Raw genomic sequence first — 69,305 nt, forward strand, 5'->3', positions numbered from 1 at the left:
AGGCAGCGCGGGGGCCCCTGCCTGGCGTCTCTGAAGCAGGGCTCTGGGTGTCCGGGCCAGGCCCACGCATCCGGAGCTGGGAGCCCGGCTCCTCAGGACACGCCCAGGGGGACACAGTGCTGGGGAAGATGGAGAATCCACCAGTTCTGGACCTACAACAGCAGAAAGGAAGCTCAGAATCCTACAAAGCAGCCCCAGGAGAGCAGCTGCCCGTCGCTGCCAGGTCAGGCCGGAGCACATAAGAATGGCCATACTGGGTCAGACCAAAGGTCCATCTATCCCAGTGTCCTGTCTTCTGAGAGTGGCCAGTGCCAGGTGCCCCAGAAGGAATGAACAGAACAGGTAATCATCAAATGATCCATCCCCTGTCGCCCATTCCCAGCTTCTGGCAAACAGAGGCTAGGGACACCATCCCTGCCCATCCTGGCTAATAGCCATTGATGGACCTATCCTCCACGAACTTATCTGGTTCTTTTTTGAACCCTGTTATAGTCTTGGCCTTCACAACATCTTCTGGCAAGGAGTTCCACAGGTTGACTGCGTTGTGTGAAAAAATGTTTGTTTTAAACCTGCTGCCTATTAATTTCATTTGGTGACCCCTAGTTCTTGTGTTATGAGGAGTAAATAACACTTCCTTATTTACTTTCTCCACATCAGTCATGATTTTATAGACCTCTATCATATCCCCCCTTAGTCATCTCTTTTCCAAGCTGAAAAGTCTCAGTCTTATTAATCACTCCTCATATGGAAGCCATTCCGTACCCCTAATAATTTTTGTTGCCCTTTTCTGAACCTTTTCCAATTCCAATAGATCTTTTTTGAGATGGGGCAAACACATCTGCACACACTATTCAAGATGTGGGTGTACCATGGATTTATATAGAGGCAATATGATATTTTCTGTCTTATTATCAATCCCTTTCTTAATGATTCCCCACATTCTGTTCGCTTTTTTTTACTGCCGCTGTACATTGAGTGGATGATTTCAGAGAACTATCCACAATGACTCCAAGATCATTTTCTTGAGTGGGAACAGCTAATTTAGACCCCATCATTTTATATGTATAGTTGGGACCATCTTTTCCAATGTGTATTACTTTACATTTATCAACATTGAATTTCATCTGCCATTTTGTTGCCCAGTCACCCAGTTTTGTGAGATCCTTTGGTAGCTCTTCGCAGTCTGTCCGGGACTTAACTATCTTGAGTAGTTTTGTATCATCTGCAAATTTTGCCACTTCACTGTTTACTGCTTTTTCCAGATCATTTATGAATATGTTGAATACAACTGGACCCAGTACAGATCCCTGGGGGACACCACTATTTACCTCGCTCCATTCTGAAAACTGACCATTTATTCCTACCCTTTGTTTCCTATCTTTTAACCAGTTACCAGTCCATGAGAGGACCTTCCCTGTTATCCCACGACAGCTTACTTTGCTTAAGAGCCTTTGGTGAAGGACCTTATCAAAGGCTTTCTGAAAATCTAAATACACTATATCCACTGGATCTCCTTTGTCCACATGAAGCAACAGAGAGTCCCATGGCACCTTTCAGACTAACAGATGTATTGGAGCATAAGCTTTCGTGGGTGAATGCCCACTGCCAAGACTCTCTGTTGCTTTTTACAGATCCAGACTAACATGGCTACCCCTCTGATATTTTTGTCCACATGCTTGTTGACCCCCTCGAAGAATTCTAGCAGACTGGTGAGGCATGATTTCCCTTTACAAAAACCATGTTGACTCTTCCCCAACAAATTATGTTCATCTATGTGTCTGACAATATTGTTCAAACCAGTTTCAACTAGTTAGCCCGGTACTGTAATTGCCAGGATCACCCCAGAGCCCTTTTTAAAAATTGGTGTCATATTAACTACCCTGAAATCATTTGGTACAGAAGCAGATGTCAATGATAGGTTACCGGCCCAGCTCCTGCAGACACACCAGGGTCACCAGCCTGATTCGAAAGAATTACAACACTGGCAGAGCTAAGCAGCACCAGGCTCCGCTAGGACAGATGCTGGGAGCTCTCGGGCTTGTCAATTGGGGCGGGTCACTTCTCCCCAGGTTCTCCCGCTCGCGGTCTCTCCTCCCCGCTCAGCGCTTCTGTGGTTTATTCTCCCAGTCTCTCGCCCTCATCCCATGAAAATCAACACCACCCCTGAATCCATGCTTGTCCCCATCCACCGGGTCACTGTGTCTCTCTCACACATGCTCACACACACTCACACCGCCCCGCCTTGTGCTGCCTCTCTCATCCCCCCCCCAGCACCTCCCCTGAACCCTCGCACACCCTCCAGTACTCTCTCCCCCGCAAAACATCCACTCCCCCACCCCAAAGCCATGTGGTGCCCTCCTCTGTCCACGCCCCTCCCCAAATGTGCTCAGCCCTTCTGCTCCCAAATGCTGTTCCCTGCTTGCCTGCCAAGCTGAGCCGGGGGGTCCATGGGGACATGGGTCTGACCTGGGGGGGTGCAGCAGTGAGCAGGACGGAGGAGAGGGGTTCTAGCTTCTCTGTCCCGGTTGCTCTTTTGTCTAGTGCAGCAGTTCTCGAACTGTGGGTCATGACCACCAGGGCTGGCTTAGACTTGCTGGGACTCGGGGCCAAAGCCCGAGCCTCACTGCTCAGGGCCGAAGCCGAAGCTTGAGGGATTCACCCCTGGGCAGTGGGGCTCAGGTTACAGGCCCCCCAGCTGGGACAGAAGCTTTGAGCCCTTCCCCGCCCAGGGCAGTGGGGTTCAGGCTTTGGCTTTGCTTCCCCACCCGAGGCAGTGGGAATCAGGCGGACTCAGGCTTCAGTCCCCCTTTTTGTTGTCAGAAGGGGATCGCGGTGCAATGAAGTTTGAGAACCCCTGGTCTAGCGGATCTGCCAGGCAGGAGCCTGGGGGCTGGAGAGGAGAGAGGGGGAGCGGGCTGGGAGCCGCCCAGCCACCTATGGGTTATTTGTGCAGAGACCTGGCCTGCCTCCATGTGCTTCACAAATTTGTGGGGAACTGCCACTGAAATGCAGCCACCTCTGGGGAGCAACCCAGCAGCCTTTCTACTTCCACAGCTCTGCTCAACAGCCTAGAATGGGTGTGGTCCCCCAGGAGCTAAGCAGCCGTGCCTCACGCTGGTTGCAATGGGAGCTCAGCAGCTTGCAGGCCCAGGCCCATCGTAATTAGCTGAGCTGGGACGCCGGGATTAACCTCCGCAGCCTTAGAAAAGAGCCTCCCAAAGAGCCTCCCAAGAGATAGAGCCCCTACCCCGCTCCCCGCAGCTCAGCACCCCCCCGCCGAGCCCCCGCCCTGCTCCCCGCAGCCCTCGCCCCCCGCAGCTCAGCACCCCTGCCGAGCCCCCGCCCTGCTCCCCGCAGCCCTCGCTCCCCGCAGCTCAGCACCCCCCGCCAAGCCCCCACCCTGCTCCCCGCAGCACTCGCCCCCCGCAGCTCAGCACCCCCGCCAAGCCCCCGCCCTGCTCACCGCAGCCCTCGCCCCCTGCCAAGCCCCCGCCCTGCTCCCCGCAGCTCAGCACCCCCCCCCCGAGCCCCCGCCCTGCTCACCGCAGCCCTCACCCCCCGCAGCTCAGCACCCCCCGCTGAGCCCCCACCCTGCTCCCCGCAGCCCTCGCCCCCTGCCAAGCCCCCGCCCCGCAGCCCAGCACCCCCCGCCAAGCCCCCGCCCCGCTCCCCGCAGCCCTCGCCCCCCGCAGCTCAGCACCCCCGCCAAGCCCCCGCCCTGCTCACCGCAGCCCTCGCCCCCTGCCAAGCCCCCGCCCTGCTCCCCGCAGCTCAGCACCCCCCCCCGAGCCCCCGCCCTGCTCACCGCAGCCCTCACCCCCCACAGCTCAGCACCCCCCGCTGAGCCCCCACCCTGCTCCCCGCAGCCCTCGCCCCCTGCCAAGCCCCCGCCCCGCAGCCCAGCACCCCCCGCCAAGCCCCCGCCCCGCTCCCCGCAGCTCAGCACCCCCTGCCAAGCCCCCGCCCCGCTCCCCGCAGCCCAGCACCCCCCGCCAAGCCCCCGCCCCGCTCCCCGCAGCCCTCACCCCCCGCAGCTCAGCACCCCCGCCAAGCCCCCGCCCCGCTCCCCGCAGCTCAGCACCCCCTGCCAAGCCCCCGCCCCGCTCCCCGCAGCTCAGCACCCCCCGCCGAGCCCCCGCTCCGCTCCCCGCAGCGCAGCGCCCCCTAGCCCCCGCGTGGGTCACTGCGCACCCTGCTGAGCCCCACTCCATTCCCAGCCTTTGTTCTGGCCTCAGCCCCCGCCCCCTTGGGTGCCGGGTGCCGGTTGCCCAGGGACATGGGGGGGGGGGTTTCCCTCCTCCGCTCCCAGCCCAGAGTCGCCCCCTCCCCTTACCCTGCAGCAGCAGCAGCAGCAGCAGCAACGATCCGCCGGCTCCCCCCTCCCCCCGGCAGGGCCTGCTGACCCCGCCCCCCGCCGTGCCAGTAATAAAGATGGCCGCCATCTCCCATTGTTTGCAAGGGGCTCTAAGCTCCATTGCCCTCTCTCAAAATGGCCGCCCCGCTCTCCTCTACGGGTTGGGGGGGAGGGGCGGAAGGAACTGCAGAGGTGATGGACAGCTCCCTTCTCGGGGGGAGGGGCGGTGTGGTGGGGGCCTGCCTGAGGGGAGCGCGGACCGACCCCCCCAAACTGCCTCTGCACCCCCCCGCCTGAGGGGAGCGTGGACCGACCCCCCCCAAACTGCCTCTCGACTCCCACCTAAGGGGAGCGCGGACCGACCCCCCCAAACTACCTCTCCGCCCCCGCCTGAGGGGAACGTGGACCGACCCCCCCCCCAAAACTGCCTCTGCACCCCCGCCTGAGGAGAGCGCGGACCGACCCCCCCAAACTGCTTCTCCCCCCCCCGCCTGAGGGGAGCACGGACCGACCCCCCCAAAATGCCTCTGCACCCCCGCCTGAGGGGAGCGTGGCCCGACCCCCCAAACTGCCTCTCGACTCCCACCTAAGGGGAGCGCGGACCAACCCCCCCAAACTGCCTCTGCACCCCTGCCTGAGGGGAGCGTGGACCGACCCCCCCAAACTACCTCTCCGCCCCCGCCTGAGGGGAGCGCAGACTGACCCCCGCAAACTGCCTCTTGAATCCCACCTAAGGAGAGCATGGACTGACCCCCCCCCAACTGCCTCTCGACTCCCGCCTGAGTGGGGTGTGGTCTCACCCCTGGCAATTGTGGGGTCAGGGTCTCGGGTAAATGCTCGATGGGCCCTCCAGCTATGAACTCATGGGGCTGGCAGTGGTGCAGGGCCAGGCTGTCAGCCCAGTGCCCACCCCAAACAGCCAAACGGCCATAACCCCAGGTGCCCACAAGAGGCTGAGTCAGGAGGGGATCCCCTCCCCACCCCCCTGCCAGAGTCGGGGGCAGCTCTCAGACCCAGGCCACCCCCACCCCTCTCTCCTGGACCAGTGAGCCCCCAAATCCAGGACCCCTTCACCTGCTGCCGGTCGTGCCTCTACTACCCCACCCCAGACACACACACCCCCGGCCTGGCCACCCTCCGTCCCCAGTGCCCCACAGAGTGGGAGAATGCAGGGAGACTGGCTGCCCCCCAACACTGCTCTGGCCCAGAGGTGCAGACGACACTGGCGTATGTCTCCCCTTCCAGATGGCTGAGGGCAGGGTTCAGGGAAGGCCGAGCTGGCTGCATAGCTCTGGCCCCTGCTTGCTTGACTGGGCCTAACGTAGCCTTGGGGCCATCCTAAGGGGTTTGTGCCCTGTGTGCCAGCCCTGCAGTGCGGTCTCAGTCCTCGGGGAGCCCCCACCAGCTGTGCCCGCCAGGCTGGGACAGGCCAGTCTGTGCTGGGGGAAGATAAGGGACTTAGTGCCATGTTTTATTTATTTCTGTTCTTGACTTTGAGCACCAAGCCACCTGCTCCATCCCACAAAGCCTCTGCTCTGCTGTGACAATGCCTGTTTTCCTTAAAGCCCCAGCTCCTGGAGTCACGTGGATCTCTGATGATTTCAGCCTTCATTCTTAAAAAAGAACAAGTAAGTTTCTACCCCTCCTGGCTGTGGAGAAAGCTTCAAAATGTGACCCTAAGGGCTCAACAAGCAAGAGGCAAATCAAAAGAATGCCAAATCTATTATTTTTTACAGAATCTCCTGCTTTTAAAGCCAATCTCGTGAGTTTTGGTGAGCCTGACTCATGATTTTTGACCATTTGGGATTGGCAATACTGCCGTAGTTAGAGCTCTCACCCAGGTTCAAATTCCCCCTCCATCAGAGGAGGAGAAAGGCTTTGAACAGGGCTCTCCTAAGCATGCCCTAACCACTGAGCTATGGAGTCGCCTGATGTGGGGCTCCGACAGTCTCTCCTGTGAAGCTTTTCCATGGTGGATAAAGAATGACCGAGGGATTAGAGCGGGAGGCTCAGGGGTGTGCCCTGAGCACTGGACTACATACAGAGTCACTCTCTCTCCGACCCAGTGACTATTAAGTATTTTTCCATGGGGGAACAGTCACTGGGCTAGAGCGAGAGAATGAATTAATGACTAGTCCAATGAGCCCACCTTACCAAGTGCTCCAGCTTGGTCTGTATAACTGACCTGTGCCCATCATGACTGACCACTCTGCCAATGTTTATGGTGTCATCTGCAAATGTTACCAGCAAAGGTTTTCTCTTTTCTTCCAGACGCTTGAGAAAGGTATTGAATAGCATTGGGACAAAACAGACCCCAGGAGAAACACCCCCAAAGGACGATGATTCTTGTTTGGTATTACATTCATGATCTCTCAGGTAGCCAGTTTTTAATCCATTTAATATGGGCACATGGATTTTGTATCGTGCTAGTTTTTTTAACAGAATGTCATGTGGGACTCAGACAAAAGCCATGCAGAGGTCATAGCTATATTATGTCATCAGTTATCTTTATCAACCAAACCTGTAATCTCATCAAAAAGTGATGTAAAATGTGTGTTCCATAAAACCACGTTGATTGCCGTTAGTCACGCTGCCATCCTATCAGTCTTTGCTGACTGCATCCCAGAGCAGCCTTGTCATGATTTTGCCCAGGATCATTGTCAGGCTAACTGGTCTAGAGTCACTCGGCTCATCCTGTTTGGCGTCATTTAAATTTTTAAAATATTTGCACAACAATAGCATTTTTCCCAGTCTCCGGAACTTCCTGGGTATTCCACAGTTTGTTAAAAATCAACATCAGTGGTTGAGAGAGCTTTTCAACCAATTTTTTGTCATATGCTTGGGTGCAAGTTATCCAGTCCTGCCGATTAAAAAATTAACTTCAGTAGTTGCTGTTTAACGACCTACAGGATTCCTGTTGGAATCGAAGGTGTTTCCGTATTACTGGGAGATATGAATACATCATCACGCTTCATTCCAAATACAGAACAGAAATATTGATTCAAATACTTCTGCCTTTCCTGCATCGGGATTGTCTATTTTAGCATCCTGACCTGGTACTGGACTTATACCATGGTTAGGATTTAATTTGTTCCTGGTGTACTTAATGAATTCCCTTTTTTTGTCCTTAACTGTCCTTATTTTTATTTTTAATAGCTAATTTCACTTCCCCTCTTAACGAGGCTGTTATTCTTTTTTAACTGAAGACGCCTTCATACATGATTGCAGAATTGTGGGGCGCATTTAGCATCTAATAAAGCATTCCTAAGAAGCTCTTCACACCCCACACCCTCATTGCCTTGAAGCCTCCTTGTAATATCTCTCTCCAGTAAAATACCCTGGAATTTCTTGGACGCAAATATATATTTTAAATTATGAGTGTTGATCTCTCAGGCGGGCTGGATGGTTTCCAGTGAAGCATCCTCCATTTCCACTGAAGTGCAAGGCCAGAGACCTCCCATACAAAGAATGCCATTTTACAATCCTTTCCCTTTGGTTTGTAAGACTGGCATGGCAGAAATTCTGTCCTGAACAGGATGTGTCAGACACTTGGTTTTTCTAACACTGTACGAAGGCCTCTTTGGATTGCTGTTGATTTCCTTGAACACCTCCGGCAGGCTGCAGGGGATGTTGCAGTGCCTTGCAGACGTGCTCCTCACACCACATTTCTCTGGGTTAGCCTCTCTTCCATTCGCTATTACAACATGACCAGTGAAATGCTCAGGGCAAAGATGGATACTTTAAAAGTGAATCCCTTTGGACAGCACCGGGTGTCTAGCCACAGTTTCTCACTCGGAATACAGGCCTCAGCCCTTTACGGCTCAGGGACTGGGGGATTTCCTCCCTACACAAGTGAGTAAATCTGGAGTCAGCTCAGTGCGTCACACCATGGGAAAAGCTTAGCTATGGAATGGCAGGCGGGTGAGCCAGGTTTTGGAAGCTGTGAGAGGAGCTGCCTGTCTGCGGGAGGAACCGGCATCCTGTCTGAGATGTGACACTCAATACGTGAGAGTGAAAGGGAGTTCAAGTGCACAGCAAGGCCTGTGAGCTCCAGCTGGACTGTGTGTGGTGTGCATGCCCCAAAGTGCCTCACTGTGCAAAGTCCATACGCACTGAACCGCAACCATGTGACACAGGGGCTGGCGCTAGCCAGGGTAGAGACCTCTGTGTCTGGAGCTGAGAGAGCAGGGTTCTTGTCTGCTCACACCCACCCATATGGGTTTGTGCATGGTTGGTCTAGGCTAGATCAGAGCTGTAGCATGGGGCTTTGTTACCAATGACCCGGTGGCAGTAAAAAAAAGCGGAGTGTGGGCCCACGGCAGGCGTCAGGCCTCATCCCATCTTGGTACCATCCCACCCTGCAATGGGGCTGAAATGGAGCATTGTACCCCCATCACAGTGCCAGCCCCCCTGAGGCTCAGAGGGAAATGAACCTGCTCTGAGCAGCCTGCAGCTCACAGAGAGAAAAGATTTGCCCAACTAGATCTAAGTTTCTAATGTCTTGATAAAAGTTGGCTCTAGTCAGAATAAAACCATCTAACATCCCATCACTAGCCATTGGGCATATTTACCGCTAATAGTCAAAGATCAATTAATTGCCAAAATTAGGCTATCCCATCATACCTTCCCCACCATAAATTTATCAAGCCTAGTCTTGAAGCCAGATATGTCTTTTGCCTTCACTACTCCCCTTGGAAGGCTGTTGCCAGAACTTCACTCCTCTGATAGTTAGAAACCTTCGTCTAATTTCAAGTCTAAACTTCCTGATGGCCAGTTTATATCCATTTGTTCTTGTGTCCACATTGGTACTGAGCTTAAATAATTCCTCTCCCTCCCTGGTATTTATCCTCTGATATATTTATAAGGAGCAATCATATCTCCCCTCAGCCTCCTTTTGGTTCGGCTAAACCAGCCGAGCTCTTTGAGTCTCCTTTCATAAGACAGGTTTTCCATTCCTCGGATCATCCTAGGAGCCCTTCTCTGTACCTGTTCCAGTTTGAATTCATCCTTCTTAAACATGGGAGCCCAGAACTGCACACAGTATTCCAGATGAGGTCTCACCAGTGCCTTTTATAACGGTACTAACACCTCCTTATCTCTACTGGAAATACCTCGCCTGATGCATCCCAAGACCGCATTAGCTTTTTTCAAGGCCATATCACATTGGCGACTCATAATCATCCTGTGATCAACCAATCCAAGGTCCTTCTCCTCCTCTGTTACTTCCAACTGATGTGTCCCCAGCTTATAACAATAGTTCTTGTTATTAATCCCTAAATGCATGACCTTGCACTTTTCACTATTAAATTTCATCCTATTACTTTTACTCTAGTTTACAAGGTGATCCAGATCTTTCTGTATGATATCCCGGTCCTTCTCTGTATTGGCAATACCTCCCAGCTTTGTGTCATCTGCAAACTTTATTAGCACATTCCCACTTTTTGTGCCAAGGTCAGTAATAAAAAGATCAAATAAGATTGGTCCCAAAACCGATCCCTGAGGAATGCTACTAGTAACCTCCCTCCAGCCTGACAGTTCACCTTTCAGTACGACCTGTTGTAGTCTCTCCTTTAACCAGTTCCTTATCCATCTTTAAATTTTCATATTGATCCCCATCTTTTCCAATTTAGCTAATCATTCCCCATGTGGAACTGTATCAAATGCCTTACAGAAATCGAGATAAATTAGATCCACTGCATTTCCTTCGTCTAAAAAATCTGTTACCTTCTCAAAGAAGGAGATCAGGTTGGTTTGGCACGATCTACCTTTTGTAAAACCATGTTGTATTTTGTCCCAATTACCATTAACCTCAATGTCCTTTAATTACTTTCTCCTTCAAAAATTTTTTCCAAGACCTTGCATACTACAGATGTCAAACTAACAGGCCTGTAGTTACCCAGATCACTTTTTTCCCTTTCTTAAAAATAGGAACTATGTTAGCAGTTCTCCAGTCATACGGTACAACCCCTGAGTTTACAGATTCATTAAAAATTCTTGCTAATGGGCTTGCAATTTCATGTGCCAGTTCCTTTAATATTCTTGGATGAAGATTATCTGGGCCCCCCGATTTAGTCCCATTAAGCTGTTCGAGTTTGGCTTCTACCTCGGATGTGGTAATAGCTACCTCCATATCCTCATTGCCATTTGTCATCCTACCATTATCCCTAAGTTCCTCATTAGCCTCATTAAAGACTTAGGCAAAGTATTTGTTTAGATATTGGGCCATGCCTAGATTATCCTTAACCTCCACTCCATCCTCAGTGTTTAGCGGTCCCACTTCTTTGTTTTCTTCTTATTTAGATGGCTATAGAACCTTTTACTATTGGTCTTAATTCCCTTTGCAAGGTCCAACTCTACATGGCTTTTGGCCTTTCTCACTTTATCCCTGCATGTTCTGACCTCAATAAGGTAGCTTTCCTTGCTGATCCCTCCCATCTTCCATTCCTTGTAGGCTTTCTGCTTTTTCTTAATCACCTCTCTGAGATGCTTGCTCATCCAGCTTGGTCTACAACTCCTAACTATGATTTTTTCCCCCTTTCTTGGAATGCAGCCTTCTGATAGTTTCTGCAACTTTGACTTGAAGTAATTCCAGGCCTCCTCCACCTTTAGCTCCACAAATTCTTCAGTCCAATCCACTTCCCTAATTAATTTCCTTAATTCTTTAAAGTTAGCCCTTTTGAAATAAAAAACCCTAGTCCAAGATCTATTTTTGTTTATCCTTCCATCTAGTTTGAACTGAATTAGCTCATGATCGCTTGAACCAAGGTTGTCCCCTACAACCATTTCTTCTATGAGGTCCTCACTGCTCACCAAAACCAAATCTAAAATGGCATCCCCTCTTGTTGGTTCAGCAACTACTTGGTGAAGGAATCCATCAGCTATCGCATCCAGGAAAATCTGAGCCCTATTATTATTACTAGCTCTTGTCCTCCAGTCTATATCTGGGAAGTTAAAGTCTCCCATGATCACACAATTCCCATTAGTGTTTACTTCATTAAAAAGATTAAAGAGGTCTCCATCCATGTCCAAATCAGATCCTGGCGGTCTATAGCACACCCCAAGCAGTATCTCAGGGGAGGCTCTAGTAGCTTTTTTCCCCAATGTGATTTTTGCCCAGACTGTCTTATCCATTCCATCCCTTCTTATTTCTTTACAGTCTACCTCATCATTGATATACAATGCTACTCCACCACCTTTACCTTTATTTCTAAACAGCACATACCCTTCAATACCTGTACTCCAGTCATGACTACTATTCCACCATGTTTCTGTTATCCCTATAATATCTGGTTTCACTTCCTGCACCAGTAGCTCTAGTTCCTCCATTTTGTTACCTAGGCTCCTCGCATTAGTGTACAAGCATCTTAATTTTTGCTGTTTGGCTTCGCTGTCTGGTTCCCAGCTGTGCCCCCAGGGCTGCCTTTGCTCACCTCATGCCACTAGCACTGTCCCCCCGAATGTCATCAGCTCTGCACTCCCCGCTGAGGCGTTTGCAGTGACTGCTGCCCCTGCAGGCTTCAGGGAGTGACCAGGCTGAGCAAGCCGCAGGGTCTGTGTCCCCTGCTTCCCCCTCAAGTGTCTCGCTGGGGGGCTTGGCCAGCTCTGTGGGCAGAGCAGCTCCCCCCTCACAGCCCAGGCTGGGCAAGGTCCCCTCCCCTGTCAGAAATGCAGCCAGATAGTTCCCCTCCCCTACCTCCAGGACTCGGATTGTGCGGCCTGCCCCACCCCTCTCCTGACTATGGAGCTCAGCCGCTTTCCCCCTCAGCCTGTGGATGGAGGGCACTGGCCCTGTGTCCACCCCACACAAGGGCTGAAGGGGTAAATTAGGCCAATTAACCTGTAGACCACACCTGGAGGAGAGCCAGGGGGTGCTAAGGCCTAACTTACTGATGAAGCCCAGCTGAGGGAGGAGCTGGGCTGCATTTATAAAGCCAGGAAGCTGGCAGCAGAAGGGGGCTGCAGGCTGCATTCACTCCCAGGAAGAGCCACCTACAGTTACTCCGAGGTGAGAGGTGGTTCACCCAGAGAAGAGGGGAACCAGAAGCTGTAGGAAGGAGCAACAAGGGCTGAGGGACAGCAGACCAGTTACTAGGTACAGGGGTCCCTGGCCTGGAAGCTGGAGTAGTGAGTGACCCTGGTTTCCCTACCGGTTGCTAGGGAAGTGGCACCATCAGGACAGTGCCCGAGAGGACGGCCTGGGACTGGTTGTGTGGAAGGACTTTGGGTAATCCCCAGAAGGGGAACCACGTAGTGACCTGGCCAGAGGGCCGAGTCCAGAATAGGTGGCTGCAGTTCCTGGAGTGAGAGGGGCTGCAGGGTGAAACAGGAAGGGTGAAGACATCGCCAGTGGAGGGTGCAGTGCCTGGCACAGCTAATCCCCAGGATGGCCAGGAGGAGGCACCACCAGCAGTGAGTGGACCCTGGCAACACAGACAAGCTGCCCTGCTGCCCACCAGGCCTGGCACCAAGCCCCCCTCAGCCAGGAGCTAGGGGTGACAAACCAAATCCATGAGCATGATGAGCGATTTCTGCTGCGTGCCCCAGACAGGGATCAGGGCCCCACTGGACAGTCCCTGCCTCAGTGAGCTCATGTGCCATTTCCACGCCTGCGACTGCTGCCCAGCCCCACTCGGTCTCTGCATTGTCTGGCAGCCAGGACAGGGATGGCAGTACCACAGATTCAGGGAGCCGGGGGGGGCCAACCTGCTGCCCACAGCAGGCCTATCTCTGCCCTGCCTAGGAGATCCTGGGTCAGGGATGGGGAAGAGGGAGCAGACTGCACAGCTCAGGGAGGCTCTGCTCCACCCTCCCTCTGCACCCAGTCATTTCAAGCTGGGGAGGGAGGGAGGAACAGGTCCCTGCCCCCCTAGACAGAGGGGAGGGCCTCCAGGGGTGCAGGAGGAGCAGAGGTGGAGAATTGCTGGGGCTGCAGAGCCGGAGCCGACGACTTCTGCGGAGTTGAGGGGGCAGGAGAGGCGCAGAATCAGCTGATGCGGGGACAGAGTGGTGCAGAATGAATGGAAGTAGAATGGGGACAAGGGCAGGTGGGGACAAAATTAACTCCTTGGCAATTGTGCTTTGCGGGGAGAAACTGGCAGGCCTCCCAGCATGGCTGTAATTGGGGTGATTTCACCCAAACGGGACAGGAACTCTTTTTTTTGTTCCAAAGCTATTGGCGGGTACAGTGGGAACTTGTGAGCAGGCCCCTCTCGGTCCCAGCTTCCTCACTCTGTGACCGTCTCGCCGTGGACCCAAGCAGGTCTCACCGATTGTTCTCAGTACCCAGCCTCTCTTCCCACCCTGGAGGGCTCCCCAGAAGCCCCCCGAGATGGGTGTGAAGAAGGAAACGCCCAGCTCGCAGCACTAGCCAGGCAAAGGGCTTGAGTTTCGTCTTTAATTACAGAGGGACGTTAACATTCAAATGCCCCTTCGCTTGGGGGTCCCCTGCTGTGCCCCTCCTCAGGTAGAGAACAGAGACCCCCCACTTCTCGCTTGCCCACAGTTCTTGCTGGACCAGTGCTGGGTGCCCTGGCCAGCGACTGGGGAAGTGAGCAGGCTGAGAAGCCAGCTTCCAACCCATCTCCAGCACCGTACGATAACACTGTTTATGGCACCATTTGGCTCAGGGGAATGGTATTATCCCCCTTTCTAGCTTAGGAATGATTCAACGAGGAGTCCTAACCCCGTCTCCTGCCTGGTCAGCTCCCCAGGCGGTGTGAAGGGCTTGTCTCGCAGCAGGTGGATGATGGACAGGCTGAGGGCAGCTGCGCCCAGTGGTGTCCCTGCCCATGCCCATGCCCATGCGGGCTGGGCTGTCTGAACCGCACACTGGGCTCTCAAGGCACGTCTGGATCAGAAGCGGGTCTCGCTGCAGGACACTCAGGCAGCTTCTCTCCTGTGGCTTCCCAGCTCTCTCTCTCCCGTCCCGTCCATACACCGGAGAGCTGGGATTGAGGGCGAGTGACAGAGCCGTGGGGGGGGGAGGGGGGGGGGAGGAGCCCCGAGCGGGCATGGCAGGGCCAGGCTGAAGTGAGGATCTAGAGAAGGACTGCGATGGCTGGCTGTCAGGAATGAGGGGCACCAGCAGATCTGGTGGGGGAGGGAGCCCCGGCTGGATTAGCAGGGGGCTGCAGGTTGAGTCTGAAATGCATGAGCAGAACCAGGGTGACATGGAAGGACTGGAATACGGGGGGTTGGTGGGGAGGGGAGTTGCAGAGCAGTGTATGTGGGGGAGCCCAGGGCTGGGATAGCACGGCGGGGAGGGGGGTTACAGGTTGGCACTGAGGGCACAGCACCTGCCCGCACTTTGTCCAGCTCACAGCAGAGTAACTGGTCCCTCGGAGTGGTGAGCCGTGCGAGTCACTAGTCCCCCACCGCTAGAGGCAGGCTGCCTGCTGGCTCAGGGGGTCGTGCACAGCCCAGGCACTGTCCCTGTCCCTCTGCAGGGGGGCAGCGTGGGTACGCTCATGCCTCAGGAGATGCGTCTTCCTGCTGAAGCTCTTGCCACACTGGGTGCAGATGTAGGGCCGGTGCCCCGTGTGCACGGCCTGGTGCCGGACCAGGTTGGTCTTGGAGCTGAAGCGCTTGCCGCACAGGCTGCAGCCGTGGGGGCGGGTGCCGGTGTGCACGGCCTGGTGCCTCACCAGGTGGGACTTGCGGCTGAAGCCACGGCCACACTGCTCGCAGATGTAGGGCCGCTTGCCCGAGTGGGCCTTGGTGTGGGCAATGAGGTTGGGCCGGGAGCTGAAGCTGCGGTCGCACTGGGGGCAGGCGAAGGGGCGCTCGCCGGTGTGGACGCGGCGGTGCCGCACCAGGTGCTGGTTGTGGGTGAAGCTGCGGCCGCAGTCGGGGCAGGCGAAGGGGCGCTCCCCGGTGTGCGTGCGCTGGTGTGTGGTCAGGTTGGGCTTGTGGCTGAAGCTCTTCTCGCAGTAGGCGCAGGCGTAGGGCTTGAGGCCCATGTGGCTGCGCAGGTGGGCGGTCAGGTGGCGCTTGTCGCTGAAGCCGCGTCCGCACTCGGCACAGGAGAAGGGCCGCCCCTCCAGGTGCAGCCGCTGGTGCGACGTCAGGTTCTTCTTCCAGCTGAAGCTTTTGCCGCACTCGAGGCAGGTGAAGGGTTTCTGCTCCGGCGAGGACCCTGGGGGTGGCGCGGCCACTCCTGGCAGCCTGCAGGGGGCACTTGTCTCCAGCTGGGCCAGTGCCCCCGGCTCCGGCTCCGTGTGCACGCGCTGGTGCCGCACCAGATGCTGCTTGTGGGTGAAGCTGCGGGCGCACTGGGCGCACTGGTAGGGCCGCTCCCCGGTGTGGATGCGCTGGTGCCGGATCAGGTGCGTCTTCTTGCGGAAGCTCCGGCCGCACTCGGCGCAGGGGAAGGGCCGCTCCCCGGTGTGCGTCTTCTGGTGCGATCCCAGGTGGATCTTCTGGCTGAAGCAGCGGCCGCACTGGGCACACTGGTAGGGGCGCTCGCCCGTGTGGATGCGCTGGTGCCGCGTCAGGTGGGCCTTCTTGCTGAAGCCCTTGCCGCACTGGGCGCAGGGGAAGGGCCGCTCCCCGGAGTGGGTGCGCTGGTGGGCCACCAGGTTGGGCTTCTGGCTGAAGCTGCGGCCGCACTCCCCGCAGGCGTAGGGGCTCTCCCCGGTGTGCACCCGCTGGTGGAGCCGCAGGGTCAGCTTGTCCTTGAACCGCCGCTCGCACTCGGTGCAGCCGTACGGCTTCTCGGTCAGGAGCTGCCACTGCTGCAGGGCCAAGCCCGGGAGGTCGCCGTAGCTGCCGTAGTCCTCCAGGCTCGGCCTCTCCAGCTTGCACGCACCCAGGTAGCCGTGGCCCCCGTCGGGGGGCAGCAAGCCGCTGCCCTGCAGCTGCCCCGACAGCAGCGCCTCCGCACTGAGACTCGCAGGCCACTCCTCATAGTCCTCCTCCACCTTCACCGTCCGGATGAGCCAGTCATCTGCCCGGGGTGGAGGGGAGAGAGAGATGGAGAACCAGCCAGCCCGGCACGTCGGGTAACCCGCCGACCCCCAGCCATCAGCCAGCCACGTCCCTGGCTTCTTCAGGGACAGAACCACGCCCAGCAATTCCAGTACCTCCCCCTGCTGAGCTACCGGAGCTGCTCCCGCGGCCCAGCGAGTCCTGGGAACCGGGGCCAGAGATGTGAGCGGGCCCTGAGTGGTCCCCTCGCTGGCCAAGGGCTGACTGGGCTGTGGAGACCTATCTCATAGAACTGGAAGGGACCCCGAAGGGTCATCGAGTCCAGCCCCCTGCCTTCACTAGCAGGACCAATTTTGCCCCAGGTCCCTAAGTGGCCCCCTCAAGCTTGAACTCATAACCCTGGGTTTAGCAGGCCAATGCTCAAACCACTGAGCTATCCCTCCCCCCCCAAGAGACTGAGCGCCTCTCACCGCAGGGCTGGGGCACATTGGCAGCGGATGGTGCCAGGGAGTTTGCTTGGCAGATACGGGGGCGGGGGGGGGGGTCTCACCTGAGCAGCTGCTCTCAGGGCCTTTTCGTCCTTCCAGCCCCATCTGCTCCCCGCCACCATGCTGCTGCTGCTGCTCTCGCTCACCTTGCGGGACGATCTCGGGCTTGGGAACTACGGATCCTGTCAGAGGGGGAGAGAGAATCAAGCCCACATTCCCCCACGCTTCAGGAAGTGTCACACGCAGCCCAGGAGTGGCTGGCTGCACCTCCCTCCAGCTCCCTCGGGTTTTATAAAGTCGCCCCTCACCCGTGGTGTCAGGGCACCTGCAGGGCAGCAAATCCTGGCTCCGGCGGCCCAAGAGGAGAGGGGAGTCCCACCGCCCCCCCTGCGAATGCCAGCAGAGGCTCCCTCCTGCACACAGCACGGGGCTACCCGTAGCCGGCAGCAGCACTCGGAGAGAGGCAGCCCCGTAAGCCACCGCGACCCGAGCCAGTAAGCGTTTTGTTGGGCCACAGCAATAGCCTAAACTGCCTGCAGCCAGGGCCAGGGCCAGGAGCTCCCAGCTCCAGTCCCCACGCAGCCCCCCGCAGCCCCCTGCCAGGCGCGAGACGGGCTCCTGCTTCCCACAGGAAAGGACGCCAACCTCGGGCCAAGCACCAGCGATGACAAGTCGCTGCAGCTGGGGTTCACCAGGACCTCCAGGCTGGCAGAGCAACAACCGTGCCCGGATCCTCCTGCCGCTGACACGGCTCAAGCACTGGTCAGTCCACATCCTTATTCTGCTTCCAGGATCTGGAGCATCTCGCTTGGGAAAGAGCCCTCCCCATGCCCCTCACTGACCTGGGCTGGCGCTGCCAGGGGCCTCCCTCTGCTCTGCCTCCCCAGGAGCATTGGCACGAGGCTCTTCGGCTTGCTCGACCCGTGGGACAATCTCGGGTTTGGCGACGGGGGACCCTGCATGAGACACAACAGAGGCTGCTGGCCACGTGCAGGGCAGGCCGGGCCACCCGCCGGCTCTCGGGCACAGCAAACCCAGGCGCCCCAAAGCTGACGGAGGGTACGTTTAGGAGAGGAGTCCGGATAGGGCCTTACTCCCTGCGGAGAGAACACTCCTGCACACTGCCACTGGGCTGGGGTCGCAATGGCTTCTGGGAGCAACAACTCCACGCACCAGAGGGCCTGCCTGTTTGCAGCCAGTCGAGAGCCCCCGACACCGCCGGTGCGCCATTCACCAGCCCCCCAGGGAATATAGGGGGAGGTGCCCCTCCCCGGAGCACTCCCTGTGCAATGCAGGGCACACACCGCAGGCGGGGGCTGTTTTTACCCAGAGCAATCATGGCATCATAGTTCTCCCTCATTCTGCTCCCCGTGCCGCTCTGCCACTGCTCCAGAAGGGAAGGGCGGTCCTGTCCTCACGCCTCGCTGGGACCTGCAACAACAAGAGACGCGCGCCCATCAGAACACGCGGCTGAGTGAGCAGCATGCTCAGTGGGGAGACCCCGGAGAACACACCCCAGCGCATCCCAGGGGCTTTGGAAACGTCCCCGTGAGCTAATCCACTTCAGCTCTGGGCAGCATCACAGTCAGGGCTCGGTGCGCTCTGGGAGAAGCTGGGCCTACATTCTGCAGCCTCTGGTGGAAAGTCTGCAGCAGTTTCAAATACATTTGGAACCGGAGCTTTCTGTGGACTCAGGGAAGAAGCTGAGTAACGCAGCGCAGCTTCACGCTCTGTATTTGGATGTTAAATCCACTTTGCTTCATGCTGTCCCCACACACTCAGTTTTCAACGTGCTATCGAATCCTGGAACGAAATTACAGAACGGCTTTGCAGACCTCTTCCGGGGGGAAGCTGAAGGTCTCGGTCGCTGCGTGAGGGGCAACTGGCAGCTGGGAATGGGTGGAAGATTGATTGACAGTGTGGAGTCAACACATCGGCTGGACGCTTCTGCCCAAATAGTTAGCACTGTTGGGTTATTACTTGCCATCTGTAGGGTTCAGAGTTAACATCCCATTGAGATGAATGGGGCAATCCACACCCGTCCAAGCTAATGTCCCTTAACTCAGGCGGACATCTCTGCACGGCTTACACTTGACTCAAGCTTTCAGCATTTCATTTGTTGCTATGAGGGCAAGAATCATTTTTAAAGTAGGGCTGAGCTGCTGGAGCCCAAATCCGCTCACAGGGCGGATGTTATGATTAGGACGCCCACTGTGCCTTAGATGTTCGTCTTCAGGCTTGGCTCCAGGCCGCTAGGGACGCCTTTATCGTTAGGATGCGGGATCTGCTTGCAGCCCTGTCCCCATCTTCTGGGAAATGAAAACTCTCGCTGGCATTAAACAAGGGATTGTGTGCGGAGGCATCACGGGGGGAGCAGACAAAACCCGCCTGCTGGGCCCAAGTGATCCACGCTCTGCTCCCTGTGTGCCTCATGCCCCTTCGGGTATGTCTACACTGCAATAAACCCGAGGCTCAGGCTGCAGGGCTATCACACCGCAGTGCAGCTGTTCTGGGTCAGGCGGGAGCCCAGGCACTGGGACCCTCTCGCACTGCGGGATGTCAGAGCCCAGGCTCCAGCCCGAGCCTGGATGTCTACACAGGTACTTTACAGCCTCGCAGCCCGAGCCCGGGCCAGCCGTGCCGCAGGCCTTTCACCGCGGTGCACACGTACCCTTAGCGACTCCTTTTTACTCCTGAGCTGGGTGGGCTCCGCAGGGCCGAGAGAGGGGGCTCGTGCTCCATTGGCAGCGATGGTGGGCGAGGAAGAACGGCCCAGCGGGGCTGTCAGAGCCCAGGCTGGCAGCTCGGGCTCTGAGCACACGCGGTCTGGGGCTGGCCGTGTCTCCTTAGCGTGCTAGCACGGGGCGGCGGAGGGAGGACAGCTTGGTGGGCTGTGTCCTGTCGGCGTGAGGTGGCTCTGACACGCTAAGGCTCTGTAGAGAAGACAAGGCTAGTGAGATGGCGCGCCGCGGCGTTCTCTCGGAGGCCTGACATGGGCGCAGCACCTTAGCGAGCAGGTGCCAGCTTCCACAGCCACAGGTTTCTCTCTCCCGCAGGCCTCAGTTAACCCCTTCCTAGCCGTGTTGGCTGGCTGTGGTGTCCCCTTAGCTCACAGGGCTTCACGCCCCACTCCAGACAAGGCACGAGTGGCTCTTCAGTCTGTGCCTGGGCTCCCGCTGGCGTCTCCCTCCAGCAAGGAATCGCACCCCAGGGCTCAGCCCTCCTGAGATCGTCCCAGCAACTGGGGTGTCTCCCGAGGGTGCTGTCCCTCTTCCCCCTGCCCTCCCCCAGCTGCCCAGCTCTTCCCTCTCTCTGGGCTGGCTCTATCCCCCCCCTCTTTCTGCCCAGCTGCCTCCCCCTCCTCCCTTTCCCCTGCCACATGGCCTGGCCTCCCCTCTCCCTCTGCACAGACCCTCTTCCCCCTCCCCTGCTGCACCGCCTCCCCTCCCCCCACTCTCCCCTCTGCACAGACCCTCCCCCCCCCCCAGACTCTCCCCTCTTCCTCTGCACAGACCCTCTTCCCCCCTCCCCTGCTGCACAGCCTCCCCTCCCCCCAGACTCTCCCCTCCCCCTCTGCACAGACCCTCCCCCCCCAGACTCTCCCCTCCCCCTCTGCACAGACCCTCTTCCCCCCTCCCCTGCTGCACCGCCTCCCCTCCCCCCACTCTCCCCTCCTCCTCTGCACAGACTCTCTTCTCCCCTCTCCTGCTATACAGCCTTCCCTCCCCACCAGACCCTCCCCTCTCCCTCTGCACAGACCCTCCCCCCCCAGACTCTCCCCTCCTCCTCTGCACAGATCCTCTTCCCCCCTCCCCTGCTGCACAGACCCTCCCCCCCACCAGACTCTCCCCTCCTCCTCTGCACAGACCCTCTTCCCCCCTCCCCTGCTGCACAGCCTCCCCTCCCCCCACTCTCCCCTCCCCCTCTGCACAGACCCTCTTCCCCCCTCTCTCCTGCTATACAGCCTTCCCTCCCCACCAGACCCTCCCCTCCTCCTCTGCACAGCCTCCCTTCCCCCCCTCTCCTGCTATACAGCCTCCCCTCCCCACCAGACCCTCCCCTCCCCCTCTGCACAGACCCTCTTCCCCCCTCTCCTGCTGCACAGACCCTCCCCCCTCCTCCTGCTGCACAGCCTCCCCTCCCCACCAGACCCTCCCCTCCTCCTCTGCACAGACTCTCTTCCCCCCCTCTCCTGCTATACAGCCTCCCCTCCCCACCAGACCCTCCCCTCCCCCTCTGCACAGACCCTCTTCCCCCCTCCCCTGCTGCACAGCCTCCCCTCCCCACCAGACTCTCCCCATCTCCTCTGCACAGACCCTCCCCCCCTCTCCTGCTGCACAGCCTCCCCTCCCCACCAGACCCTCCCCTCTCCCTCTGCACAGACCCTCCCCCCTCCTCCTGCTGCACAGCCTCCCCTCCCCACCAGACCCTCCCCTCCTCCTCTGCACAGACTCTCTTCCCCCCCTCTCCTGCTATACAGCCTCCCCTCCCCCCCAGACTCTCCCCTCCTCCTCTGCACAGACCCTCTTCCCCCCTCCCCTGCTGCACAGCCTCCCCTCCCCACCAGACCCTCCCCCCTCCTATGCACAGACTCTCTTCCCCCCCTCTCCTGCTATACAGCCTCCCCTCCCCACAGCCTCCCCTCCCCACCAGACTCTCCCCTCCTCCTCTGCACAGACCCTCCCCCCCTCTCCTGCTGCACAGCCTCCCCTCCCCACCAGACCCTCCCCTCTCCCTCTGCACAGACCCTCCCCCCCCCAGACTCTCCCCTCCTCCTCTGCACAGACCCTCTTCCCCCCTCCCCCCAGACTCTCCCCTCCTCCTCTGCACAGCCTCCCTTCCCCCCCTCTCCTGCTGCACAGCCTCCCCTCCCCACCAGACCCTCCCCTCCCCCTCTGCACAGACCCTCCCCCCCAGACTCTCCCCTCCTCCTCTGCACAGACCCTCTTCCCCCCTCCCCTGCTGCACAGCCTCCCCTCCCCCAAGACTCTCCCCTCCCCCTCTGCACAGACTCTCTTCCCCCCTCCCCTGCTGCACAGCCTCCCCTCCCCCAAGACTCTCCCCTCCCCCTCTGCACAGACCCTCTTCCCCCCCTCCCCTGCTGCACAGCCTCCCCTCCCCCCAGACTCTCCCCTCCTCCTCTGCACAGACCCTCTTCCCCCCCTCCCCTGCTGCACAGCCTCCCCTCCCCCCAGACTCTCCCCTCCTCCTCTGCACAGACCCTCTCCCCCCCTCCTCCTCTGCACAGACCCTCTTTCCCCTCCCCTGCTGCACTGCCTCCCCTCCCCCCACTCTGCACAACCCTTCTTCCCCCTCCCCTTCCTGTACAGCTTCCCTTCCCCTTCTGTGGAGGCTTCCCTTCCCCTCCCCTCCCCTCAATTCTTGCTTCATCCCGCCCTCCTCTTCCTGCATCGTCTCGCCCCCTCCCCCAACTCTGCCTAGATTCTCCCCTCCCCTCCCGTCTCTCCCTTTCCCCCATACTCCCCCCAGCCCCATTGTGAAGCCCTTCCCGCCCCCCGCGGGCAGAGCACAGGGCGCAGCGGGGGACCCAGGAGTCCGACTCCCCTCCTCCCCCCGCTGCTGCATCGAAGAGGGGCAGGAAGCGGCACTAAGCTCTCCGCGCCCATCACCGCGGCATCGGGCGCCCCCTGCTCCAGCTGCCCCCCGCGCAATTCGGCCCCACGCGTGTCCTACCTGCGCGGCAGCCCCCACGGCCACGCGTGGCCCGGCTCCGCCGCAACGGGACCGCGCCTGGGCAGGGGGGCCTGGTCCCGGGACGGGCCGGGGGACGAGGTCACCCCCCAGGCCGGGGGGCTGCAGGGCCCCCTGCTCCCTCCTGCCGGAGCCGCGCCAGCCACGAGCCGGGCTCGCAGGCGCCCGGCTGGGGGAGCGGCTGGGCTGGCCGCGCCGAGCACCCTGGGAGCTGTAGTGTTCCTGCGGGGCCCCGCGGGGCCCGCGGCAGGGCGGGGACTACATCTCCCAGCAGCCAGCGCGCCAGGAGACAGCGCCAGCTGGCTGGGCGCAGGAGAGAGGGGCCGAGCCCGGCGCTGCACACCTGGGGTCAGACTCCGTTGCCCCTCTGCGGAGAGCCGGCCGTGCTCCCTTTCTCCCTGCCTGGGCAGCCCCAGGAGATGAGAGAGACACAGGGGCGGAGGTCATGTCCTTTACTGGGGCAGCTTCTGAGAGGGGGGGACAGACCCACTCTGCAGCCACGCCGAGCTCTGCTTCGGCTCTCGGGAAGGGGCTCTGAGCGGAACCGAAACGCAGGGCTGTTGCCAGGGCCCATGCAAGGTGGAGTTCAAACCTCTGCCCCATAGGACAAACAGCTGTCGCTTCCCCCAGTGTGTCTGGTGTACAGCGCCTAGCCCGCTGGGGGCCTAGCCAGGAGCCCCGCAGGGGAGACCCCCCCACCCCAGGGGAAGGGCGGTGAGCGCAGGACTGGGGGCTCTGCCACTCTCGTGCAACGTGGAAAACGCCCCGATTCAATCATTGGCCTAACTAGCGGGAGCAGCGCTGCCCACCCATGCCAGGGCAGAGTCACACCTGGGTCTGAGCCCGTGTCCATTTGTCATCTCTGTCCCTGAGCCGGTGGCAGGCTGCTCTGTGGCCAGGCCGGCTGCCAGGATCAGGTGCCTTTTTGCGACGGGACTCCTGACTGTCTGAGGCATTTTCTCTGTGGTCTCCTTCCTTCAGACACTGTAGCAAAGAGTCTCTGTCTTCACAGCTCCTCTGTCATGCTGGCTGCACGTCTCTCCTCCCCGCGTCCGGGCCGTGCCATGTGCCTCCCGATTTCCAGCTCTAGTCTGGTCAGTGACTCGGCGCTTGGCAAGAAGCTGCCTTAGTTCCTACCTCAGGGTGGTGGGGGGCGGCCGTGGCCCCGCCTCACAGAGTAGCTGGGAGGATGTTGCTAAATGGCTGTAAGGCAGGCCCGGCTCTGGCTTCCGTCCAGGACCTGGCTACGCTGCTCTGCCCTTCTGGGGGAGCCTCCTGGGAACCGGGGTGTCTCCGCCCCAGGCTCTCGTGCACTAACCCAGTGCTGCCGGGGTTTGGTGGCAAACGCACCAGGGGCATGTTTTTGGTTAAACCCCCTTTTCCCCGGCACTTCAGACAGTTCCTGGAACTGTCTGATCCGCCATGGGCTTGGGGAAGGCTTCTTTTTCACACCCTAAACGGCGAGCTAAATTGCCCCAACGACGGGTCCCTTCCATGTTACCCAGAGCTGGGCAGGGGCACAGCCTGGTGTTGGCAATGCCAGCCGCAGAAGCTCAGCAGCAGAGGGAGTGATTCTGGCATGGCCGGATGGAGGACAGAGATCCTGCTTAATCCTTAGCGGTAGCTTACCAGTCCCTGGACGTGCCATTGGCCGCAGCTGTTCTCTGGCTGTAGCCAGCTCAGCTTGTGCTGTGACTCAGAGCCAGCCAGCTGCAGGGCAGGTTAGTACCTGGGGGGGACCCCCAAGGAGCACCAAGGGGCCCTTAGAATTGGTGCTGGGGACTCGGTAGGGAAGAAGCAACATGCTGGGTGGTGCTGCCTTTTGGATGAGACTCAGACGGCACCAGGATCGCGTTCAGAATCAGGAGTCAGATCCCCCAGATCAGGAGATGGTAAAAAAAAAAAAGATGAAAGCATGTGGTGTGGTCTGTCTTGTGTGTTTTGAACTCCTGCTGCTTCCCTGTGCATGTGCACGTGTGTGTGTGTGTGTGTGCGCGCATGTACATGACAGAGAGAGAGAACTGGTGTTGCCACCATCTAGTGAGAAATATGGCAGGCCTGGGAGGGAGAGGAGGGAGCGGAGCCGCCCTGCGCTGCTGGGCTCTTTCTGCTCCCTACTTCCCCCACGCCCCATGAGAGCAGTGTCAGCTGTTCCCTCTCCCCTGTCCCCTACCCCAAAACTCCTCCTGGCTGGCGAAGGGGGGTGGGGGGGGAGAGTGCTGTGTGTCTCTGCAGCAGTCCTGATTGGCTGCTCTTCCTCAGGAGGCGGGGAAGTGGGGAAGGCAGCCAATCACAGAGCAGTTCCCCACCCCAGGCCGTCAGAAAGGTGTGAATGGAGGAGTTTCTGGCCTCACTGGGGCATTGGATCCAGCAGGGGCTGGCGGTGCGTCACCTGCCATTGATGCCCAAGAGTTAGCAACACAGAACGCGCGCCCCGAAGATTCAGAGCCCCTGTGTGCTGCTCGGGGTGGATTCTGCGTATCCTCTGCTCTCCCCAAAGGGGTGGAATTCCATCCCTCTCTGTCCTGTTCCCCCCACCCCCGACTAGACAGGACAGGCAGCAGTCCCACTCCCACCGTGCGCCCCCTGCACCGGTTCCTATCCCCCGCCTACACCCGGTATTCGCTTATCCCCCATACTCCCCTCCTTTCCCTCACATCCGTCCTCTCTGCCATGCCACGTTCCCCTGAAATCGCACACTGTCTTCTCCCATCCCCCTTTCCTGCTTCCCACCTCCCCTGGGCACCCCAGACATCCCTGGCCTGTGCCCTCACCCAGTGCTACCAGCTTCCGCACTGTGGGGGCCCTGGACTGAGGTGAGTTTTATGAGAAGCTCGGCTCTCATGGGGGGGAAAGGTAATGTTCTAGCCCTCCTGGCTGTGGAGAAACGCTTGGGAGCGTGAGCCAAGTTCCCCCTGCAGACTCACACCAGAGGGCCCAGCAGGGATTCCCACATTCATCATTTCTGAAGAATCTCATGATTTTGGGGGCCTGACTCATGGTTTTAGAACACGGGTTGGCGAGACCATGAACCCATCACCTTCCCTGCTGCCCCCGCAGTCTCGTTCCCAACACTTCCCTGTTCCCCGGCCTGCCCCTTCCATGGCCACGTCTTCCCTGAGAGCGATGTGGCATCTGCTTGGGAACAACAGGACGCGGTGCCCAGCGGTGCTGAGGGCCATCTGTGGCTTCTGCTGCCATTTTGGGGAAAGGCTAGACTTGGGGAGGTGGAGGCAGAAATCAGAAATTCACGAGAACCCTTAAAAAAACCCCAACAAGCCAGGAGTGCGTGCCGCCTGATACCAGGGTGAGAGCTGGCAATGCTGGGCCAGAGGGGTGTGTGCAGCCCCCAGCACCACGGGACCCGATCTGCGAGTGGGACCTCTGGGTGCTGCCGCAATGTACACAACAAATCACAGGTTTCAGAGTAGCAGCCGTGTTAGTCTGTATCCGCAAAAAAAAGAACAGGAGTACTTGTGGCACCTTGGAGACTAACAAATTTATTTGAGCATAAGCTTTCGTGGGCTCCAGCCCACTTCATCGGATGTAGCCCACGAAAGCTTATGCTCAAATAAATTTGTTAGTCTCTAAGGTGCCACAAGTACTCCTGTTCTTTTCTTAACAAATCACAGCAACCCTTCGCCCGTCTTTGCATTGTAAGGGGTGAGTGTAAGTTATCAGCCACCCTGGGCCATGGGAAGCAGAGAATAGCCAGAGTGCAGCGTGCTCCCACTCTGCATCTCACCCACCTCCTTCTGCCCATCCCCTGCCCCCCCGCCTGGCCGGTTTTTAAGCACCCGGGCTGGTTTCTGTACTGCCTGGCTGGTTAGCAGATTCCTGGGCCGGCTTGATTCCCTTGGGGCATGTTGGCGCGCTCTCCGGGTCACAGCCCCACAGCTTGGGCTGCCGCGCCGTGCCAGGACAGTGTAAGGAAATTGATGAAAGAACATAAAAATGCAGACTGTCGTGTGTATGTGTGTGTGTGTGGTGCACGCTTGGGTGGCCAGTGGCCGGGTTTTGCCGGGGATGGGGGTGGCCAGTTTTTGGTTGGGGTGGGGATGACTGGCAGCCGGGTTTTGTTGCAGGAGGAGAGGGGGGGTGGCCAGTAGCTGGGTTTGGCAGCAGAGGGGCAGGCGGGATGGGAGTCGGGTTTTGTTGGTGGGGGGTGGCCAGTAGCCAGTTTGCCTGTGTCTGGGAAGAGGCTGCCCTAGGGCTGGAAGCAGGACCAGCGCAGGGACCTGAGGGCAGTTCTGCACCCCTAGGGAGGCTGGCGGGGATGCCAGGGGGGGTCTCAGCGAGCCAGGTCCACCCACTGAACGTGCCCAGAGTGGCCTTACTGAGAATCAGGCCCTGGGGGGTCACTAGGTAGTGGAGGGAATGCAGCCATGCCCAGCCGCCCCGGGCTGATGGGGAGGGACAGACTGGGGAGAGGCAGGAAGGGGGCTAGGCTGGGGGGACACACGGGGAGGTGAGCGGGGTTGGGGGGGCCCATATGCTCCCCAGTTAATATGGCTACGCAGGGCTGTACGGAGATGACTCAGGATGGAAGTGGCATTGCAGGGTGTCACGGACTCACAGATCGTGCCCACTCTTGGCCCCGTGCGGTCTGTGGGGGGTGCCCCTTTCAGTGCGACAGCCCTTCTTGGGGGTCCACTCTCTCTCGGGATCAGGCCCCTCCACCTCCTGGAGCCGCACCTCTCTGAGCCTTAGCACGTCTGTCTCTGCCGTGGGCCCCCTCAGGGAGTCCACTCGCTCTGGACCTCCGGGGCCTCCACCCCCGAAGGGGTTGATGCAACCCTGTTCTCTAGACCGGAGTGACTCTCAGCCAGCATGAAACAGGAGGGTTTATTGAGAGTTGAACACAGCACAGGAAACTCTCAGGGCCTCAGGCCTGGCCTCCCTCAGCCCAGCACATCCCAGTCTCTCTGCATCCAGGTGGGCTCTGCCTGCTCCCCCTCTCCAGCCCAGAGCCCCCCTGCTTCCCCGCTAGGCATCTGAGATCCCCAGCCCCAAACCCCACCTCTGTCCATTGTCTTCTCTCCAGGTAAACAGGGTCGTAAACCGGGGCCTCCTCTCTTCGCTTCTGTCCTCTGGCTGGAACCGGCTGGTTAGGTCACTGGGTCCTCACTCTGCAGCCCATTGTCCGCCCACTGGCCAGAACGGCTGCGTCTCCTCAGCTGGGCCTCTGGGTCACCAGGTCGCCAGGTCACCGGTCGCTGGGGTATCCCTCCTCCCGGCCATCGGCTGGGTCCCCAAGTCCTCTCTCCGGTCCTCTGCAAAACACACTCCCTCTCCCCTCACCTCGTTAAACCAGTAACACCCAGGGAAACTGAGTCCCACCCCCTCCGCATGCAAACCATTGAAACTCCACAGAAAACAAGAAAACCCCCCACATCGTCACACAGGGCAAGGAGCAGACACGTCTCTCTGCAGGGCCCTAGCAGGGCCTGGTGCTTTGCAGCCTTTCCCTGTCCCGAATTGCTTCCAGTCTGAGGACGGGGCCCGGGTGGACACTAGGGACACTGCTCTGGGAGGGAATGACTTACAAGGAGTCGAAGGAATCTAGAGCTGGCCTGGCGTCCGCCCAGCTCAGTATCCCATCTCCAGCTACGGCCGGGATCAGCTGCTGCAGAGGAAGGTGGGGGCAAATCTGGGCTAGCCAGCCCCTAGGGGCGCTCCTGGGGGAGCCCGGGATTGAGGGGCGGCAGCAGAGCTGGGGTGAGAGCCCAGCTCTGGCCTAGTCCGCGGCTGGTGGCTGGCACTGAGGGATCTCACCAGAGCAGTAAGTTTCAGGGGAGTCGTCCCCTCTGGGGTGAGCCCCATTCCACCCTGACCTTGCTCGGGGGGCGTGGTGAGCGAGGTCTGGTTGGGGGGATCACGGTGCTCTGATTCTGTCCTTACCCTCCCCCTGCCCCAGGAGTCTGACCCTCTCCCCCCCTTCACTGAGTGAGGGGGCTGCAGGGGGCAAAGCCCTGCTCCGGCCTCGGACATTCTTTGTGGGGATGAACCAGAGCCCAGGACGTGAGGATAAGGCAGATCCGGGTCTGGGACGGGCGGCTGAAGGGGAAGCCAGCAGGGGCCTAGATTCCAGCCCAGCAGCTGGGAAATCCCCAGGCCACATCCTAGTTACACACGCGAGCCCCTGTTCTGGGCAGGCAACATCCTGGAGAGCCCCCACGCCTGCACCGGCGCTCCCAGCTGCCGCTCCCCCACCCTGCCCACGAGGGGGGAGGTGGCACAGAGCTCTGCTTTCAGGGGCTTGCCTGCCTCCCCAACGCCCCCGGGGGGGCCTTCCCTGGGAAGCAGCTTGGTCCGGTGGTTAGAATAGGGGGCTGGGTGCCAGGACTCCTGGGTTGTCTCCGTGGTGCCAGGAAGGGAGTGGGCTCTGGTGGTTAGAATAGGGGCTGGATGTCAGGACTCCTGGGTTCTATCCCTGGTGTCAGGAAGGGAGTGGGCTCTGGTGGTTAGAATAGGGGCTGGACGGCAGGACACCTGGGTCCTATCCATGGTTCCGGGAAGGGAGTGGGCTCTGGTGGTTGGAATAGGGGCTGGGTGGCAGGACACCTGGGTTCTCTCCGTGGTGCCGGGAAGGGAGTGGGCTCTGGAGGTTGGAATAGGGGCTGAAGCAGCAGGACACCTGGGTTCTATCCATGGTTCCGGGAAGGGAGTGGGCTCTGGTGGGTAGAATAGGGGCTGGATGTCAGGACTCCTGGGTTCTCTCTGTGGTGCCGGGAAGGGAGTGGGCTCTGGAGGTTAGAATAGGGGCTGGGTGTCAGGACACCTGGGTTCTATCCCTGGTGCCGGGAAGGGAGTGGGCTCTGGAGGTTGGAATAGGGGCTGGATGTCAGGACACCTGGGTTCTATCCATGGTTCCGGGAAGGGAGTGGGCTCTGGTGGGTAGAATAGGGGCTGGGCGTCAGGGTCTCCTATTGGCAGGTGGCTGATCACTGTATGACCGTGGGGGGGGTCTCTGCCCTCCTGTGCCTTGATTTCCCTACGTGGGAGGTGGGACCCCTGTACTTCCCTGGGGGCTGGGGAGCTCCCTGTTTGCGAAGGCGGTTGTGCACGTGTCCCCTGCTCCAGACATGCTCATTGCAACGGGCTGTTATTATCCTGGCTGTCCCCCACGGCCCCTCACTCTGAGCTACCGAGGTGCAGCTTTGCATGCTGGGACTTGTAGTCTCTGGGGCCCACATAGCCCAGGACCTGTGGCCATGGCAGGTTACAGCTGAGGCCCAAGGAGGCTGCCAGACGTGTGCAGGGAGAACTGGAGCCGTTAGTGACGGAGAACCGCCTAGGTCCAGCTGGCTCCTCTGCCGAGCCCAGGGCATGGCTGGTCCCTGGGGCCGCGCCCAGTGACTGTCATGCACGGGGCCCCCACCCCACCCTGGAGACAGTTGGCCGGCTGGGAATCACTTTGGGGGCTCAGGCCATCCCATTCCTCGTCTCTGTTCCCCCTGGAGCTCCCCCGGACCGTTCCCTCCCCCCTGGGGGGAAACACCCTTCAGGCAGCTCCCGGCCATCCCCAGTAAGGGCACAGCCGAGCTCGGCAGGTGCCCCCCGCCCAGAGACCCGCAGGGCACAGGGCTCCGTACCCGCCGGCCAGGCCTTGGCTCATCCCCCCCCCCCGTGTCCCCTGCGAAGTGTGGGCTGGAAGACCCTGGCCCCCTGTGGCCCATGGGGATGGTGGGGGCGGGGGGTTTCCGTCTGAGTGGGCAGAGCGAATCCACACCGCAGCAGCTGTGTTTCCCGGGGAATTCTCCAATCCAGGCTCCTCCGCTGGCTCGAGTCCGGCTAAGCCGACAGGATATAAAGCCTCCCCCGGGCTGCTGCCGCCCCACTCCAGAGGGGAAGAGCCACCCAGGGATGTGGCCCTAGGCGCAGGGAGCGGCTGTGGGGAAGGCAGACCCAGGTGAGAGCGCTGGGGCTTTGGGACTGCAGGAGACTCAGGTAAGGGGGTTTCAGGTGCGCGGGGGTCCTGGGGGCTCGGAGCAGGTAGGGGTGGAAAATCCTGGGGAGATTCCTGCCCGGCTCCCACCCCTAGGTGGGGAGGGATAGCTCAGTGGTTTGAGCATTGGCCTGCTAAACCCAGGGTTGTGAGTTCAATCCTTGAGGGGGCCACTTAGGGATCTGGGGCAAAATCAAAATCGGTCCTGCTAGTGAAGGCAGGGGGCTGGACTCGATGACCTTTCAAGGTCCCTTCCAGCTCTAGGAGATGGGATATCTCCATTAATTAAATTAAAGGCCTCTGAAGTGAGATGTGTGAGTTCCCCACGCTGCAGCCTCCACTCTCATCCTGCCCAGCCTGGCTGTGGGGATCCAGGGTACTTCCTACCCCGGTGTGAGCATGGGGCAGAGCAGGGAATCCGCCTGCCTTGGGCCTCGGTCAGAGGAAGCTGCAAAACCCTGTGTGGCCACAGTTCTGGACTAGCCTGCCCCTAGGAGAAGCTGCTGCCTCCCCATAGCACTTAGGGGTTGGCAGGAGGGTTTCTAGCCTTTCTAAATCGTTGTGCTCTCTAACGTAGCTGTGGACGTTATTCACACGAGCGTCTAGTCAAATCCTTTGAACCCACCGAAGCTCTTGGCCTCAGTACAATCTTGTGGCAGTGGGTTTCAAAGGTTAACTATGTCTGGTGTCTCTAGAAGGGCCAATGTTTCCATAGCCCACGGTGTGCTGGCAGGGAAAGTCCCAGCCTGGAGCCCCTCTAGGGAGGGGAACATTCTCCACTGCTGGGTGGGAGCCAGCGGGGCCTCCCGCAGTACAGGGGTGCTGACCCCGTCACACCCTGGGGCCCAGGTGGAGGGGGCGGCTCTGAGATGGGCAGCGAGGTGCAGGATCAATGTGCTAGCTTGCTAGCCGTGACACGCGTGGGCACGCTGCTCACGCTGCTGGGGCCATGTGATGCCCAGCTTGGGCAGACTGCCACACTAGCTCTGCTCGAGCGGGCGCACAGAAAGCAGGGGCAGCGGCGTGGGCTAGCCACTGAGTACGTGCCCACGGGGTCAGTCGGGGCGGCTGGCCTGACCCGTCACCGTGCCACCGCTCCACACTGCTGTTCTTAACACACGCTCCAGCACAGCTAGCGCCTCTGACCCCCGGGGATTGGCACCCGCTAGCATAGCTAGCGGGGTGCAGGGGAAGTAACTGCTTCCCCCGCCTTTCCAAAAGCGGCCGGAGGAGTGAGGGGGGGCGCAGGCTGGCAGCTCGCAGCGCGGCCCAGCAGCCGCGGCCGGACCGGAGGAGCGAGGGGGGCCGCAGGCTGGCAGCTCGCAGCGCGGCTGGCAGCCATGGGGGGGGCGGCGGGCGCGGCCGGAGGAGCGGGGGGGGGGGGGGCGCAGTATGGCGGCCGGAGGAGCGAGAGGGGGGGTCACGGGGGTGGCACGGCAGGGCCGGAGGAGCCATGGAGGGGGAGGGTCGGTGCGGCCGGAGGAGGAGCCAAGGGGGCGTGGCCAGAGGAGGAGTCAAGGGGGGGCGCCTTTTTTATTTTTGCTCCCCCTCCTCTTAAAAGCTGGCTACGCCACTGTTGGCACCTCCCAGCTGGTGCGTAGACATCCCCCGTGGGACCCTCATCAGCGCCAGGCAAAGCCAGCACCAGTGGAACCGCTGGGGTCCGTAGGGTTCACCACCACCACCACCACCCCCACCCCACCCCGCCTGCTCTTACCAAGCAGGGCTGTCTGTGGCCTTGGCTAACTGGCGCTGTACAGCGCTGCAACTTGCTGCGCTCAGGGGTGTGAAAACGCCCCCCCCCGAGCGCAGCGAGTGTAGCGCTGTAAAGCGCCAGTGTGATCAGAGCCTGCAGCGCTGCACGCTATTCCCCTCGGAGAGGTGGAGTCCTTACAGCACTGCGAGAGAGCTCTCGCAGCGCTGGCGGCGCGACTACCCTCGCGCTTCACAGCGCTGCTGTGTCCTGTGTGTAGCCAAGGCCTGTGTTAGTGAGAACAGCCACAGCAGGCGAACGCCCCCGGCTGCTGTGGGGCGAACGCTGGCCATGCTGGGGCGGAGGTTTCCTGGCCATCTGGCCGCTCTTTGGTGCCTTCTTCCATCTGGAAAAGCCTCAGCTGCAGGCAGGGAGCAAAACACTCCTGTGACCAGCCACACCCCCCGAATCACAGAGAATAGCTCTGACCGGGCCGTGCTGAAATGGCTGGACCAACCCTGAGTAACAAACCCACCCGGGAGAGCCCTGGCTCGGGGGGGTGTGTGTGTGTGTGTGTGTGTGTGTGTGTGTCAGCACCGGGAGAGCCCTGGCCGTTCCCAGCCCTGGCTCGGGGGGGAGGAAGGGGTCTCAGCACTGGGAGAGCCCTGGGCCGCTCCCAGCCCTGGCTCGGGGGGTCTCCGCTCCCCGTGCAGCCCAGGCTCGGGGGGTCCCCTCTGGACGGTTCGCTGTGAACGTTGGCCCGGCCGGCCCCAGCAGAGTGGGGGGGTCTGTGCTCCCCCTGCTCCCAGTGAGCCTTTCTGTCTCCCCAGGCTGCACTCGGCGACGGAGAGTTTGGCTGTGGGGCATGCCAGGCGCAGCTCGGGGCCGGGGCCTTTGCCCTCCCGCCGGGGAGCTGATGGGGACGCTGCTCTGGCTCTCGCTCTGGGTGCCGGTGGCACTGGCTGAGGGGTAAGGACGTGTTTCCTGCAGCCGGCCCCGGGCTCCTACCGGAGCTGTTACACCCCCGCCCCCAGGCCCTGCACCAGGAGGAGAGGGAAGGGAGCAGAGCTGCGCCCCAGTGCATGGGGATGTGGCCCCCCAGGCGGCCCTGCCTGCCTGTGATCCCCGGGGCCAGTCCCCGCAGGTCTGCGCTGCGCCGGGGTCAGTGGGGGGATGGGAAAAGCCTGAGTCCTCTCGCATCCCTCAGGATAGAGGGGTGAGGCAGTGCTGGGGGCAGGGTGAGGGTTAGTTTAGGGGGCCCCTGCTCCCCCCCTCAGCTGAGCTCCTCCCCCTCCCCGACTCCAGCCAGTCCCAATGCCTCACAGCCTCCCCCCACCCACCTCCCGCTTCACCCTCCGCTGCTCGCGGGGCAGTCTGGTAACCCCATGGCAGCCCCTCCCCCTCTGGGACTCCAATGGGGCGGGGGCGGGGAGGCTGGGAAGCCAGATCCCCACACAGCTGGGACAGGGGAGCCAGGCTCAGCGCAGGCCTGGGCTGCACGGGGGGCTCCGGATCCGCTGGGACTCCTGGTCAGAACTGGCCGGCTGAGGGCCGGTGTTGCAACCTGGGGGTGGGGTGGGAAAGGCTGGGTCCAGCGTCCTGGTTTAGGGGCTTGGGGGTTCAGGGTTGTGGTTCGGGGATCCAGGGCTCCGGTTCGGGGGTCCAGGGCTCCGGTTTGGGGGTTCAGGGTTGTGGTTCGGGGATCCAGGGCTCCGGTTCGGGGGTCCAGGGCTCCGGTTTGGGGGTTCAGGGCTCTGGTTCGGGGATCCAGGGCTCTGGTTCGGGGGTCCAGGGCTCCGGTTTGGGGGTCCAGGGCTCCGGTTCGGGGGCCGGGCCCGTTCCTCGTTCGGATGCCGGTGCCGTTGCAGGCGCTGGTGCGAGAGGACGGAGCGGGTGACGGAGGAGGAGGTGGTGAGCCCCCGGCGTGAGCAGGCGGTGCCCTGCGCGGAGATGTACCACTACAACCTGGCGGGCTGGCACATCGACCAGCACAGGATGCGCCAGGCCTACGGTGGGGACTATGCCCAGGCCGGGCCCACCGCCTCCCTGTGCTACATCTACAAGTGAGTGGGCAGGGCGAGCGGGGCGGGGGGGGCAGGCCAAGCAGGAGCCGCCAGCAGGGCAGAGCAGGCGATGCTGGCGGGAGGTGGGATCGGGGAGGCCAACAAGGAACTGTGACGGTGCTGCCCGTGGGAGCCAGCTGAGGTCACTCAATCAGGGTGAACTGCAAACAGAACGGGGCAGACAAACCCCAAACGCTGGTGGTTCTGCCAATACTTAGATTTACCAACCAGCCCAAAACAGCTTCTGTATTACCTCACTGGTTACTCAGAAGTCCAAACAACACAGTTTCCTTAAAGTGCCCAGCCTCAGGCCTCCATCCAGACACACACGTCAGATACGATGATGATTACTGAAAATCTTATCTCATCATATAAAAGAAAAGGTTCTTCCAATCCCAAAGGGTCAGCCACATACCCAGGTCCAATTATAACTTAGATCTGACCCCAAATACACGCTATAGTCAATTCTTATTAACTAAGCTAAAATTTATTAAAAAAGAAAAGAGAGAGTGTTGGTTAAAAGATCAATATACAGACAGACTTGAATTCAATTCTTGAGGTTCAGATACATATGAGAGATGAGCTTGTAGTTGCGAAAAGTCCTTTTAGAAATAGTCCAGAGGTTATAGTCCAACGTCCATATTCAGGGTGACTCCAGTCAGTGACTGGGGATCTCAAACCTTATGGCTTAAGGTTTCCCCCTCTTGAAACCCAAAGCAGATCTGAGATGAAGTAGGATCATGTCCCAGGGTTTTTATACATTTCCTGCAGCCTTTTGGCCTGAGAAAACAATAGGCTTAACTCTCTTTCTCCCAAACATCCTGGCAATTAGCACAGGGTAATTTATCCATTAAACAGTTCAGATACAGGTACCACAACCTTCAAAGAGACATAGAGACAATAATACTATTTCACTCAAGTGTCTTCCTAAATGTTAATATTCCTTTTTTGATCTTTGAATCAAAACTATAGCAATAGACAAGACTTGTTTGCTTACATCACAAGACCTGAGCAAACATCTCCCCCTTTACCTCTAACAATGCAGACTTGCATTTCAAAGCTCTATTCATTTACACATCTTCCTAACCAGTCTTTAAAGTTCGGCCATGAGTCAGGTCAGTCAGTGAGTTAATTAACTCTTTCTGGCCCTGTCACCTTCCAATGAAATATTATATTACACTCATAACGTCACAGGAACCAAGGGAGATTCAGCCCTGGCGTGACTCCCGCAGCACCTCCCCTCTCTGTGCCCCCGTCTCTTCTCTGTGCCCCTTTCCCATGTCTGTGCCCCCACCCCCTCTCTGTGCCCCTGTCTCTTCTCTCTGTCCCCACCCTCTCTGTGCCCCCACCCCATGTCTGTGCCCCCGTCTCCTTTCTGTGCCCCCCTCTCTTCTCTCTGCCCCCGCCCTCTCTGTGCCCCCCACCCCATGTCTGTGCCCCCTCCCTGTGCCCCGTCCCCTCTCTGTGCCCCCCATGTCTGTGCCCCCACCCCCTCTCTGTGCCCCCATCTCCTTTCTGTGCCCCCCATCTCTTCTCTCTGCCCCTGCCCTCTCTGTGCCCCCCACCCCATGTCTGTGTCCCCTCCCTGTGCCCCCCATGTCTGTGCCTCCACCCCCTCTGTCCCCTCATCCATCTCAGTGCCCCGCCACGTCTCTGACCGTGTCTCTCCCCTGCCCGCCAGGCCCCCGGACACGAGGCCCGTGGTGTGGAACCGCACGGTGCGAGCCTGCTGCGAGGGCTGGAGCGGGCCCCACTGCACCCAGGGTGAGGAGCCTGCCAGAGCCGGGCCCAGCGTGTTGGGCTGGGGCAGGCAGGGGCTGGGTTCGGGGGGGGAGCTGGGAACAGGGTGTCGGGCTGGAGCAGGCAGGGGCCGGGTTCGGGGGGGGGGGGTGAGCTGGGCACAGGGCATCGGGCTGGGGCAGGCGGGGGCTGGGTTCTGGGGGGGAGCCGGGCACAGGGTGTCGGGCTGGAGCAGGCGGGGGCCGGGTTCGGGGGGGGGAGCCGGGAACAAGGCGTCAGGCGGCGACTGGGTTTGTGGGGGAGGGGAGCCGGGCACAGGGAGTTGGGCTGGGGCAGGCAGGGGCCGGGTTCTGGGGGGGAACGGGGCACAAGGCGTTGGGCTGGGGCAGGTGGGGGCTGGGTTCGGGGGGGGGATGGGCACAGGGTGTCAGGCTGGGGCAGGCGGGGGCGGGTTCGGGGGGGGAGCCGGGCACAGGGTGTCGGGCTGGGGCAGGCGGGGGCTGGGGTCGGGGGGGGAGCCGGGCACAGGGTGTCGGGCTGGGGCAGGCAGGGGCCGGGTTCTGGGGGGGAACCGGGCACAAGGCGTTGGGCTGGGGCAGGTGGGGGCCGGGTTCGGGGGGGGGGATGGGCACAGGGTGTTGGGCTGGGGCAGGTGGGGGCTGGGGTCGGGGGGGGAGCCGGGCACAGGGTGTCGGGCTGGGGCAGGCAGGGGCCGGGTTCTGGGGGGGAACCGGGCACAAGGCGTTGGGCTGGGGCAGGCGGGGGCCGGGTTCGGGGTGAGGGAACCGCGGGCTGAGCTGCCCTGCACCCTTGAGAACGGGCCCAGCACAATGCCGTTGTGATTAGCTCCCGTTCATACGGCCCCACCCCCAGAGGGAGCCCTGAGGCCGCGCCAGGTGCCTCAGGCAGCGGGAGCTTCCCCGGGCTCTGACATCTCTGTGGCCACCGGAGTCCTTTGGAGACGTAGGGAGGCTCGGGGGTCGTTGGGGGACAGCGGGGGCCCGATGGAGCGTGACCCAGGGCCTGGGGCCTGGCCTCCTTGTCCCCTGACCGGTGTCTGTCGCTCTCCCCCAGGCGAGGGCTTCCCAGGGCTCTGCTTCTCCACGTGGCAGTGCCAGGCCGGCCTGGGCACCTGGAACCTGTCCCTGCTGAGCATGGCCGAGTGCTGCGGGCGCCCCTGGGGCCGCAGCTGGAAGAACTCCTCCTCCAAGCTCTGCCTCAGCTGCTCCGCCCTGCCCCTGCCAGGTGAGTGCTGGCTCCGGGGGCAAGGGGCACTGCCCTGCGTGCTCCTCCCATTGCCAGGCCCTGCTGCATCCACCTGGGGCAGTGCCCCTGGCCCCTGGCGACCCAGCCAGTCTGTGGGGCCGTGGCAGCCCCTGGGAGATGGCAGCTCCCAGCATGCCTTGCTCCCTGCCCCACAGGGGTGCTGAGGAGCGAGACCCTCACCCCCCCCGGGCAGCAGAGACCCTCAGGAGAGACCCCAGGGTGCCCCTGGCATGGTCTATCGCCCAGCCCTGGGCAGCTGAGCTCTGACCGACCCTCCCAGGGGGGCGAGTCGTAGTCCCCCACGCCAGGTCTCCCAAAGGCTGGTTACTGGGTGCCCCCCAGCCCATGCTGTCTCTCCTCGCCGCCACGGCAGCTCACAGTGGGTCCCGGTTCTGGAGTTCTGTGTGTGTCACCGGACCGTGACGTACCCGCTGGCTGATTGGTCCCCCTGTTCTTCCGCAGGGGACCTGCCGGCCCCCTTCCTCCTCCGGCCCTTGCCCCCCATGGCCCTGCTGGGCCTGCCCAGGCCTCGCCACCGCCTCTTCGCCACCTGCGTCACCTGGGCTGGCTTCCACTACCGCAGCTTTGATGGGAAACATTTCCACTTCCACGGGGACTGCACCTACAGCCTAGCCGCTGCCTCTGACGGCACTTGGGCCGTGGACATCTCGGGCAGCAGGACCTGCACACCACTGCACTGCCACCGGGTACGGGGTCTCGCCGGGGTCCTCCGGGACAGCCAGGGCCTCAGGCGGGGGTGGGGAGAGACGGGAAGAAAGGGAGAGGAGGTGAGAAAAGAGCAAGGAAGAATGTGACGGGTTCGGTCACAGAGACCCCCTTGGGACTGTCACCCGACGTGCTGAAGTTACCTCTGAGCCCATTTTCCCTGCTAGTTTGGGACTCCAGAACCCTGCCTTGTGGAGCCAGACACGCTAGCCTGCTACAACCCAGACCCAGGGTCCAGACCACGTCCCCAAAGCTGCAGGCTTAACTGAAAACAGCTTAGCAGGTTACCTGCCTCCAGCACCCAGACACCCAGTTCCCAATGGGATCCAAACTCCAAATAAATCCGTTTTACTCTGTAAAAAGCTTATGCAGGGTAAACTCATAAATTGTCCGCCCTCTATAACACTTATAGAGAGATATGCACAGCTGTTTGCTCTCCCAGGTTTTAATCACTTACTCTGGGTAAATTAATAAACAAACGTGATTTTATTAAATATAAAAAGTAGGATTTAAGTGGTCTCAAGTAATAACAGACAGAACAAAGTAAATTACCAAGCAAAATACAACAAAACACGCAAGTCTAAGCCTAATCCATTAAGAAACTGAATACAGGGAAATCTCACCCTCAGAGATGTTCCAATAAGCTTCTTTCACAGACTAGACTCCTTCCTAGTCTGGGCCCAATCCTTTTCCCTGGTACAGTCCTTGTTCCAGCTCAGGTGGTAACTAGGGGAATTCACATATCTGCAGCCCCCTTTGTTCTGTTCCACCCCTTTTATAGCTTTGGCCCATGGCGGGAATCTTTTGTCACTCTGGGTCCCCACCCCTCCTTCTAAATGGTAAAGTACCAGATTTAAGATGGATTCCAGCATCATGTGACATGGTCACATGTCCTGTGAGACGCCCCAGCCTCCATTCTTCCTGGGCTGGCCCACACATACACAGGAAGGCTTGCAAGTAAACAGCCATTTACAACCAATTGTCCTGGTTAATGGGAGCCATTAAGATTCTAAATCACCATTAATGGCCCACACTTTGCATAATTACAATAGGACCCCAGAGTTAAACTTTATATTTCTAGTTTCAGATACAAGAATGATACATTCATACAAATAGGAGGAATATATTCAGTAGGTTACAACCTTTGTTATGATACCTTACAAGAGACCTTTTGCATAAAGCATATTCCAGTTACATCATATGGGAGATGCCAGGGAGAGCCCGGAGAGCGGACCGGCTGAGGAGGGGCTGGTGGAGGTCACCTACCCCCCTGCTCCGCAGAGCTTCAGGCCAGAAGTACCTCACAGGCCGTGAATTTCAGCCAGGTCTGCCTGCCCTGAGCCCCATGCCTTGTGTCTGGCTAGCGAGGGATGGAGACGCCACACTGCCCGGGGAAGCTGGTCCCAGTGGCTCATCCCCACGCTGTTAAAGCCATGGGCCATGTTCCGCAGTCCCCCGCTAGCTCCGCGTGCCCCTGAGCTGCCATCTCGCTCACTCCCTCCCTGCCTCCCCCGCAGGCGCTGCGCATGCTCTTTGGGCTGGACCTGGTCGTGGTGCAGGGCCGAAACGTCTCTGTGAACGGGGCTGTGGTGCTGGAGGGGGAGCCGCTCCTCCAGGACGGTGAGGGGGACAGAGAGCTCTGTGGGGCCCGCACGCGGCATGCAGGGGCTTCTGATCTGCCCATCTGCCTGGCAGAGCCCCGGATACCCCCGTGTCCTGGGCTCCCTGGGGTCTCCCCAGGCCTGTCTGTCTCCAGACGCTTGGTGCTCAGCTCCCCTGACACCTGCTGGGGTCCACCTGTGCCCAGTGCCCGGGCAGAGCTGGTGGGAGGAGAGGTCTAGCAGGGCTCAGGGGGCCTGGGACTGGCTGCACGGGCACCGGGGGGGGACTGCTGGGGCCATGGGGCGAGCTTGGAGGATTGGGATGGAATTAAGGGACACACAGAGCACCTAGGCCATGTCCGGGCGGGAGCAGCCCGACAGTCCATCACCCAGGGCTTTGACGAGACCATCCCTGGGGCTCCCAACCCCTCCTGGAGATGATCCCACCGCTGGCTCCATCTCCCTGGTAGGGAGGCCCCGACATGCAGCCCATGCGCCCGTTGCTCAGACCCGCCCCGTCTCTCTGGGCCCCGGCCGGCAGCCAGGCCTGTGGGTCTGCTGAGCTGCCCCCGCTCTTCCCCCACAGGGATCAGCGTCCGGTGGCTCGGTGACTTTGTCTTCGTGGAGAGCGGCCTGGGCGTGCGGGTCAAGTCTGACGGGCGCGACACAGTGTATGTGACGGTCAGCGGGGAGCTGCGGGGCACTACACGTGGGCTCTGCGGGCTGTACAACGACGACCCTGCCGGTGAGTGCAGCCCTGTGGGGGCAACCCGCCCTGCTCAGAGCGTGGGGCTGGACCCCCTGCCTACTGCGCCCCGCCCCCAACCCACCCTGCTCAGAGCGTGGGACCGGACCCCCTGCCTACTGCGCCCCGCCCCCAACCCACCCTGCTCAGAGCGTGGGACCGGACCCCCTGCCTACTGCGCCCCGCCCCCAACCCACCCTGCTCAGAGCTTGGGGCCGGGCCCCTGCCAACTGAACCCCGCCCCCAACACACCCTGCTCACCGCGAGGGGCCGGACCCCCTGCCTACTGCGCCCCGCCCCCAACACACCCTGCTCAGAGCGTGGGGCCGGACCCCCTGCCTACTGCGCCCCGCCCCCAACCCACCCTGCTCAGAGCGTGGGCCGGGCCCCTGCCGACTGCAGCCCGCCCCCAACCCACCCTGCTCAGAGCGTGGGGCCGGACCCCCTGCCTACTGCGCCCCGCCCCCAACCCGCCCTGCTCAGAACGTGGGGCCGGACCCCCTGCCTACTGCGCCCCGCCCCCAACCCACCCTGCTCAGAGCGTGGGGCTGGGACCCTGCCGACTGCACCCTGCCCCCAACACACCCTGCTCACCGCGTGGGGCCGGACCCCCTGCCGACAGCGCCCCGCCCCCAACACACCCTGTTCACTGCCTGGGGCCAGACCCCCTGCCAACAGCGCCCCGTCCCCAACCCACCCTGCTCAGACCGTGGGACCGGGCGACCTGCCAACTACGCCCCGCCCCCAACCAGCCCTGCTCACCGCGTGGGGCTGGGCTCTTTGCCGACTACTCCCTTCCCCGGGGATCCGAGACAATTCCATCTCCACCAGCCCTGCTGGGAGTGTGTCTCCCTCACAGCGCTCAGCCCCCCTGCTAGGGCAAGGGACATTCCCGTCCCCTGCATCCCTGTAGGGGGGCCCCTGCCCTGGTGCAGCGGGATCCAATCTGCCATCCTCCGGCCTGCTGGGTGAGGGGCCCGCAGCTCGCTCCAGGGGACGGGATGGTCCTTGCCCCCCAAACACGCCCCCCCACTGCCCGTGCGTCTCCCCTGGGGCGGAGCAGGGAGTGGACACCAGAGCCTGTTGCCCGCTTGGGCTGGTGAGCGTGGGTGAGAACTGAGGCTGGAGGTCTGGCAGCGGGGGTGTCCCCCTTCCCATGCCCCACCCGCCAGCAGGGGCGGTTTCCTCTCCCCACATCCCAGCGCCTGTTTTGCTTGCAGATGACTTCCTGCGGGCAGGAGGGGATGTGGCCACCTTCGCCGCCAGCTTCGGGAATTCCTGGAGGGTCCCGGATGCCAGCCCAGAGGTACTGGGGAGGGGCCCTGCTGCCGTCCTCTCCCACGGCTCAGAGGGAGGGGGAAGGCGTGACACCCCCCGGGGCTCCGCTAGTGCCCAGGGCCCTTCGCCCCCGTGCAGCGTGTTCCTGACCCTGCCAGGAGCAGCCCAAGCTGGGGTGTTTGCGGCGGCCAGTGGAGATGCTTCTCCCGCACAGGAGCAATGCGTGCTCAGAAGGGGGAGTGCCCGGGGGCTGCATGGGGTGAGCTGGGGGTGCTCCCCCGTGCGGCTCTGGGGGGTGCTCGGCTGATGGCCGAGGCTGTGGCTCTGGGGGGCGCTGGGCTGATGGCTGAGGCTGGGGGTGCTCCTCCCGTGCGGCTCTGGGGGGCGCTGGGCTGATGGCCGAGGCTGGGGTGCTCCCCCCGTGCGGCTCTGGGGGGCGCTGGGCTGATGGCCGAGGCTGGGGGTGCTCTCCCCATGCGGATCTGGGGGGCGCTGGGCTGATGGCCGCAGCTGGGGTGCTCTGGCACTGATGGGGTTTCTGCTCTGCCCGGGTGCAGCTCCCGTGCCAGGACGCGGCAGAGGCGGGACACAGCTGCGATGTCGCGGAGGCCAGCACCGTGAGGCAGGAGGCGGAGGCTGTGTGCCGGAAGCTGCTGGCCAGCCCCTTCAACCAGTGCCACTCTGAGGTCAGGGGACGGCAGTACCCACCCCCCCGGGGGCAGCCGGGGGCAGACACGCCTCCTGTGCCCCCTGGCGCTCGCTGACGCGGCCTCTCTCCCGGCAGGTGGACCCGGGTGGATTCTACGACGCCTGCATGTACGCGTCCTGCCAGCATGGGGGCGTGGGGGCCGGGCGGCGGGAGGCTGTCTGTGCCACCTTTGCCAGCTATGCCCGCGACTGTGCCCAGCAGCACGTCTACGTCGACTGGCGGAGGCCCGGGTTCTGCGGTAGGGGCCAGTGCGCTCCCCGGCGGGCAGCTCCACAGCCGGGCCCACTCCGGCACCACAGACCCCTTCCCCCCCCGCTCTGCCCCCCGCCCTCACGCACGCCACCTGCCACAGACCCCACGCCCTCCCCTCGCACCTGGGTCCGATCCAGCCCTGGTCCCCACATACCCCCACTCTCACGCCCAGGTTCACCCCCCTGCACGCTCAGGAGATGCTCAGCCCGCCCGTGAACGCCCCGGGCTGGAAGGGCCTGGTGCGTGTGTAGGAGGCAGGGAATGGGGCTGCCCTCTCGTGGCGAGGCCCATGGGTAAGAGACCCACTACCCCTGTCAGCGGGGAGCAGCTCCTCTCACTCTGGCACTGCAGCCTGCGTGTGGGGAGCAGCAGCCCCCCGGGGCTCTCCTGGCGTCTCCCCACATGTGCTCCTCTGACGTGGGCGGCAGGGCAGACGTGCTCCCTGGGAGCCTGCGCCCAGCTGCCCGGCAGAGGGGGCACTGCCAGCCCGGGCCTGAGGTGCTGTGTGTCTGCCCCGCAGAGAAGCAGTGCGGCCAGGGGAAGCAGTACTCGGACTGCGTGTCCTCGTGCCCGGCCAGTTGTGCCGCCGTGGGCACCGGCGAGGAGGGGCACTGCCGGGACGAGTGCGTGAGTGGCTGCGAGTGCCCGCCAGGCCTCTACCTGGAGGAGGGGGCCTGCGTCCCTGAGGGCGACTGCCCCTGCTACCACCGTCGCCAGAAGTACGCCCCGGGGCAGAGCATCCGGCAGCGGTGCAACCAGTGGTGAGGAACACCCCCATCCCCCCTGCCAGCCGGGCACTGGTGTGGGCACCGGGGAGGGGCAGCCCCTGGGTAACCCCCAGCCAGCCTGAGCCCCTGCCCCGCACTGCCGAGGTGGGCTCGTCTCTGCTCTGCCTGGGGCAGCTGCTGGCGCCGTCCCGTGCCAGGCTGGGGTGTGGCGATCCACGGGGACGGCCCGGGCTCCGCCGGCCCCTCAGTGATGGAGTGGGGCGGAGGCCCCGTCTCACAGCTCAGCCAGCCCACAGTCCCACCCCGCCCAAGGGAGCCCCCCGCCTCCTGGGGAATCACTGGGGGCTCTTCTCCCTCGCCCAAGCAGCTGCACCCCACTTTCCCATACAGCGACGCCCCGGGTACGTCCCCAGCTCCTGTGGGGTACCTCCCGTGAGCTGCAGAGGAGACCCACGGAGAATCAGCCCTGGGGGGTGGGGGCGGGGCAGTGACTGAGCAAAGCTACTTGAGTGGAACCAGAGAGATGGGTGGCAGCTGGAACATGACACCCCGGGAGCTGCTGGGGACCCCTGGGTGGGAGCCCAGGCTGAGCCGCACCAGGCTGGAGAGGTCCCTCCTGGAGATGCCCCCCGCCCTGTCCAGCGGGCCCAGGCACCAGCAGCAGTGTCCCAGAGTGCATGCTGTGGCCCGGCGTACAGCAGGGGGCCCAGCCAGCCGTGGCGACCCTGTGCCCCTCTCTCACCCCTGTCCCTGCAGCACGTGCCAGGGTGGGCGCTGGCACTGCTCGCAGGACAAGTGCTCGGCTGAGTGTGCCGTGATCGGGGACCCGCACTACGTGACCTTCGACCAGAAGCGCTACTCCTTCCACGGCATCTGCGAGTACATCCTGGTGCAGGTGAGGGGCCAGGCTGCCGGGGGAGGGGGGATCTGGTGCCCTGGGAGCTGCCACGGGGCCTGGGGAGCCAGGGGAGGGGGATTGGGAGCTGCCGTGGGACCTGGGGGGCGAGGGGGAGGGGTGATCTGGTGCCCTGGGAGCTACCATGGGGCTGGGGGGCCAGGCTGCCAGGGGGAGAGGGGATCTGGAGCCCTGGGAGCTGCCATGGGGCTGGGGAGCCACGCAGGGAGTGCCCGGTGTGCTGGGCAGGAAGGGAATCCCAAGGCATGCGGAGCCTGGCCACTCAGTGTTGGTGCAGCTCTGGAGAGACCCTCTAATAACAAACCAGTGCAGAGCCCCTCGCCCACAGCCCAGCCCGCGCAGTGCCCTCGAGAGCGGCGGGCAGGTCCCATCCCCCTCGGCCAGGGGTGCGTGGCAGGGAAGGGCTGGGGAGCCGCCCTGGGGCCGCGTCTCCGGCCCTCACAGGCTGGGGGACCGTTGCCTGGCAGGACTTTGTGGACTGGAAGCTGCTGATCACGGCGGAGAAGGTGGCGTGTGGGAGCCAAGGGGCCGTGAGCTGCCTCCGGGCCCTCACGGTGACTGCGCACAGGACCTCCGCCCGGCTCCGCACCACAGGTCAGCTGGGGCTGCGCCGGCAGGGGGAGCGGCTGGCACAGGGGTTTCCCCAAGAACTGAAATTGGGGGGGGGTGTTCGAATTTACAGGGGGGGTGTCAGGGCCGATGAGATATATAAAAGAGATATGAATAAAGTAAATGTTTTGTTAGGATAATGCAAATTTAACATAAGGATAATGCAAGTTACACCAAAACACGTAACAGGTCAAGATTTCTAAAAAATATATAAATTTAAAAAAAAAATGTATTTAATTTAAATTGTCTTTTGAAAAGTAAGCCCTCATGGGATAAGAGGGAAATCCTCTCATGGATCAGTAACTGGTTAAAAGATGGGAAACAAAGGTAGGAATAAATTATCAGTTTTCAGAATGGAGAGAGATAAATAGTGGTATCCCTGAGGGGTCAGTACTGGGACTATTACTGTTCAACATAGTCATAAATTATCTGGAAAAAGGGGTAAACTGTGAGGTGGCAAAATTTGCAGATGATACAAAACTACTCAAGGTAGTTAAGTCCCAGGCAGACTGCGAAGAGCTACCAAAGGATCTCACAAAACTGGGTGACTGGGCAACAAAATGGCAGATGAAATTCAATGTTGATAAATGCAAAGTAATGCACATTGGAAAACATAATCCCAACTATACATATAAAATGATGAAGTCTGAATTAGCTGTTACCACTCAAGAAAATGATCTTGGAGTCATTGTGGATAGTTCTCTGAAATCATCCACTCAATGTGCAGCAGCAGTCAAAAAAGCCAACAGAATGTTGGGAATCATTAAGAAAGGAATAGATAATAAGACAGAAAATATCATATTGCCTCTATATAAATCCCTGGTATGTGCACACCTTGAATACTGCGTGCAGATGTGGTCACCCCATCCCAAAAAAGATATATTGGACTTGGAAAAGGTACAGAGATGGGCAACTAAAATGATTAGGGGTATGAAACAGGAGGAGAGATTAAAATGACTGGGAATTTTCAGCTTAGAAAAGAGACGACTAAGGGGGGATATGATAGAGGTCTATAAAATCTTGCCTGGTGTGAAGAAAGTGAATAAGGAAGTGTTATTTAATCCTTCACATAGCACAAGAACTAGCAGTCACCCAATGAAATTAATAGGCAGCAGGTTTTAAAAAAACAAAAGGAAGTACTTCTTCACACAACATAAGTCAACCCGTGGAACTCTTTGCTGTGAAGACCAAAACTATAACAGGATTAAAAAAAGAACTAGATAAATTCCTGGAGAATAGGTCCATCAGTGGCTATTAGCCAGGATGGGGAGGGATGCAACACCATGCTCTGAGTGTCCCTAGCCTGTTTGCCAGAAGCTGGGAATGGGCAACAGGGGATGGATCACTTGATGATTCCCTGTTCTGTTCATTCCCTCTGGGGCACCTGGCCTTGATCACTGCTGGAAGACAGGATACTGGGCTATATGGACCATTGGTCTGACCCAGTATGACCATTCTTATGTAAAAATTAATTATAATAATTAAAATGTTTAGTACAGAAACTCCCCAACATAATGACCTCTCAAGATAGCAACGATGTGAGATAACAACCTTGGCAAATAATGCATTTTAAAAATCTTGGCCTACTAGGAAACATATTTATATAAGTTTCCATTTCCAGTCACAAATCTAGCATTCTGGAGCAAAGTCACTACAATATAGTCCAACAAACAAATGTTTATTTAACGTGCCCCTCACTTTTCCCTCCACCGCATCCCACTCACCGGTGTTGTCCTTGGTCAGTGGAGACTCAGAGTTCAGAGGTGCTTTCACGTGAGTTCACCTCCCAGGTGGGGGGCAGGAAGGCACCTTGCTCGTTCCTCCAGCTGCTCATTGTTCGCTCTGGCCACTGCGGTTCGTTGTGCCACCGTTCACTCCATCGCTCTGTTGCCAATGGCCCTGCGCAGTCACCTTCTGCTGCCACCTGCCACTGTGACCTCTGCGAGTTGGTCTCTTGAGATTCTACCAGATCTCAGTGATTTCAGCTGAGCTCTCAGTGGGGGAACCTCGCTGCTAGTGCAGTCTGGGCCGTCTCTTCCACAGAAACACTGTCCCCACAGCAGGACTAAGCACTTAGACCTGATTATCAGTGATTTCAGCTGCAGTGGTCACTTAACAGAACAAAAGACTATCTGTGGAGCCTAATCAGGTCCCCACCCTCTCTCTTGATGCCCTCAATCAGCACAGGCTAAGTACAGTTCTACTGCCCTTTACTCATACAATACGAACAACATTTCTCCCCCCCCCCCCCCCCCCCGTATTCAAGTGATTTGTAACCCAACCCCAGCCAATATCTATCACTTGGGCAACACAGCTCTGTTTGCTGGATACTAGGTAGATTAGGTATGAATGTAAATACAATCTGGTCCTGAAGCCTTTCCCCCCAGCCCCAGCTCATCGCTAGCTGTCAGGGAGAGCTCATTTAGACTTTGCCTACAAATCATCATTTGAAATGATTGGGTTGGCCAACATCACCGGAATGAATGCACTGACATTGTCATAAAAACAACAGCCGTAGAAGGAAGCTAGTCTATGCTCATACTTTTCAAATCTATTATACTTTTTCAGATACACGTATTTTATCATACACTGTATATGCTTTTAAAGTGTGTATTAATGTTTCAATTTCACTTCAAATTTCCTAACAGTCACTAAATTGGCATGTAACTAGTTCACAAAACTGGGGGGTGTTGGGGAAATTCAGGGGGGTGTAGGGAAACCACTGGGGTGGCAGCCCCTTGCAGAGACGGGCAGCCTGGAGGGATCAGGGGATTGCAGGAAATGGGGCACCGGCCCCAGGTTGGGGGGCTGGCTGGCGTGGGGCTGACTCTGATCTGCCCAGGGCGGGGGGGAAGAAGCTGGCAGGTGGTGGGTCAGGGAGTGGGGTCGGGGGCTTCTTTCTCTGTCCGGTTCTCCCTTGCCCCCTCCTCTCCCATCTCCTCTCTGGCCCTTTCCTGCTGCAGGGGACGTGGCCGTGAACGGGCAGGAGGTGGCCCTGCCCTTTGCCAGCGCTGACCTGAGCATCCGACGGGCCTCGTCCTCCTTCCTGCTGCTCCAGGCCTTCGGGGCCCACGTGCTGTGGGGGCTGGAGCTTCCCGCCGCCTACATCACCCTGCAGCCCGGCTTTGCCGGCAAGGTGAGCCCAGCACTCTCCTGGTGCCCCCCGCACGGCCCGAGGGGAGCGGAGCCCAGCTGCGGGCATTGGCCAAATGGCCGGCTCTGAGTACCGGGAGCGGGGCCTGAAGCCTCCCAGGCCCGGTCTCCAGTGACTGGCATCGCAGACCCCGGGGTGAGGGAGGTGGTGGGTCTTAGCCCCATGCCTGGCAGAGCAAGAGTCCACAGCCCCCCGCAGGCCTGGCACCAGCCGGCCTCCCTGCTGCATGTGGGGAGGGGGAGCTCCCTGGCTGCCCCCCAGCCCCTTGGGGTTCTGGGCTGGCACCCTCACCCCCCTCCCCTGGCAGGTGCGAGGCCTGTGCGGCACCTACAACTGGAACCAGCAGGACGAGTTCACCACCCCCGCCGGGGACGTGGAGCCCAGCGTCGCCGCCTTCGCAAACAAGTTCCGGGCGTCGAGCGAGTGCCCCACGCTCGGCTCCTTCGCCTTCGACCCCTGCGGCACCTACGCCCAGCACAGGGAGTTCGCCGAGGCCGCCTGCGCCGTCCTGCACAGCTCGGCCTTCCAGGTACCCGCCCCCCCCGGCGGACCCCCCGAGACCGCGGCGCCGGGCACCGGTTCTGGGGGTGTGCGGATCCAGGAGCGTTCGCTGTGTGCCTCTGGCAGGGGTGTGGGCCTGTCTGGGGTGTGTCTGCCCCGAGGGACCCTGGTCACCCCGTGTCTGTGTCACGCGTGTCACGTGTCACGGGACTGGCCCTCTCCACGTGTGGCTGTTCGCACATGCACTGTCCGTGTGCCCGTGCGTCTGTGGGGCTGGTTTCTGAAGTGCCCCCTCGTGCTCTGCCCCCAGCAGAGGCCCCCGCAATGGAAGGGCCTGGAGCCCGGGCGGCTGCTCCGAGCCCCTGGGTGACGCACCCCCTGCCCTGTCCCACAGCCCTGCCACGACCTGGTGGAGCGGGAGCCCTACTACCAGCTCTGCCTCTACGACGTGTGCGGCTGCGCGGCCGGCGGGGACTGTCTGTGCAGCGCCCTGGCCGCCTATGCCAGGCAGTGCGCCCAGGAGGGGGCGCCGGTGCCCTGGAGGAACCAGACCTTCTGCGGTGGGTGACGGCCTGGGCGCGTGTCTGGGGAGGGGAGCCTTGCCTGGCTGGGTGGGACAGCCTAGCCGGGGCAACAAGGACGGAGGATGGGGCTGGGTTATGGGGAATGGGCAGGGGGCTGGCACTGGAGAACAGACAGAGCTGGGGGATGGGCTCAGGAGAAGGGGATGGGTGGGGGATGGGCACTGGAGAAGGGGCGCGGGAAGGGATGGACGGGGGATGGGCACTGGAAAAGGGGTGCGGGAAGGGATGAGTGGGGGATGGGCACTGGAGAAGGGGAGGAGGAGGGGATGGATGGGGGATGGGCTCTGGAGAAGGGTCGGGGGAAGGGATGGGCACTGGAGATGGGGTGGGGGATGGGCGCTGGAGAAGGGGCGGGGGAGGGGATGGACGGGGGATGGGCTCTGGAGGATTGGGGTTGGGGAACGGGGCAGGTCTCTCTGTGAGGAAGTTGGAGATTCCTGCGCTAAGGCCCCTGCCCCCCTCTCCCTCTCCCCACAGCGGTGCCGTGCAGCGGGGGGCAGGTCTACCAGGAGTGCAGCGCCCCCTGCAGGAAGAGCTGTGCCGAGCTGCGACTTGGGGAGGCCAGCTCCTGCCAGGCCCTGGCGGTGTGTGTGGCCGGCTGTACCTGCCCCGAGGGACTGGTGCTGGACGACAGCGGGCAGTGCGTCCCGCCGGGCATGTGCCCCTGCGAGCATGGGGGGGAGACCTACCCGCCCGGCAGCACAATCCACCGGAGCTGCAATGCCTGGTGCGTAGCCCTGCCCCCTCCCCACTGCGCTGGGCACAGAGAAGGTCGCACCGCGGAGCCGCCTGCCCCAGCACCTCCCGCCGAGCTGGTGGGGCAGGCTGTGGGCCCAGCTCCCCAGCACGGCCCGTGGCTCTGCGCCACCGAGTCAGTGCCAGGGGAGAGACATCTTGCGGCTGCCAGCATCCCAGTCCCACCAGCACCCAGCCCCGAGCGGGACGTGGAGACTGGCTGGCTCAGGGGGGCAGGGAATGGGACACGGGGCCTTTCCCTGCTAGGGGGCGCTGGTTCCCATCTGGCCCCAGGGCAGGGACTGGCTCAGGGGGGCAGGGAATGGGACACGGGGCCTTTCCCTGCTAGGGGGCGCTAGTTCCCATCTGGCCCCAGGGCGGGGACTGGCTCAGGGGGGCAGGGAATGGGACATGGGGCCTTTCCCTGCTAGGGGGCTCTGGCTCCCATCCGGCCGCAGGGCAGGGACTGGCTGGCTCAGGGAGGCAGGGAATGGGACACGGGGCCTTTCCCTGCTAGGGGGCGCTGGTTCCCATCTGGCCCCAGGGCAGGGACTGGCTCAGGGGGGCAGGGAATGGGACACGGGCCTTTCCCTGCTAGGGGGCGCTAGTTCCCATCTGGCCCCAGGGCGGGGACTGGCTCAGGGGGGCAGGGAATGGGACATGGGGCCTTTCCCTGCTAGGGGGCTCTGGCTCCCATCCGGCCGCAGGGCAGGGACTGGCTGGCTCAGGGAGGCAGGGAATGGGACACGGGGCCTTTCCCTGCTAGGGGGCGCTAGTTCCCATCTGGCCCCAGGGCGGGGACTGGCTCAGGGGGGCAGGGAATGGGACATGGGGCCTTTCCCTGCTAGGGGGCTCTGGCTCCCATCCGGCCGCAGGGCAGGGACTGGCTGGCTCAGGGAGGCAGGGAATGGGACACGGGGCCTTTCCCTGCTAGGGGGCGCTGGTTCCCATCTGGCCCCAGGGCAGGGACTGGCTCAGGGGGGCAGGGAATGGGACATGGGGCCTTTCCCTGCTAGGGGGCGCTGGCTCCCATCCGGCCCCAGGGCAGGGACTGGCTCAGGGGGGCAGGGAATGGGACACGGGGCCTTTCCCTGCTAGGGGGCGCTGGCTCCCATCCGGCCCCAGGGCAGGGACTGGCTCAGGGGGGCAGGGAATGGGTCACGGGGCCTTTCCCTGCTAGGGGGCGCTGGTTCCCATCTGGCCCCAGGGCAGGGACTGGCTCAGGGGGGCAGGGAATGGGACATGGGGCCTTTCCCTGCTAGGGGGCGCTGGCTCCCATCCGGCCCCAGGGCAGGGACTGGCTCAGGGGGGCAGGGAATGGGACATGGGGCCTTTCCCTGCTAGGGGGCGCTGGCTCCCATCCGGCCCCAGGGCAGGGACTGGCTCAGGGGGGCAGGGAATGGGACATGGGGCCTTTCCCTGCTAGGGGGCGCTGGCTCCCATCCGGCCCCAGGGCAGGGACTGGCTGGCTCAGGGGGGCGGGAATGGCACACCGGCCCAGGTCAGACTGTAACTTGCTGTCCGGTGGTCCCTGTGGGAAAACCCTCCGGCACCGCAGGCTCGAACTACCCCAGCAGAGAGCACAGGCAGACTGGGCCAAGGGCCTGCCCTTCCCTCTGCCCCTAGACGGGACCCCTGTGGGCAGGGCTGCCGCCGGTGCTCAGGGGTGGGGGGAGAGGAACCCAAACCGCCTGCAGCTGCTATTGCAAGGAGCCATGCCGGTACCTCTGGGGCCCGATCCTTCCCCCTCAGGATAGGAGTAACTCCTGCTGCCGTCCCTGGGGGCTGCTTGTATCCTGCCGTGGAAGAACCTGGCCCCTGCAGGCTAGTCGTAGCGTGTGCACATGCGGAACTCACTGCCACAGGATCCTGTGAAGGGCGAGGACTTAGCGGCATTCAGAGCTGGGTTAGAGCTTGCTGAGAGAGAGGCCTGCAGGGATGCGCTGGGCCAGTGTTCCCAGGGCGGCAGCCCTCGTGTGTTGGGGCCAGAGCTGCTCCCCAGCTGGGGGGAGGAAGGAATGGTCCCCGTGCACCGTGTGGGGAGAGGAGAGCAGGAGAGCCGTGATTGGGGGGGTGGGGGGCGCCCTGCTCTCTCCCCTCAGATTGGGTGAGGTGGTGGTAGGAGATGTCTGATGAAATCACCCTATGGCCTGTTTCTGATGGCACCACAGGATAGGTTGATTTCATTGAATGTCTCTGCCACATGACGCCGGCTCTCGCCCTGCGCATGGCCTCAGCCACGGACCGTCCACCACGCTCCGGGAGAGCCAGGAGGCTCCGGGAGGGGCCTGGCCCAGGGGGTGCACACAGCAGGGAACCCCAACCCCCGGCAGGGGAGTCCAGGGAGCCTGGCAGCTGCCTGGCTGGGCCCTTCTGCCAGCCCGTGCCTGGGATCTCACCAGCTGTCACGGAGTGTGGGGGAGTCAGGGCCCTGCACCCCTCTTCCTGGGATTCACCGGCACTCTCAGCCAGCCAGTAAAACGGAAGGTTTATTGGACAGTAGGAGCGCAGGCTACAACAGGGCTTGTAGGTACAACCAGGACCCCTCAATCAAGTCCTTCTGGGGGGTTCAGGGAGCTTAGACCCCAGCTTGGGGTTCCCTGCGTTGCACCACCCAGCCCAAAAACTGAAAACAAACCAAAACTCCTCCCGCAGCTCCTCTCTTCCCCCTCCCCCTGCTCCTCCTCTCCTTTGTTCAGTCTCCCGGGCAGAAGGTGTTATTTCTCCCAACCCCCGTCCTGGCTCAGGTTACAGCTCAGGTAGCTTCCTTCAAGGGAAGTCCCTCATCCCCAATGCAACCCCCCTGCAACATTCCCAGGTCAAATCCGCCCCGCTCCCTGCTCCGTCACACCAGCTAAGCAGGGTAGAGCCAGGTCACTACTTGGAAGGGAGATCTCCTGGGGGTTGCAGGGAGTGACGCTCTCCCCTCAGTCAGTGCTGAGCCCAGTGTGGTGCTGGGCTGTGGGGAGCGGGGCGGGAGCTCGGCGGGAGGCGCTGGCTGTGGGGAGTGGGGGGCAGGGGCTCGGCAGGGGGCGCTGGGCCACGGGGCAGGGGTGTGGCAGGGGGTGCTGGGGGGCGTGGCGGGGGCTCGGCGAGAGGTGCTGGGCCGTGGGGAGCGGGGCGGGGGCTCGGCAGGGGGTGCTGCGGGGCGGGGGCGCGGCGGGGGGCGCTGGGCTGCAGGGAGCGGGGCGGGGGCTCAGCAGGGGGTGCTGGTGAGCGGGGCGGGGGCTCGGCGAGAGGTGCTGGGCCGTGGGGAGCGGGGCGGGGGCTCAGCAGGGGGTGCTGCGGGGCGGGGGCGGGGCGGGGGCGCTGGGCTGCAGGGAGCGGGGCGGGGGCTCAGCAGGGGGCGCTGGTGAGCGGGGTGGGCTCAGCGCTGGGCTGCAGGGTGGGGGCTCAGCGGGAGGCGCTCTCCCCTCAGTCAGTGCTGCCCATGCTGTGCTAGGGGCGCTGTGCTGCCCTTAGGGACCCCCAGCGCTTTTTGGGACGGGGAGAGGACCGGCTGGCTCCCAGGAGCGCTGGGCAGAGGGGGCCCGGTCGCCTGACCTGGGTCAGGGGTATGAAGGGTGACCCCCGGTCCCGTGGCCGGGCTGCCCTGACTCCGGTGGCTCTGGTGACACCGTATAGAGCCTGCGAAGGGCGGGGGGACCCCAGCAGCTGAGAGGTGCCCACGGGCTGCATTGCCGGGACTTGTGGGCTGCCCCACTCCTGAGCCAGTGCTTGGGGACGTGCCCGTTCCAGGGCGGCACTGAGTGTCGTGGGACCTGGGCTGGATTTGTGCGGGGCGCTGCCGTGCTCTGGCTGGGAACCTGGGGGGACGCGCAGGGCCATGCAGGGGTACGAGCGGAGAGCTGGTTTTCACGTAGGAGCCGCCGGAGTGCATCAGCCTGGTGTCCTGCACCGAGCGTGGCCAGTCCCAGCTGTGTCCGGGGTGGTGCCAGGACCCCCCAGTGGGCCGGGATGGGCCGGGCGTGAGGAATGCTTCCCCCTAAAGCCTCCATGCACCGTGGAGGGTTTGATCCCTTCCCTTCGGTCTCCGGGCGGGCGGGTCGCTGCGGGCGTTCCCCTTACCCGTGGCCCTGCCTTGCAGCGTCTGCGCGAACGGGCTCTGGAACTGCACTGACGACAGCTGCCCCGAAGCCGCCTTCTGCCCCGGGGAGCTGGTCTACGCCTATGGGGCCTGCCTGCGCACCTGCGCCACTGCCGAGGGCAACCTGAGCTGCCCGGGGCTCTCTGCCGGCTGCGTCTGCCCACCAGGCACCGTCCTCCTCGTGAGTCTCTCGTTCCCCCCCCCCGGGCTCTGCCCCAGCCTGGGAGCGGTGGGCCGGGCGGGGGGGCAGTCACGGACACCAGGGTCGGGGCTGCGCCCCCAGCTTTGGAACAGTCTCTGGGAGGCCCCTTCACTGGGCCAGCCCCCCTGGGGGTCCCGCTCTGCCTCCAGGGTGAGCCACACGGCCTCACCCACCCTCTGGGCCTGCAGCCCCCCCCCCCCCCCCGAGCTCCGGGCAGCGAGTTCCCCGGAGACGCCCCTGAGGGAGACTCGGCCGCTCGCAGGGATCAGGGCCCCTCGCCCAGCCCCGGCAGGGCACAGCCAGGGTCAGTCGTTAGCGGGCGCCCGGCCTAGGGGCCTTAGGGCAGCCCGGGGCAATGAAGGGCGAAGCAGGGTCCGTCCTGGCCAGCCCCGAGCCCAGCCTAGCTGTGGGGAACCCTGGGGTCCGGCTCCGTCTGTCTGTGCGGCCTGCTTGGTCAGACTCCAGGTGAGAGCCCGACTGCTTCCCGCGACCCCACGTAACTCCCCCTCCCCCCCAGCCCTGGGTTCTCCGCCGGGGATCCTTGTCCAGCCCCCTGCAGAGACGGGGAGGGAGGGGGGTGTGGAGTCCGTCTCCCGCTGGGTCTTTGTTGCTAGGTGTCAGTATCCGGGCAATTGGATTTGCCGTTGTCTTCTCAGGAGCTCCACTCATATGGGGACCAGGCCCAGCCAGCTAGGCACACCCACAGCCATGTCTCAGCCTGCCCTGAGAGCAACCCCCCGCCCCCACTGGTAACAAAGCTGCACACAGGGGAAACTGAGGCACACACAGGTGCTCAGAAACATGACAAAGCATCCCCACATTGTGGCAGAGCTGGGGGCATTCCCAGCCCCTCCAAGCAGAGGCTGAATGCCTTGGGCAGGGGAGTCGCCGGGGAATGGGACATCTTTCAGCTCCAGACACCTGGGTTGACCCCCAGCTTGGGCTCGAGCCGGAGAGGAGGTGGGCTGGATCCCCCCTTCCCCTTGCAGACCTGCCCAACGCAGAGCGAGCTGGGCCACCCCCGCCCTGCCCTAGTCTCCTGGGAGCTCTGGGGCCTCGAGGTCATTCTCAGGCTCCCCTTCCTCCTCCCAGAACGAGCGCTGCGTCTCCCCGGATGAATGTCCCTGCCACCATAACGGCAGGCTGTACCAGCCCAACGACACCATCGCCAAGGACTGCAACACCTGGTAAGGGCGCCCAGGGAGCGACGGCCCAGCCTCTCCTGGCTGGCGGCCCTGACCGGAGATTGCCAGGTGGAGCGGGCGGGAGGTGGTGTGGGGCTGGTGTGGAGGGCAGGGCTGGGGCTCGCGCAGGGCTAAGGAGCGAAGTGGGATGTGCCAGAGCTGTGCGTAGGGCTGGGGGTGCTGGCAGGACCTGGAGTGGTGTCAGGGCCCAGGACTGGGGGTGCTGGTGGTGCCCAGGGCTGGGGGTGCTAGCGGTGCCCGGGGTGCTGGCGGTGCCCAGGGTGCTGCGGGTGCTGGCGATGCCCAGGGTTGGGGGTGCTGGTGATGCCCAGGGCTGGGGGTGCTGGGGGTGCCCAGGGTGCTGGCGGTGACCAGGGTGCAGGCGGTGCCCGGGTCTGCAGGGTGGCTGAGCCCCAACACCCCTCTCCCTTGCTGTGCAGCGTGTGCCGGAGCCGTCGCTGGCAGTGCAGCAGCCACCACTGTGCGGGCACCTGCGTGGCCACGGGAGACCCGCACTACGTCACCTTCGACGGGCGGGCCTTCTCCTTCCTGGGGGACTGCGAGTACGTCCTGGCACGCGAGGGCAGCGGCCTCTTCACCGTCACCTCCGAGAACGTGCCCTGCGGCACCAGCGGCGTCACCTGCACCAAGTCGGTGGTGGTGGTGATCGGGAACACCGTCGTGCACCTGCTGAGAGGTGGGGGGCTGGTGCCCGGTGCCCTGTGGGGGGAGCGGGGGCAGAGCCGTGAACCGTTCCGGGAGAAGTGAGCACTAGGGGTTCCCGGCTGGCCCCTGGGCAGGCCAGAGCCAGGCTGTCCAGGCCAGACTGTCCCAGCAAGTAGCAGCTTGCAGGTTCCCAGGCCAGGCTCAATTTGTGTCTCTCCTTGGGGCCCCTCTGCACTGGCTCCCTGCCCAGCCGCTGCTGCTCCCCCACAAGCCCCACGCGGACCTGCACCCGCCGGCTGCCAGCCACAGCCGGCTCCACACGCGGCTCTGCAGGTGGCTCCTGCCCGGCTTCTGTGCATGCGGGCGCTGCTTCCAACCACCGGAGCCCGGCCATCTCCTGGCCTGGTTCAACCCAGGACCCTGCCCCTCGCCTGGCCAGGAGGAAGGGGTGTGCACTGAGGAGGGAGGGGATGGGAGTTGTAAGTTCCCTGGTTAGCAGAGCCATCAGAGTTGTATTGTGTTGTGTTGCAGTGCGGTGTGATGCATCACAGTGTTGTGTGGTGCATTCCACCATTGCATCGCAGTGTGGTGTGCTACATTATACGGAACTGCAGTGTGGTGCATTGTATTCTGTCGCAGTGTGGTGTGTTATTGTAACGATGCTGCCTCTGGCAGGACACAACTGAGAGTATCAATTCAGGACAAAATGCTTAAAACAGGGCAGTGCCACCAAGGCAAACCAAACCAGCCAAACCGAGAAGACTTCGGTCTCGCCCCACTGGCTAACCACAATTCACACAAGCAATTCCCTTAGACACTCCAGTTTCCCAGTATCCCCACCAGTGCCACTCGTTATGGGGACGAATGGTTATGAAAACCAATACCCCAAAAAAGGTTCTTCTGATCCCAAAGGACCAAGCTCCAGAGCCAGGTCAAATGATAACTTTTAGATCTTACCCAAAATACACGCTATAGCCAATTCTTGTTAACTAAACTAAAATTTATTAAAAAAGAAAAGAGAGAGTGTTGGTTAAAAGATCAATATACAGACAGACTTGAATTCAATTCTTGAGGTTCAGATACACAGCAGAGATGTTGAGTTTATAGTTGCCAAAAGTCCTTTTAGATATAGTCCACAGGTTGTAGTCCAATGTCAATATTCAGGGCGACTCCAGTCAGTGACTGGGGATCTCAATCCTTATGCTCAGGGTTTCCCCCTCGTGAAACCCAAAGCAGATCTGAGATGAAGCAGGATCGTGTCCCAGGGTTTTTATACATTTCCAGCAGCCTTTCGGCCTGAGGCCTTGGCTACACATGCAGATGTACAGCGCTGTGAGTTAAACCTGACTTCGTGCAGCTGAGTAGGGAAAGCGCTGCAGTCTGTCCACACTGACAGCTGCCCAGCGCACTGTCGTGGCCACATTTGCGGCAATTGCAGCGCTATTGGGAGCGGTGCATTATGGGCAGCTATCCCACAGAGCACCTTTTCCCATTCTGGCGCCGTGGGTTGTGGGAAGGGGGCGTGGGTGCGGGGGATTCTGGGTCCTGTCCCAATGCCCCGTGATGCATCGCTTCGCATCCCAGAAATCCCTTTGTTTCCGTCCACCTTTGGCGCCATCTTTCAACGGTTTCTGTGCAGTGCGATCTGTCTGCGGGAAATGGAGCCCGAACTGCTGAGGCGTATGCTGACGAGTCTCGCCAGCACGTCACGTTTGGCTGTCGAACTATTCCTTAAGATCCAAAGTGACAGTGAGAGTGAGGAGTCCGACGATGCTATCGAGCCGCGTAACGCGTACGACCCGAAATTGCTTGTGGCATTCACGGACATGCTCAGCACCGTGGAACGCCGCTTTTGGGCTCGGGAAACAAGCACTGAGTGGTGGGATCACATCGTCATGCAAGTCTGGGATGACGAGCAGTGGCTGCAGAACTTTCGGATGAGAAAAGCCACTTTCATGGGACTGTGTGAGGAGCTCGCCCCCACCCTGCAGCGCAAGGACACGAGATTGAGAGCTGCCCTGCCAGTGGAGAAGCGGGTGGCTACTGCAATCTGGAAACTGGCAACTCCAGACAGCTACCGGTCGGTCGCAAACCAGTTTGGAGTGGGAAAGTCGACCGTTGGAATCGTGTTGATGCAAGTTTGCAGGGCCATTAATCGCATCCTACTCAGAAGAACCATGACTCTGGGTAACGTGCAGGACATAGTGGATGGCTTTGCACAAATGGGGTTCCCTAACTGTGGAGGGGCGATAGATGGGACGCACATTCCTATTCTGGCACCACCCCCCCTAGGATCCGAGTACGTTAATCGGAAGGGGTATTTCTCTATGGTTCTCCAGGCGCTTGTGGATCACCGTGGGCGTTTCATTGACATTAACACAGGCTGGCCCGGAAAGGTGCATGACACACGCATCTTTCGGAACACTTGGCTGTTCAGGAAGCTGCAGGCCGGGACTTTTTTCCCAGAGCGGAAGATCACGGTAGGGGAAGTTGAAATGCCCATTGTGATCCTTGGAGACCCCGCTTACCCGTTAATGCCGTGGATCAGGAAACCCTACACAGGGAGCCTTGACAGCAGCAAGGAATGGTTCAACTACAGGCTGAGCCGGTGCCGAATGACTGTGGAGTGTGCCTTTGACCGTTTAAAGGCCCGCTGGCGATCTCTGTATGGGAAGCTGGACTTGGCCGAAAACAGCATCCCTGCAGTTATATTCGCATGCTGTGCCCTCCATAATATTTGTGAAGGGAAGGGTGAAAGCTTCACTCAGGCATGGACCTCCGAGGTTCAACACCTGGAGGCTGAATTTGCACAGCCAGAGAGCAGGGCTATTACAGGGGCCCAGCGCGGGGCTGCAAGGATTAGGGATGCCTTGAGGGAGCAATTTGAGGCTGAAAACCAGCAGTGATATCTGGTGCCCTGCACGGGAGTGAAGTGCAGTAGTTCCAATCTTTAGGAATCAGTGTTTGCTAAGCAGACAAGCAGACTTGCAGTGCCTGTTTATTTCCTGGGCTAAGGAGTCTTTTACTTTATGCAATAATAAAGAATGTTTTCAAAGCCAAAAAATCCATTTATTGAAAAGAAAAAAAAATTATTTATTGAAAAGAAACAAGGGGGTGGAGTGGGGAACGGTACAATCAGAGATTCGCGTCTGTCCTGTCTGGTGTGCTGTGCAGTGAGTGCTGCACTTCAGGACAGCTATACTGCATGGTGATGGGGGTTGAGGGCAGAGGGTAAGGGTCGTGGTCTTCAGGGCTGGGTGGTGAAGATACTGGTGTTGGAGGCAGCGGGTGGCGTGAAGAACACGGAAGTTGGGGAAAGTGGGTTGGAGGTGACAGTAGGGCACAACGGAAAGAGTTTTGGGACAAGGGCTGTAGGGGGGGGTGGCGTTTGCGTTTGCAGTACTGCTCCTCTTTCTGCATGGCTACCAGCTCCTGGATAGCGTCTGCTTGGTGCTCCAGGATGCTTATGAGCCTATCAGTGCTTTGCTGCCGGTGTGCGGTGCTTTGCCGCCGGTGCGCTGCGTTTTCCTGGCGGATCCTGCTTTCTCTCTCCCTCCAGTCCTGTGCTTTCTCGTTCTCTTTAATAGATTGCCGCATCACTTCTTGCAGCATGTCTTCTTTGCTTTTTCGCGGTCTCTTCCTGAGTCTTTGCAGTCTCTGAGCAGGCGATAAGAGGGACGGCTGAGGTCTCAAGGTTGATGCAGCTGTATAGGCAAAATGCAACATTTAACAGAGGCAGCATTGTTTATACCAGACAGAGTAATGATTCCCCCCGCACTTAAGGAGTAGAAAACACACAGGGTCTACACAATAGCATAATTTTCCCGTCCGAAACAGAGCACACATATCCCACGGGAGCCTCACAATGGTGAGTAAGGGGGACTGATTGTTTCAGGGCTGCACTGTCCTCTGGGTTTCTGTGCCTTGAGGAGAGCCAACAGCTTCAGGGGGCACCTACACTGAACACTGTCCCAACATTTTCCACAGGAGTTCGTCCTGGACGATATCTCGCTGCTGAGGGTGACCTGGGAAGCAAGGGAGGGTCTTCTACTGCAATGCGGCTTCCGCCCTTGCCCATATGCAGCTTGCCTGTGTGCAGCAATGGTCCCCCCTCCCCTCACAGCACAGTGGTGCGGACACGTTAGCCTGGCTGGGACAAGGACCACGGTGGCTCTCCCGATAAACCTGCGCAAGCGCATTGCACACGTTCTGGATGAGACATTCGAGGAGATTGCCGAGGCCAATTACCGCGATGTGATAAACCACATCAATGCACTATTCCGCATCTAGGCATGCATGCCTAACCCTCCTCTCCCAAAGAGCCCACACCGAAAAAATTCCTTCCCGGAAAAAAACCTTTTTCCTTTTATGAATAAACCTTTCGATTTTAGATTCTAAAGGATTGGCAACAGCGTGATTTGTGGGTAAGATCTGATTTGTATATTGACCTGGGTCTGGGGCTTGGTCCTTTGGGATCAGGAGAACCTTTTTCTTTTACTGGGGTATTGGCTTTCATAACCATTTGTCCCCATAACGATGGCACTGGTGGTGATACTGGGAAACTGGAGTGCCTAAGGAGATTGCTTGTGAGACTTGCGGTTAGCCAGTGGGGTGAGACCGAAGTCCTCTTAGTCTGGCTGGTTTGGTTTGCCTTAGAGGTGGAAAAACCCCAGCCTGGGCTGTGACTGCCCTGTTTGAGCAATTTGTCCTGAGTTGGCACTCTCAGTTGAGTTCCGCCAGAACCGCATTGTCACAATCGCATCCAGCTCTTTGTAGAATCGGCAGGTCGCGGGGGGAGCACCCGAGCGGCCGTTTGCGTCGCGGGCTTTGCGGTAGGCACTCCACAGCTCCTTCACTTTAATCCTGCACTGCAGGGCGTCCCGGTCATGGCCCCTTTCCATCATGTCCTTTGATACCTTCCCGAAGGTATCGTAATTCCTACGGCTGGAGCGCAGCTGGGACTGGACAGCTTCCTCCCCCCAAACACTGATGAGGGCCAGCAACTCACCATTGCTCCATGCTGGGGCTCGCTTGGCACGTGGAGGCATGGTCACCTGGAAAGATTCGCTGATAGCACTCCACGCCACGCCGGGCTGAGCAAACAGGAAGGGGATTTTTAAAATTCCCGGGGAATGTAAAGGGCGGGTCACATGGTTGGTTACCTGAGGCCAGGGCAGTAGAGTTTGAACTGATGATCAGAGTGGCTAGAACAGGCATTGTGGGATACTACCGAATACTCCTGGAGGCCAGTCACAGCGCATTGGGCGGCCACACTGGCGCCGCAGCGGCAGCGCAATACTCGCTATTCCTCTCGGGGATGTGGAGTACATGCAGCGCTGCAACCACGGAGATACAGCGCTGCAAATGCCTTGCCAGTGTGGACGGGGAGTGAGTTACAGCGCTGGGGGCGGCTTTACAGCGCTGTAACTCGCAAGTGTAGCCAAGGCCTGAGAAAACAATCGGCTCAACTCTCCTTCTCCCAAACATCCTGGCAATTAGCACAGGGTAATTTATCCATTAAACAGTTCAGATACAGGTTACCACAACCTTCAAAGAGACATAGAGACAATAATACTATTTCCCTCAAGTGTCTTCATAAATGTTAATATTCCTTTTTTGATCTTTGAATTAAAGTTAGAGCAATAGACAAGACTTGTTTGCTTACATCACAAGACCTGAGCAAACATCTACCCTTGAGATCTCTAACAATGCAGGCTGCATTTCAAAGCTCTATTCATTTACAGATCTTCCTAACCATAAGTTTGGCCATGGGTCAGGTCAGTCTGTGAGTTAATTAACTCTTTCTGGCCCTGTCACCTTCCAATGAAAGAGAATTTTTTCACTTCAAGATCCCAGAAACAAAGGCAAGGTTTTCATCTCGAGGCCAAAAGACAAAAAACATCAAGACACTTGATCTTAGCTCATAGAGCTAACTCATAACGTCACAGATACGTTGCGTTGCATCGCAGGGCAGTGCAATGTGGTGTATTGCATTATAGAATGGTGCGGTGCATTGCGTCGCATCACGGGTTGGTGCCTTACGTTGCATTGCGGTGCGTTGCATTGCAGGGTGGTGTGTCGCATTGCAGGGTGCGGCGTTGCATTGCATCGTGGGGCGGCGCAGTGCCGCGTGGTGCCGTGCATTGTTCTGCACTCTGCTGTATTTCCCAGTCTGTGACCTGTGCAGGGCCCTGCGGCTGGGGGGGAGCTCCCCAGACACTGACTGTCCCTCTACGCTCTGATTTTTCTACCTGTGACCAGGAAAGGACGTGACAGTGAACGGAGTCTCAGTGCGGCCTCCAAAGACCTACAGCGGGAATGGCCTGACCCTGGAGCGAGCAGGCATCTTTCTCATCCTCATCTCCCAGCTGGGGCTGAGCGTGCTCTGGGACGGAGGTGAGGCCCTGCCAGGCCGAGGGGGCGGGGCCCTGCCAGGCGGAGGGGGCGGGACTCTGCCAGGTGGGACATGGGAAGCACATGGCTTGTTTCCCTGATGGCAACCTGGGCTGTCACCTGGGCCGTGCTGCCCTTCCGTGACTCCTGGAAATCGGTGAGAACGGGAACTTCTTGTTCCATCTGATCTGCCCTGGGGCCGGGGCAGGGTCGCTCCTTGTAGTCTGTGCTCCAGGGCTCTGCCCAGCCTAGTCAGAAACCTCCCTAGCCATGGGGCTGCCCCCTGCCCTGTTCCGTCTGGTGCATCTCCCTGCCGGGGACTGATCCTTATCCTTGCCGTACAGGCAGGGGCACCCAGCCGTCCCCCCGCTGCAGTGAGATCCTGGTGGTACCCTGGGGTCAGGCTGAATTTCCCCCAGAGCCTGGGAGGTGGGGGGGCTGGAGGGGGTGGGGCTCCCCCTCCCGATGGAGCTCCTGGGAATGCAGAGCTCCCATCCCTCCCCCAAGCCCACTGCCCTCTGCCCCCCCCAGGCACTCGGGTGTACGTGAAACTGGAGCCCCAGTACCAGGGCCGCGTGGCGGGGCTGTGCGGGAATTTTGACGGGGACACAGAGAACGACTTCACCAGCCGGCAGGGCGTCGTGGAGCCCACCTCCGACCTGTTCGGCAACTCCTGGCGCGTCAGCCTCCTGTGCCCCGAGGTCAACAATGAGGACTTCGAGCACCCCTGCACCGTACGTCCTGGAGCTGGCGGGGGAGAGGAAACCTGTGCCGGCAGGGGAGCGCTGTGCTGGGCCGAGGCTGGGGCGCCAAGGGCTGGAGTGGGGCAGGGGTGGACGGGACGCAGGGGCGCTGCGGGGGCTGGGAATTTGGGGTGCTGGGACCCGGGGGTGCTGCGGGGGCTGGGAATTTGGGGTGCCGGGACCCGGGGATGCTGCGGGGGCTGGGAATTTGGGGTGCCGGGACCCGGGGGTGCTGCGGGGGCTGGGAATTTGGGGTGCCGGGACCCAGGGGTGCTGCAGTGGCTGGGGATTCAGGGTGCCAGGACCCGGGGGTGCTGCGGCGGCTGGGAATTCAGGGTGCCGGGACGCGGGGGCGTTGCGGCGGCTGGGAATTCAGGGTGCCGGGACGCGGGGGTGCTGCAGCGGCTGGGAATTCGGGGTGCCGGGACGCGGGGGTGCTGCGGCGGCTGGGAATTCGGGGTGCCGGGACGCGGGGGTGCTGCGGTGGCTGGGAAGTCGGGGTGCCGGGATGCGGGGGTGCTGGGGCGGCTGGGAAGTCGGGGTGCTGAGCTGCAGGGGTGCTGCGGAGGCTGAGAATTCGGGGTGCCGGGACCCGGTGGTGCTGCGGGGGCTGGGGATTCAGGGTGCCGGGACGCAGGGGCGTTGCGGCAGCTGGGAATTTGGGGTGCCGGGACGCGGGGGTGCTGCGGCGGCTGGGAAGTCAGGGTGCCGGGACGCTGGGGTGCTGCGGCGGCTGGGAAGTCGGGGTGCCGGGACGCGGGGGCGTTGCGGCGGCTGGGGATTCAGGGTGCCAGGACGCGGGGGTGCTGCGGCGGCTGGGAAGTCGGGGTGCTGAGCTGCAGGGGTCCTGCGGCGGCTGGGAATTCGGGGTGCCGGGACCCAGGGGTGCTGCGGCGGCTGAGAAGTCGGGGTGCCGGGACGCGGGGGCGTTGCGGCGGCTGGGGATTCAGGGTGCCGGGACGCGGGGGTGTTGCGGCGGCTGGGAATTCGGGGTGCCGGGACCCGGGGGTGCTGCGGCGGCTGGGGATTCAGGGTGCCGGGACGCGGGGGTGCTGCGGCGGCTGGGAAGTCGGGGTGCTGGGACGCGGGGGCGTTGCGGCGGCTGAGAAGTCGGGGTGCCGGGACACGGGGGTGCTGCAGCGGCTGGGAATTCGGGGTGCTGAGCTGCAGGGGTGCTGCGGCGGCTGGGAATTCGGGGTGCCGGGACCCGGGGGCGTTGCGGCGGCTGGGAAGTCAGGGTGCCGGGACGCGGGGGTGCTGCGGGGGCTGGGAATTTGGGGTGCCGGGACCCAGGGGTGCTGCAGCGGCTGGGAATTCGGGGTGCCGGGACCCGGGGGTGCTGCGGCGGCTGGGGATTCAGGGTGCCGGGACGCGGGGGTGCTGCGGCGGCTGGGAATTCAGGGTGCCGGGACCCGGGGGTGCTGCGGCGGCTGGGAATTCAGGGTGCCGGGACCCGGGGGTGCTGCGGCGGCTGGGGATTCAGGGTGCCGGGACGCGGGGGTGTTGCGGCGGCTGGGAATTCGGGGTGCCGGGACGCGGGGGTGCTGCAGCGGCTGGGAATTCGGGGTGCTGAGCTGCAGGGGTGCTGCGGCGGCTGGGAAGTCAGGGTGCCGGGACGCGGGGGTGTTGCGGTGGCTGGGAATTCGGGGTTCCGGGACCCGGGGGTGCTGCGGTGGCTGGGGATTCAGGGTGCCGGGACGCGGGGGTGCTGCGGTGGCTGGGGATTCAGGATGCCGGAACGCAGGGGTGCTGCGGTGGCTGGGGATTCAGGGTGCCGGGACGCGGGGGTGTTGCGGCGGCTGGGAATTCAGGGTGCCGGGACGCGGGGGTGCTGCAGCGGCTGGGAATTCGGGGTGCTGAGCTGCAGGGGTGCTGCGGCGGCTGGGAATTCGGGGTGCTCACATTCCCATCTCTGGTTCCCAGGCGAACGCTCACCGTGGGACCTGGGCCCGGAAGCGTTGCAGCATCATCATGCAGCACCTCTTTGCCCCGTGCCACGAGGAGGTGCCCTGCCAGCAGTTCTACGACTGGTGTGTCTTCGATGCCTGCGGGTAGGTGCCGGGGGCTGGGCTGGCAGGGGGGCAGGCTCTGGGGCCTGGGCGCTGAGCGCTGGCGAGGGAAGCTGTCCTGGATCCACAGGCCCAGTGCTCTGGCGCGGCTCTGGAACGGGTCCCTGGGAGGACCCCTCTGTGTGTCACCCCCTCAGGGTCACACTCTCACAGGGGTCCACCCCTCAGCTTCCCTGCCTGCTGGGACACGTCCATCGGGGTCGGTCCCAGAGCTCTCTGACTTCTCTTTAGACCCAGTCCAGGAGCTTCCAGCCCCCCCAGCCCCTCCCCAGCCCTTTGTCCTCCAGCTGGTCTCTCTCTCTGTCACACACACACACACACTGGGAGGGCGGCTGTCTATGGTCGTTTGTTGCTAGGTGCCAAATGTCCGGGCAATTGCAATGGGCATTGTCTTCTGGGACTGTCCATGGGTGTGGGCCCGAGGCAGCCCCGCCCTCTGGGGCTCTGCAAAGAGTAAACAACCCTTCCCCCCAACCAGTTACCCATGTACCACATAGGGGAAACCGAGGCACACTCAATATTCATACAACACATTCTGAACAATTCCCACTCCGTCACAGGCGGCAGGGCCCCCTGCCGTTCCCTGCAGCCAGTGGTCTGTGCAGCAGTTTGGTCTGAGAGCCGGGCAGCGGGTGCTGGCCTCCCCTGGCTCTGCTCAGGCCGGCCCTGGGGATCGTTAGGGGCTCAGGACCGGCGTGAGGGATGTTAGGGAGGGAGCGGGAGCCCCTCTGAGGCTCGGCGATACCAGCCCGGCTCCTAGAGAAGAGGCAGGGGGCCGAGTTTGTGTGTCCCTGGGGGGTCTGGGTGCACGGGGGGAGCTCCGGGCTGAGTGGACCCAGGTTGGCTTCCCCCTGCCCTCAGGTCTGAGCATGGAGTCCGGGTTCCCCTCCCCTCCCCTTCCACTGGCTGTAGGAGAGCCAGGCTGGAGACGGAGATGAAGCCCCCGCCCAGGCCACATCTGGCTTGTGAGCAGTGTCCCGCCCAGCCGTCGGCTGCACCTTTCCCCGGCTGCTGGCGGCTGACGCGGCGCCGTGTGTTGGCAGGTGTGACTCCGGAGGGGACTGCGAGTGTCTGTGCACAGCCATCGCCGCCTACGCCGAGGAGTGTAACCAGCGCGGGGTGTACGTCCGCTGGAGGAGCCAGGAGCTGTGTCGTGAGTCCCCCCGGGGCTGAGCCTGGAGAGAGGGGCTGGGCGGCCGTGGGCAGAGCTCCCATGGGCCAGGATGGGCTGGGGCTCCCCCCAGGGCTCACAGCTGTGGGGTCCATGGCAGAGCGCGTCCAGCCGCGGGGATCCGGCTAGCTGTCGGGGCTGGAGAGGGGGCGGGACAGGGGGCGCCTCAGCAGAGCCCAGGCCCTGGGGTTTTGCCCTCTCCCCCCACCCCTGCCCCAGCGGGCGGCAGCAGCAGCTTTCCCAGGCCAGGCTGGAGGCGGGAGGGCCCTGGAGGTGGGTGTCCCCGGGGTGGGGCCGTGTGCAGCGTGTAGCCCCAGGAGAGCCAGCACCTGGCCGGTGGCCGTGACCCTCGCCTGTGTCTCCCTGCCAGCCATGCAGTGCGACAACGGGCTGGAGTACGAAGCCTGCGGCCCCGCCTGCCCCCAGACCTGCACGAACTTCGGCCTGGAGCCCCCCGAGCACTGTGATGCCATCTCCTGCGTGGAGGGCTGCTTCTGCCCCGACGGGCAGGTCCTGCATGGTGAGCGGCTGGGGGCATGGCGGTGATGGGGGCAGGGCGGTGATGGGGCGTTGGGAATGTGGCGGTGATGGGACCGGGGCAACAGGGTGCTGGGGGCAGGGCAGTGACGGGGGCACTGGGGTGGCTGGGGGCAGGGCGGTGACGGGGGTGCTGGGACTGTGGCGGTGATGGGGGCGCTGGTGGCACCGTGGCGACAGGGCGCTGGGGGCAGGGCAGTGACGGGGGCGCTGGGATGACTGGAGGCTTGGGGTATGCAGTGAAAGGGGCGCTGGGGTGTGGGGAGACGGAGCCTGTCCCAGGTGTGACTCGGGGCCTGGGATGGGCCACACTGAGTATGCCCCACTCAGGGCAGGCTGCCAGAAATGGGGAGACAACCCCCAAAACTGGGATTTATTCTGGGATTATTCCAGGGGGAGGATAGCTCAGTGGTTTGAGCATTGGCCTGCTAAACCCAGGGTTGTGAGTTTAATCCTTGAGGGGGCCACTTAGGGATCTGGGGCAAAAATCTGTCTGGGGATTGGTCCTGCTTTGAGCAGGGGGTTGGACTAGATACCTCCTGAGGTCCCTTCCAACCCTGATATTCTGATTCACCGAACCAGTAACAAAAAGCGACTCGCTCTTGAGTCACCACATTGGTTCACAAGCAGCCAAAACCCCAGCGTTCAGCGTTCCAGCCAGACAGGGCTCATGTCCTGAGAGGTTACTGAAAACCCAATTCACCACGTGAGAGGTTCGCCCAGGCCCAGGGACCAGACACTTACCTCCAGCTCAATGTGTCTCTCAGGCCTTACCAATATCACCCTGCCAGCCAATCCTGAGCGAGCCAACTAAAGATTTATGAAGAAAAGCAAAGCAGAGAGTGATTGGCTGGTTAACGAATCACACGTACGTGTGATTTTCCGCACGGCAGCGATGGAGCAGGCTGCTGTCTTGCAAAAGTCTCTCTGGCAACTTCCAAAAGATTGGATGGGTCTCAGTCCGTTGTCCAAAATACCCCTTTTTGGAAATGCCCAGAGCAGGAAAGAGGCAAAGCTGTGATGTCACAGCCCAGGTGCATGGGAAGTTACTGGCCCAAGATGGAGTCTTAGGTCACATGGCCTTGCGTGGTTTGCTGACTGAGGGGCGGCCACTGACCCCTGGCTGCCTGAGGCGTCCGCAGGAAAGGCCAGCTGGGCGGGAGGAGTTTCTCCAGTGGCCTGTTGTGAGAATGGAGTGTCCTTAATCGGCCACCAACACCTCGCTGGCTAGCCCCGATGTCAATCTCTCTGGGGGTGTCGCCCAGGAACAAACACCGGTTTGAGATACCGATGCACAGCCAATATTCCTCCTTCCCATACCCAGCTGATACACACATCACTTAGCAAATCGTAACTCTTCCGGTGATGCCTTACGTGATACGCTTTGTACAAGATTTGAGTGATAGAGGGGTCACCTTTCCTATACACAGCGTCCCAGCAGGTCTGAGGGATGCTGCCTCTCCCAGCCCAGTGCCCCTTGGTGCCACACTGTGCCAGCCCCGGAGCCGGGATGCCCCGGACTCCACCCTAGTTCAGAAGCAGGCTGTGGGAGACGCCGCTGCCCGCTCTGAACGCGCTGGAGATGGGCTCTCACCCCCCAGAGCTCAGGAACGGGGGGGGAGGGGGGAAGCTGTCTCTCTCGGTGCTCCCCTGCAGCCCTCTCGGCCGGGTGTGGGGCTCTGAGTCCCCGAGCGCCCTGGGGTTGGCAGCGGTAATGTGGGGGATCTCCAGGGCCCGGACTGCATCGCCCTCCCGCTTGCCCCAGCAGATGGCAGCTGCATCGACCCCGCCGAGTGCCCCTGTTTCTGGGAGGGCATCTCGTTCCCAGCGGGCGCTGTGGTGAAGCAGGAGTGCAAGAACTGGTGAGTGCGGGCTAGTGCCCTGCGAGCCGTCTCCCCTGGGCCAGCTCCCTCCCGCCCATCTTCCGGGCCTGCCTCCGCCAAGCACCCTTGAGCATCCGGGGGGCATTGCCACAGCCCAGGGGGCTCCCCGCCAGCCCCATGCCCTGAGGTGACAGCCAGAAGAGGCCATGGGCAGCTCCCCCAGGGGTAGGTGAAGGGCAGCCATCCCCGCCTGCCAGCTGGGAGCTGTGCCCTGTGTCAAGGGGACTGCTGTGGGCTGTTACGGATGGCCAGGTCCCAGCAGATCCCATAGAGCCCTCCCGGGGCTAGATCGGACTCTCTGGGCACTGCCTGCCCCAACCTGTGACATCCCCCACCCCCTGGGGAGGCAGTTCCCCCAACAGACACACACACGGGCGGACAGACCTCACTCAGGAGCTTTGCTTCCTGCCCGGCGCGGCCCTGACGCCCGCTCTCCCTCGGCCCGCAGCACGTGTGAGGCGGGGCTGTGGCAGTGCCATGCGCCCGCAGAGCCCTGCCTGGTCCCGCCCCGCTGCCCCGAGGCGGAGTTCGCCTGCCGCACGGGCGGGCGCTGCGTGCCCAGCGCCTGGGTCTGCGACAACGAGGACGACTGTGGGGACGGCTCGGACGAGTTCTGTGTGCCCAGCTGTGCCCCGCAGCAGTA

The 69,305-nt window shown here is 61.3% G+C and overlaps 1 protein-coding gene across 1 annotated transcript; it reads right to left on the reverse strand.

The window, feature by feature from the left end:
• Positions 1-13,743: 13,743 nt before the first annotated feature.
• ZNF467 (zinc finger protein 467) lies at positions 13,744-16,872 on the reverse strand. The gene is made up of 2 exons (XM_065400091.1): positions 16,830-16,872; positions 13,744-16,298 (listed from the first exon to the last, which is right to left on the reverse strand). Exons 1-2 carry the CDS (start codon positions 16,870-16,872, stop codon positions 14,731-14,733), a joined length of 1,611 nt encoding a protein of 536 aa, XP_065256163.1. The 3' UTR covers positions 13,744-14,730.
• Positions 16,873-69,305: the final 52,433 nt, after the last annotated feature.

Source organism: Emys orbicularis, chromosome 2, assembly GCF_028017835.1.
Source record: "Emys orbicularis isolate rEmyOrb1 chromosome 2, rEmyOrb1.hap1, whole genome shotgun sequence".
Taxonomy (NCBI): Eukaryota; Metazoa; Chordata; order Testudines; family Emydidae; genus Emys; species Emys orbicularis.

Coding starts and splice junctions, on each gene's coding strand:
- ZNF467 (XM_065400091.1), bottom strand. CDS start 16,872: ATGGGGCTGGAAGGACGAAAAGGCCCTGAGAGCAGCTGCTCAG. Junction 16,299..16,829: donor CCCTGAGAGCAGCTGCTCAG/GTGAGACCCCCC, acceptor CACCCCGGGCAG/ATGACTGGCTCATCCGGACG.